At 41.5% G+C, this 68,025-nt stretch overlaps 5 protein-coding genes and 1 long non-coding RNA gene across 7 annotated transcripts in view; 3 read left to right on the top strand and 3 right to left on the bottom strand.

The window, feature by feature from the left end:
• Positions 1 to 1,256, top strand: part of LOC138969105 (iduronate 2-sulfatase-like) — a 7,325-nt gene extending 6,069 nt beyond the window's left edge. Inside the window, exon 8 of the mRNA XM_070341815.1 lies at positions 61 to 1,256. Coding sequence (XP_070197916.1) covers positions 61 to 737 — 677 coding nt within the window. The 3' untranslated portion in view covers positions 738 to 1,256. The remainder of the gene's footprint in view (positions 1 to 60) is intronic.
• Positions 1,257 to 14,354: 13,098 nt separating this feature from the next.
• Positions 14,355 to 24,295, bottom strand: LOC138969107 (iduronate 2-sulfatase-like). Its single transcript, XM_070341818.1, has 8 exons — positions 23,932 to 24,295; positions 21,402 to 21,544; positions 20,849 to 21,026; positions 18,045 to 18,127; positions 17,269 to 17,482; positions 16,699 to 16,859; positions 15,993 to 16,119; positions 14,355 to 15,270 (listed from the first exon to the last, which is right to left on the bottom strand). The coding sequence occupies exons 1-8, from the start codon at positions 23,993 to 23,995 to the stop codon at positions 14,582 to 14,584; spliced, it is 1,659 nt and encodes a 552-aa protein (XP_070197919.1). The 5' UTR covers positions 23,996 to 24,295; the 3' UTR covers positions 14,355 to 14,581.
• Positions 21,574 to 24,073, top strand: LOC138969108 (uncharacterized). Its single transcript, XR_011456376.1, has 2 exons — positions 21,574 to 21,955; positions 22,263 to 24,073. It is a non-coding gene; the product is annotated as an uncharacterized lncRNA (long non-coding RNA).
• A 2,415-nt stretch (positions 24,296 to 26,710) lies between the features above and the next one.
• Positions 26,711 to 37,451, bottom strand: LOC138969106 (iduronate 2-sulfatase-like). Its single transcript, XM_070341817.1, has 8 exons — positions 36,863 to 37,451; positions 35,505 to 35,647; positions 31,855 to 32,032; positions 31,251 to 31,339; positions 30,518 to 30,728; positions 29,465 to 29,625; positions 28,924 to 29,050; positions 26,711 to 28,494 (listed from the first exon to the last, which is right to left on the bottom strand). The coding sequence occupies exons 1-8, from the start codon at positions 36,921 to 36,923 to the stop codon at positions 27,695 to 27,697; spliced, it is 1,770 nt and encodes a 589-aa protein (XP_070197918.1). The 5' UTR covers positions 36,924 to 37,451; the 3' UTR covers positions 26,711 to 27,694.
• Positions 37,452 to 54,374: 16,923 nt separating this feature from the next.
• On the top strand, positions 54,375 to 58,526 carry LOC138969100 (uncharacterized). Its single transcript, XM_070341810.1, has one exon. It carries the CDS (start codon positions 55,325 to 55,327, stop codon positions 57,698 to 57,700), a length of 2,376 nt encoding a protein of 791 aa, XP_070197911.1. The 5' UTR covers positions 54,375 to 55,324; the 3' UTR covers positions 57,701 to 58,526.
• Positions 58,527 to 59,016: 490 nt separating this feature from the next.
• The window catches only part of LOC138969101 (alkaline phosphatase, tissue-nonspecific isozyme-like), a 32,675-nt gene continuing 23,666 nt past the window's right edge, over positions 59,017 to 68,025 (bottom strand). For both annotated transcript variants that reach the window (XM_070341812.1, XM_070341811.1), the window contains exons 5-11: positions 67,587 to 67,774; positions 66,891 to 67,001; positions 65,977 to 66,079; positions 64,659 to 64,802; positions 62,278 to 62,466; positions 61,369 to 61,482; positions 59,017 to 59,864 (exon numbers count right to left, since the gene is read on the bottom strand). In XM_070341812.1, coding sequence (XP_070197913.1) covers positions 59,539 to 59,864; positions 61,369 to 61,482; positions 62,278 to 62,466; positions 64,659 to 64,802; positions 65,977 to 66,079; positions 66,891 to 67,001; positions 67,587 to 67,774 — 1,175 coding nt within the window. In that variant the 3' untranslated portion in view covers positions 59,017 to 59,538. The remainder of the gene's footprint in view (positions 59,865 to 61,368; positions 61,483 to 62,277; positions 62,467 to 64,658; positions 64,803 to 65,976; positions 66,080 to 66,890; positions 67,002 to 67,586; positions 67,775 to 68,025) is intronic.

The raw sequence follows: 68,025 nt of genomic DNA, 5'->3' as shown, positions 1-68,025 counted from the left end.
TTAGTGTTTGTTACTATTCTGTACATAATAGATTTTCTTGTTCCTCTTTTTTTACTCCAGGCTGGCAGTTAGGCGACCACGGAGAATGGTGCAAGCACACCAATTTTGACATCGCCACCAGAATTCCCATGCTAGTCCACGTTCCCGGTGTCACCTCAAAGAAAGCCCCTGCCGGCAAAAAGTTCCCCTTCCACGACGCGCTAGACAAAAGCTTTGGACGTCAACCGCCTCTTGAGCAACCAGAACTTGTGAGCGAGTCACTGGTGGAGGCTGTGGATCTGTACGCCACCATCTCAGAGCTCGCAGGGTTAGATATTCCCTCAACCTGTCCTGACAACTCTTTGGACGTCGCTTTCTGCACAGAGGGAGCCAGCCTCGTGCCAATCATCAAGAATCTGACGTCATCCACGGGAAGCCTGACGTCATGGAAACCAGCCGTCTTCAGCCAGTACCCGAGGTCGAAGGTAGTGCCATCGAATGAAGCGCCGAACACACCCATCATGGGCTACACGATGCGCACAGACGGTCATCGCTACACGGAGTGGATCGCCTACAACCACACGACCTTCACTGCTGACTGGAGCAAGGTGTACGCCCGGGAGCTGTACATCTACAGCAGTGATCCCGACGAGGACGTCAACGTGGCGGAGGTCCCTGCGTTCCAGGACCTGGCCACCTCTCTGTCTCAGCAACTAAGGTCTGGTTGGAGAAATGCACTACCCACTCCGAGAAATTAACTGTAGCTTTTAAATACAAATTCAACCTTGTATAAAATACAATTATTGGTTAGATTTCCGTTATATCTACTGTGAAAAGTAGGTGTGTTCTTGTAGTTGTAATAGTGGTACTAGTTTGATGAGGGTAAGTCTAAACAGAAGGTTACGTTGAAAGACTTATTTGTACCGTAAGTTGAAGCGATTTTCGTTCAAATCAGATTGTACAATGTTACGAGGAAAATGAAGGACACAATGTAAGAATGGACAACAGTTAAGAACGGAGACGTCGGACGAGTACTGTCATATATGAGATGACAGTTAGTAGACTCAAACGTACAGATTGCCTTTACTTGTTGTTGTGATTTTGATAATAATGTATTTGTAAAGAATTATGCGTTTACGCATTCCATACCTGTGTTACAGTCTATGTTATTTCGCTGATTAATACTGCTTGCGGTGTCATCCCCTATGCTGCAGGTTTTAATAATTTCCATTTGAATGTAAACTAGGACACTGAAGAGTAAAGCGAGAAAACCTCAACTGTGTTTTTTGGGGGGTCAAATCTTCTTCTCCAAGAACTTGTCTGCTTGTTTTGTGTGTGTGTGTGTGTGTGTGTGTGTGTGTGTGTGTGTGTGTGTGTGTGTGTGTGTGTGTGTGTGTGTGTGTGTTATTGGTTTCTTATCATTACATTTAGTCAAGTTTTGACTAAATGTTTTAACATCGAGGGGGAATCGAAACGAGGGTCGTGGTGTATGTGTGTGCGTGTGTGCGTGCGTGTGTGCGTGCGTGCGTGCGTGCGTGCGTGCGTGCGTGTAGAGCGATTCAGACCAAACTACTGGACCGATCTTTATGAAATTTGACATGAGAGTTCCTGGGTATGATATCCCCGAACACTTTTTTCCTTTTTTTGATAAATGTCTTTGATGACGTCATATCCGGCTTTTCGTGAAAGTTGAGGCGGCACTGTCACGCTCTCATTTTTCAACCAAATTGGTTGAAATTTTGATCAAGTAGTCTTCGACGAAGCCCGGACTTCGGTATTGCATTTCAGCTTGGTGGCTTAAAAATTAATTAATGACTTTGGTCATTAAAAATCTGAAAATTGTAAAAAAAATTATTTTTTTCTAAAACGATCCAAATTTACGTTCATCTTATTTTCCATCATTTGCTGATTCCAAAAACATATACATATGTTATATTTGGATTAAAAACAAGCTCTGAAAATTAAATATATAAAAATTATTATCAAATTTGTTTTTTCGAAATCAATTTAAAAACACTTTCATCTTATTCCTTGTCGGTTCCTGATTCCAAAAACATATAGATATGATATGTTTGGATTCAAAACACGCTCAGAAAGTTAAAACGAAGAGAGGTATAGAAAAGCGTGCTAACCTTCTCAGCGCAACTACTACCCCGCTCTTCTTGTCAATTTCACTGCCTTCGCCATGAGCGGTGGACTGACGATGCTACGGTCTTGCTGAAACATTGCATTGCGTTCAGTTTCATTCTGTGAGTTCGACAGCTACTTGACTAAATGTAGTAAGTTCGCCTTACGCGACTTGTTTTGTACTTGTTGTGCAGTATTTGTTGAATCATGTATTCTTTGTATGGTCGGCTGCTTTTTAATTCAATGTCGCCAGCAACATTCAAAAAGGCAAAACAAAAACCTTAATGCACCTTATTATACACAAACCCGTTTAAATCTCTCTCTCTCTCTCTCTCTCTCTCTCTCTCTCTCTCTCTCTCTCTCTCTCTCTCTCTCTCTCTCAGTCTCTCTCTCTCTCTCTCTCTCTCCACATGATACCACAATTCACTCCAGTAACAAAAATTTAACTCGCTTATCAGAATCCCTCCAAGGAAGTCTAAACCAGCTGACAGAATGGACTGACCTAAATCACATGTCTCTTAACCCAAAGAAAACCAAATATATGATAATTACAACTAGACAAAAACGACAGAATTTTACCTCAACTGGTCCAGATTTAATGATTGACGGCAATATAGTGGAAAAAGTCGACCATCACAAAGTTCTAGGTGTCCACATCGATAACAACCTGTCTTGGTCAACTCACATTGAACAACTTAGTAAATTAGTGTCAAAGAAAGTGTACCTCTTATCTAGAATTAAACACTTCCTTAATTGTCAAGCCAGGAAGTTATTTTTCACTGCTCATATTCAGTCTCTTATTGATTACGCATCCACTCTATGGGACTCTGCAAGTGATAATTCCCTAAAGCTACTCAGCAGATTACACAAAAGAGCGCTAAAAGTAGTATTACTCAAACAGACTACTCTCACCGACTCAGACTACATCAACATCAACTCTAAAGTCAAGAATGAATTACAACAAAGGAATAATGATGCATAAAATTATGACAGAAAATGCACCTGAAACCATTTGTTCAAAGTTCTCTTGGAAAAATTCGCACCACTTTATAAAACTAAACACTCCTCTTCCTAGGATAGACCTATTTAAATCAAGTCTTGTTTATTCAGGAAGCAGCCTCTGGAACGCTCTTCCGGACGCCCTGCGGCAATCCACCAACACGGATTCTTTTAGAACCAAATATTCTTTCCATTTAATGAACTCTATGAACAAATAAACTTGATTGGTATGTTTTCTTTGTATACAGTTGTTCATTATCGGAATTATGGTTTATTGTGACAAAATCACGAAGATTTGGCTCTGTAATACATTGTTTTGCTGAGCTAATGTATTGTTGGGTTACTTTCCGTTTATCTTCATTGCTTTACACCCAATTTTGAACACTACCTTATGATCTACAATGCTTCTACATAATGCGCTTCATGTACATAAACTTATATGTTCTACCATTAATGTTTTTATGTAACCTTTTTTTGTTGTTGTCATAGTTATAGTAAAATAGTTTAGTCCCTCTTTAGGGCGAGGGCCAGATGCAAAAAAGCATATCTATGCTCGAAAAATAAAGATTTGTCATTGTCATTGTCATTGTCATTGTCTCTCTCTCTCTCTATCTCTCTCTCCCCCTTTCTCTCTCTCTCTCTCTCTCTCTCTCTCTCTCTCTCTCTCTCTCTCTCTCTCTTCCACACATACAAACAGACAGACAGAGAGACAGGCACATGCAGACAAGCAACGCGACACGCACAGATTCTTCTTCTTCTGCGTTCGTGGGCTGAAACTCCCACGTACACTACGTGTTTTTTGCACGAGTGGAATTTTACGTGTATGACCGTTTTTACCCCGCCATTTAGACAGCCATACGCCGCTTTCGGGGGAAGCATGCTGGGTATTTTCGTGTTTCTATAACCCACCGAACTCTGACATGGATTACAGGATCTTTTTCGTGCGCACTTGGTCTTGTGCTTGCGTGTACACACGGGGGTGTTCGGACACCGAGGAGAGTCTGCACACAAAGTTGACTCTGAGAAATAAATCTCTCGCCGAACGTGGGGACGAACTCACGCTGACAGCAGCCAACTGGATACAAATCCAGCGCGCTACCGACTGAGCTACAACCCCGCCCGACACGCACAGATATATTGGAAAGACAGACAGGATACAAAAAGCCGGATATGACGTCATCAAAGACATTTATCGAAAAAAAAATTCTGGGGATATCATTCCCAGGAACTCTCATGTCAAATTTCATAAAGATCGGTCCAGTAGTTTAGTCTGAATCGCTCTACACACACACACACAGACAGACAGACAGACAGACACACACACACACACACACACACACACACACACACACACACACACACACACACACACACACACACACACACACACACACACACACACACACACACACACCACGACCCTCGTCTCGATTCCCCCTCTATGTTAAAACATTTAGTCAAAACTTGACTAAATGTAAAAACAAGTCGCGTAAGTCGAATATACATCATTTAGTCAAGCTGTCGAACTCACAGAATGAAACTGCATGAACGCACTGCATTTTTTCAGCATGACCGTATACTCGTAGTATCGTCAGTCCACCGCTCGTGGCAACGGCAGTGAATTTGACAAGCCAGAATAGTGCGGTAGTGGTTGTGCTGAGCAGGATAGCACGCTTTTCTGTATCTCTGTTCTTTTAAACTTTCTCAGATTGTTTCTAATCCAAACATATCATATATATTATGTTTTTGGGATCAGGAACCGACAATGAATAAGATGAAATTGTTTTTAAATCGATTTGAAATTTTTTATTTTAATCATAACTATCATATTTTTATTTTTCAGAGCTTGTTTTTTTATGCGCATATACCATATTTATATGTTTTTAAATTAGAAAATGATGAAGAATAAGATGAAATTGTTATTGAATCGTTTTATACACAAACAATTTTAATTAAAATTTTCAGATTTTTAATGACCAAACTCATTCATTAATTTATAAGCCTCCAAGCTGAAATGCAATACCAAAGTCCGGCCTTTGTCGAAGATTGCGTGGCCAAAATGTCAATCAATTTCATTGAAAAGTGAGGGTGTGACAGTGCCGCCTCAACTTTGACAATAAGCCAGATATGATGTCATCAAAGACATTTATCGAATTTTTAAATTTTTTATCTGCGGATATCATGCCCAGGAACTCTCATGTAAAGTTTCATAAGATCGGTTTAGTAGTTTATTCTGAATCGCTCTACATAAAAACACACACACACACACACACACACACACACAAAGGCACACACACACACACACACACACACGCACGCACACACACACACACAAACACACACACACACACACACACACACACAAACACACACACACACACACACACACACACACACACACACACACACACACACACACCACAACCCTCGTCTCGATCCCCCTTCTGTGCTAAATGTAAAAACAACATCACAGTTTTATGCACATTAGGTAGATTTGGCTTCTGTTACCAAGAAAATGTCTCAGCGCTGTCTAGGCCGCTGGGTTTGGTCGAAAATAAAAATGTATTGGTGAGAAAAAAAAATGCAGTGCGTTCATTTCAGTTCAGGCCCACAGATTGACTGAATATATTGATTTCGCCTTACGCGACTTATTATTTCTGACTGTCGTGTGCGTGTGCGAATGTGTGTATATGTGTGTGTCTTTGTATGTCTGTCTGCTTGTCTGTCCGTCTGTCTGTGTAAATGGGCGACGCCATGTGTGTGCGAGTGTGTTTGTGTGCGTGTGTTTGTGTGTGTGTATGTGTATGTGTGTGTGTGTGTGTGTGTGAGGGTGTGTGTATGTGTATGTGTGTGTTTGTGGGTGTGCGTGTGTGCGTGCGTACGCGCATGCCTTTATGTATGTACCTAAACTTAGCCTTCAATTCAAATGAATTGGACGGAACATTACTTTAGGGTCGTTTACAAAGTCTTTCTGAAACAAAACATTCTTGCTAGGCAGTTTTACTAACCAAACTAAACAGCACCCCACCCCCCACCCCCCACACACACATGATACACGTGTGCATTGGGTTACCTAGCAGACTTGATTTGTTCCTGGGAAAAGGTTACTGTTATGCTGAATTTTCAGTCTTTTTAAACATACGCTTCCTCGCGCAAGGTACTTGCTTCCTGGGAGTATTTTGGTCGAGATGATATTTAACTTCGGTCGTCCTTGCGTGCTTCATGGTTTGCTGTGATATCGCAGAGCCGTTGGAACGGGTCACCCGATTTATTTATTTTTAGTCAAGCAACCACACAACTAAACAAATGTGGTTTATGCGCCAGGATATAGGAAAATGCTGTAAGGGAAGGTCTCGTACTTTACTTGAATGGTTCATATTTAGATTTTAAAGTAATATGAGATACGTTGCCTTCACGTATAAAAATAGTTTTATACGTGATCACGCCCGTTTCAGAAGCACGCACAGCGATCGACAGTGGGAATACCCGCAGTGATAGGGGTGTAGTATGCACGTAACGTGGTATCAAACGCTCAGAAGTTGTCCAAAAAGAAGGTCACAGTGTACACGTATTATCGAGACACCGACACATTTGCACTAAAATCCATTCTAGGGGAGCTTTTCCATTATTTTTTCTACCGGAGGGATTGAATTCATTCCACCTAACAGATTTAACTACAAAATACATTTGAACGAGCGGTATTTTGCTTTCTGTGTCTGCTTTCCGAAGTGAATCGAGGCGAGCACACTCAATATAATAGGCCCACAGAAGGATACGCGACGTAAGTCTCAGCGCCTTGTCGTTCGTGGGGTCATGCTCTTGACACATCGGCGACTACGATGTATACAAACCAGAATTATGAAATATGGACTGAAGCGTGAAGGAAAGATTCCAGAAAATATTGAGCATCCTTACATCCTTCTCGGATGGTTGGACTTGATAAAATCTGACGTTGTGCTGACGTATGGAAGGGTTTGCTACGTGAACACGTACCTAATCACCACACGCAGCGCGACCCGCATGTGAGATACGTGTCCAGGTAGGTGACGTAGCTGATAGGTGACGCAGTTTCTAAACTTCCTTAATGAGTTAAGAGTTGTTTTTTGTGGGTTTGTTTTTATAGCACTGACATATTTTTGTGAACTGCTAAAAAAAGAAGAGGAACATATCCGTACGTAAGTGTGAGCCAAGAGCCAACTTTCCAAAGCTCGTCATGGTTGTCAAAGGCTTTTGATTTCGCCGTCACTTCTCTTGTTCCGTATTATATGTGCGCTTTCCTGTCACCTTAAGTGTGTGTGTGGAAAGTGTTTCCTCTTCACCTGTGGTTCATATCCTTTTCCGTTACCCCTTGCTCGTCACAGCTAGATTTGGCAGGCAAATGTTTGTCATTCAATGAGTGTTCCGATTTGAACATGACCTCTGCACTGCACTGGCAATTCATGTTATTACCGCAGCAGAGAAAGAAAGTGGTATTTCTTTTTCTTTATTTAAAATGTCGTATGGTAGGCCTATAAGGTATGGTTAAACATCTTAGCTTCATAATTTCAAAATGATTCGCCGTGAATTTGTGCCGATGAGATTTGTGTCTAATACGGGGTGTTTGAGATTATGTCCCCAGACAGCTGGTATGTAATTGTTCTAATGCAAACAGTTTGTGACTTTTCCTGATTTTTTATGTTCTTTTCGCTTTTGAGTACCTCCAATACATCTGCTCTAAAAGAACACATACACATCAAATCAGCCAATATATCGACGGGAATTTAACGATAAATATATTTTTTAAATTGCTTGGCCTGCGCTTCAGAATTTCAAACATTTTTCCAAGATTGTGATGGAGAAAAAAAAACAACTAATAAAACAAACAAATAATAATAAAAAATCAAAAAAATCACCAGGCGCAATTATTTCTGCACGCGAACGTCACATGGATGTTAACAAATGTTGTTTCCAGCGCGATATGCGTTTAACGTCATTCTGTTTCTTAATATGTTGACAGGCTCTCTCCTGCTGATTGTCCTCTGCGCTTTTGCGAACACTGCGATGTGCAGCCCTATTACAAACCCTTGTGGAGCAAGTGGAAATTCAGCGACAGTTGACCTGCCCCTCGTTTTGCAAAGTCTTCAAGACAGAGCTATTAAAATTTCTTCCGATGCGAAGAAACTGAAAGAATTTCTCACGGTAAGTTTTGGATACATTGCTCTTGTTTCGTATTACTACATTTAAGGTTTGATGTATTTGGGTAGTGCCTTCAGCAAAATGTTGCTCCCTTAATATTAGCATCATTACAGTGGGCGTTTTGTCATATTTTTTTCTCTCTGTTTTTTGTTGCATTTCTGAATTTGTCTACCCAAAAAATAAAAATAAAATACACGAATGTGTTATGAATAAATTATTTACCTCAGTGAACATCAGAGAACGAACACAACAAACATCGATCTTTACAGCATTCGTATTCTTTCGGTTTTGCTATATTAAAAATAACACACACACACATGTACACACAAACACACACACACACACACACACACACACACACACACACACACACACACACACCGTTATCGACACACACACACACACACACACACACACACACACACCGTTATCGACTGACACACACACACACACACACACACAAACAAACACACACACACACACACACACACACACACACACACACACACACAGACAGACAGACAGACAGACACACACACACACACACACACACACACACACACACACACACACACACACACACACACACTCACACAAACACAAATAGTAAGAGAGAATAACATTTCTAAAGCGTAGAATTAAAAAATATATCACAGAACTTGCAACTTCGGTTTTCAGTAGTTAGCATGCTTGGTCATCCTTTTGAGGCCTTTTAATCGTTCAGTGTCCAGGTAATTTCATCTTCAAACTCTTTATGTCGGTTTTATTGTGTCAACACATCAAATGCGTAAATGGTGCTTTGCCCTTGTTCTCACCTTATTAATATAATTATTTGCTTCGTTCCTTGTTTTTCTCCTCCTCTTCCCCCTATCCCCCTTTCTTTCTCTCTATAATACAAGCTGCACATCAAAGGCTTCGTTTTCTAAAATTGATTCTTTATTCTTTGTTTTAACAGGTTGGAACCAACCCATGGGTAACACATTTAAACAAACCAACAAAGGGCTATCACTACTCTGGTTTTCCATACGACTTTCAGGGAACGTTTAAACCACACGCAAATGTAAGTCTCTATCTGTGTCTCTCTTTCTCTGTCTCTGTCTCTCTCTCTTTCTCTTCTACTTTTCCCACCTCATTCTCTCTCTCTCTCTCTCTCTCTCTCTCTATCTATCTCTCTCTCTCTCTCTCTCTCTCTCTCTCCCTATCTCTTTTACTTTTCCCACCTCTCTCTCTCTCTCCATTCTCTCTCTATTTCCCTCTCCCTCCATCTTCTGCTTACTCGTTATCGTTGTAGAAATAGAACCATACTTAAATAAAATGCAACTGAGTGCAAGAACAAAATCAAGTCTTCGTAAATAGAAACACATTTTCCACTAGCTTTCATCACACAATAGAAACGGTATTCAAGAATATATATTGCTTTGAGTCTTGTTCGTTCTTTCAAGACGCTTTGAAACCGGCAGGCCGTAGTTTAGGCACATTTGTCAAAAACACGAAACCTTACGTGGTTGAAAAACACTGGTGGCTGACCTGAGAAAATCACAAAATCAGAGTTTAAAGATAGAGCTAAATTTCTCTTTTCTAAGTGCTTCTCTGTAGGCACTGTGAGTCATAAACCTCGCACAGAAAACATGATGCTTGAACCACGTTTCGTTTTCTTTGTCCAGGTAACTGAAACGCTGATCAAGGATTACGTCTTCCTATCGAAGCTGCACATCGTCTACGAACAACTGAGGATCATCACAGACTGTTCCACCAGAGAAAACAAACACATAGCTCAGAGTACTATCGATTCGGTCCTGAAAAACAGCGAGCTAGCCCTGTGTAGCATTGACATCTACCTGACTAAGAGCGGCCATTTTATGCCGGACACGCAGATTCCCACAAGAGCCCAAGTGCTGGACGATACACGAATCAACACCGACGCACCAGACGCTCCAGATTTTTCGAAGTTCACTGACCGCAACGTCCCATTTTTCTCTTTTCGGTCAGCGGTTACTTACATAATTGCACGAGACACGGAGACAACGTGCACCAGCCTTGCGGAACAGTATAAAAAGGCTCTGTCATGAGCACAGTCATAAGGGGGGCCTGGGTAGCTCAGGGTAGCTCAGGTGGTAGAGCACTGGACTTTTGATCGAGAGGTAGCTGGTTCGAATCCGGGCCGGGACGGACACGGGTCAACTTTATGTGCAGACCCAGAGACGGTATCCATCTCCCACCCCCGTGTCACCACAATGGCACGTTACAGATCTTGGTCATTCTACCATAAGTGCAGATGGCTGATACCACCTAAACACGCAAACATCAAAAAGCCGTGAGGGCGTAAAACTCGAATCGTATAAACCAATTCATGTCCAATATAGGCAATTAAGACCTGACGGACAATAAGCCCCTTAAACTTTACTTACAGTCATAAGCCGTGGAACAAACTGAAGACCTCTAGGCATCAACAAAGACACCTCAGTGCTATCAGTAAACTCACAGGGAAGAACTTTCGTGACCTTGAGTAAGATATTTTAGATAACCAGCAACGAACGGAAATGTAATTATCATTTCGAAAACCCGAAGTGAACGTACATTTCTTTCCTCTTTCTCTCAAGGTCTTTAAGCTGTGTACCCTGCCGACGTGTCTTCCTTTGCGGGAGAGTTTGAGTTTGGTTATATTAACCTGTACCCTGTGCTTCACTAAGTCAGTTTGTCATCATTTTCATGAGTTTTCATTCACAAGCACTGGTCAAGCACCTTCGGCCTTGGTCAATATGCTCCCCCTCGGACCGACAAAAAAGCTGGTCTGTCAACAACCCATCAAACACCTTATAATGTTTAAAGGCACCCACCTTCGTTTGGCTGAGTATATCAGATCCGACAAGGCTTTTACATGCAGTAAGAGCATCCCTCCACTTGGTGTCATACCATCACCCAACATCCTGACTACGTGCTGTAGTGAGTTGGCATTTTTTTGCCGGAGGTTTTGATGCATGTTAAAGGCATATGTACGCGCTCCCGTGTTTACAAAGTGTAGTTTGCCCATAATCGATGTCAAACGCACCATAAGACCATATAATGACGATATGTCACCATGCGCGGACCATAATACATGCATTACAGCTTGTTCTAGCCTCTGAAAAAGTGAGGATGTCAACAAAGCCGCGGTGTTAGCTCCCTTGCATCAACGTTACATGTGTTGCCAAATCTATAAATAGGACGATCCAGATCAAAATGAAAATTAACATATCTCAACATTGAAGGGGTCCTAGACCACAATATTTTGCAGGGAACTTAATTTAGCATGTCTCCAGCTTTTGGTAAAGCAATTAGCGTGTATAGTCATCGAGTACATATGCCTTTAAACCATGAAATTAGCTGTTAATGCGTTAGGTCTCGGGTTGTCATCCTATTATCGGGAATCATCTCTCATTAATCTGGATTTGACTTGATGATTTTTCACTTGGTCGCAGCAATGTCCATCATGAACAATGAAATCGTCTTTCATTTCCTTTCACTTTCGCAAGTACGACAGAAAGCCTTCTATCGTTTGAAGTTTATAGAATCAAAGAGTCAAAATCACCTACTTTTGATCATGTAGCTTTACACTATTCTTTGGTAAAGCGATTGCATATGATACCCCATTACATTGCTTTTGTTGTTGTAAGTCAAATGCTAGTCATGCCATTTCTATTTGTTTTTAAATCAATAAAAATATATGTTTACGTTTGAAATGCGTTTTATCTGAGATCACGTGTTGTCCTTGGCATTTAAAAATGTTGCGAATTTTTGTTTGTTCAAAATTGTATCAATGCTTTGTACAGACTTTTTCTTGTGTTTTTACTTTTTTTCATAAACACAGATTTAAACAAAACTGTAAGTTGCATTGGACTGTGCGTGCGTGACTCTCTCTCTCTTTCTCTCTCTCTCTCTCTCTCTCTCTCTCTCTCTCTCTCTCTCTCTCTCTCTCTCTCTCTCTCTCTTACACACACACACGAGTGTCGCATTTCACTTCCTTACAGCTACATGAATGAAAGGTTTCTTCACACGCCCCACCAATCGCTCTGATTGTTTGCCAAAGTACTGTACTCGCGAAATGAAACACGGAAGAATGAAAACTAAAGGATATTGAAAATATCTTAACACGCTCAAACGTAGGTCCACAAGCCACATTGACACGCTCACACATAAAACTCAGCGGTCATCTGTGAGATGTCAATAAACACCGGAAAATGCTGTCCTGTTCTGCGATAAAGAATGCATGACTGCATTACATGCAACCTAGCGAATAAATCTCCCTGGTTTGAAATAGAAGAGACTTTGGAATTACTAATACTGACTGGACATTTCCAAAGTATTGAATGTGTAAGGTTCCTACTCCTGCTGTCAAAGTTTTCTCTTGAGCCGTTAAGGGTGTTATTTTGGTGGTTAGAAAGTTGACTTCTGAACACGATTTGGGAAAATCTGTCAAACGTTCTCGTCAAATATGTCTCCGGATATTAAAATGATTGATCTCGGTTTGACTTTTCGTGCAAATATTCTTGTGTTCATTGATGTTCACTTATTCTTGTGCAAGGCATAGTGTTGGTACGGAACACGATTTCCTGCTATTTGAAAGCAACAAATTATCGACCGATGAAACTATATTTATCGTACTGTAATAACAGTGGAGCTACTACTGTCAATCGCTACTTTCTATTGAATCGCGAGAAGAGACTTTGCAGGGGAACACACACACACACACACACACACACACACACACACACACACACACACACACACACACACACACACACACACACACACACACACACACACACACACACACACACACAGGCACGCGCAATAAAATATTTAAGATTAAACAAACAGCCACCAGCAGATCGAGAGAAACAGTGAACACACAAAAGGAAAGGAAGAAAAAAAAGTTGCGTAAGGCGAAATTACTACATTTAGTCAAGCTGTCGAACTCACAGAATGAAACTGAACGCACTGCATTTTTTTCACCCAGACAGTATAGCATCGTCAGTCAACCGCTCGTGGAAAAGGCAGTGAAATTGACGAGCCAGTTTGGCGCGGTAGTTGTTACGCTGAGCTGCAGAGCATGCTTTTCTGTATCTCTGTTCTTTTTAACTTTCTGAGCTTGTTTTTCATTCAAACATAACTTATCTATGTGTTTTTGGAATCAAGAAACAACAAAAAATAAGATGAAATTGTTTTTTAAACGAATTCGGAAATGTTATTTTCATCATACTTTTCATACTTTTAATTTTCTTAGCTGGTTTTTAATCCAAATATAACATATTTATATGTTGTTTTGAATCAGAAAATAATGAAGAATAAGATGACATTATTTTTGGATCGTTTTATACCAAAACAATGTAATTAAAATTTTCAGATTTTTAATTTATTCATTTTTAAGCCTCCAAACTGAAATGCAATACCAAAGTCCGGACTGAGTAGAAGATTGCTTGACTAAAATTTCAATCAATTTGATCTAAAAATGAGGGTGTGACACATGCAGTGCCGCCTCAACTTTCACGAAAAGCCGGATATGACGTCATCAGTGATATTTATCCCCCAAAAGAAGAAACAAATGATCTAGGGATACTATACCCAGAAACTCTCATGTGAAGTTTCATTAAGATCGGTCCAGTAGTTTTCTTGGAATAGTTCTACACGCCCACACATACACACACACACACACACACACACACACATACACACATACACACACACACACACACAACACACACACACACACACACGCACGCACACACACACACACACACACACACAAACACAAACACAAACACACACACACACACACACACACACACACACACACACACACACACACACACACCACAACCCTCGTCTTGATTCCCCATCTATGTTAAAACATTTAGTCAAAACTTGACTAAATGTAACAACAACCAACAATCAAACAAAGAAACAATCAAACAAACACACAAAGAAGCGAACACACACAAAAAAGCATACAAACACACGAAACATCATACAAACACACAACAATTTACCCCCCCCCCCCCCCCCCCCTCCGATCCACCACAAAGAAATGCATTCAGTTGACTGGATACCCATGCTTTATTAGTTGTTTGCTCATTGACTACTACTCTGTTTCTGTTTCGCGAGCTCCCAAGACCCTGGATAAATCTTGATTTTATCGAGGTGGACATTTTTCTCTTGGTTGTTTATTTGTTAACAAATAGTTGTTTTTATGGATATGTCAAAGTAGTATAGTCTCGATCGTGTATGTTCCTCGTGTCGTCGTATGACATTTCACACTCTCTCGCTACAAGGCTGGGACGGGCAAGGCATCCCTCCATCCAGCTCTCAGCTGTTTGGACAGACTTTTTGTCAAGTCCTGGAAGGCAGGGACCTCCGCCACGTTGACGTCCTCATCGGGATCACTGCTGTAGGTGTACAACTCCCGGGCGTACACCTTGCTCCAGTCAGCAGTGAAGGTCGTGTGGTTGTAGGCGATCCACTCCGTGTAGCGATGTTCGTACGTCCGCATTGTGTAGCCCATGATAGGCGTTTCTGGTGCTCCTGGCGCTATCCTTTCCCTCGGGTACTGGCTGAAAACGGCAGGCTTCCATGATGTTAATCGACCTGTGATGTCACTGTTAGCTGACGTCATGGTGAGGTTCTTGATGATGGGGACTAGGCTTGCTCCCTCTGTGCAGAATGCGATGTTGAAAGGGTTGTCTGGGCAGGTCGAAGGAACGTCCACACCAGCAAGCTCTGAAACGGTGGCGTACAAATCCACAGCTTCTACCAGGGCGTCGCTCACTAATCCCAATTCTAGATTTTCTGGTTGAAACTTCAATGTTTTGTCGAGAGCGTCGTGGAATGGAAAGTTTTCACCGGGAGGGGCTTTCTTTGTGGTGACACCGGGGACATGTACAAACATAGGGATCCTTGTCGCGATGTCGAAGTTGGTGTGCTTGCACCACTCGCCGTGATCCCCTAACTGCCAACCTGTGTGAATTGAAAATTAAATAAACTGTTTGTTGAATTAAATTTCATATCAGCAAACGTTCAATTAATTTTTGCGTGTGGTCAGTTTGCTGTGTGCATGACTTCATGCCTTAAGCGTTCAATCTTAGTTTAACCTCAGTGGTAAGAACACAAATATAGTTCGTAGTGTATTGACTTAAACACGTTGATAATAAAATAAGCTGATGCAGAGCTAGATGCACTGTTAGGTAATGATTAAGCTATCAGTTTTATTTAGGTCACATAGAAATAGGACGCCGGCTTAGCGCAGATACCTTAAAAGTTATCCATAGAACGATCAGGTACTGAAGATGTCAAGGTAAATAAATATCACCTAGATACATAGATGCATGCTTTACCCATTTATGCTGTGTACAATATACAGACAATCAGACAAAAGATAGGTAGAGAGACAAACAGTATAGTTATACAGTAGACTCCGCTTAATAAGGTCACCTTCGTGCAGGACAAAAGTGGCTATATTAAGCGGGTGGATTTAATAAAAGGATAAGCATAAAACATAAGGAAAAATCCGTGCAGTCAGAAATTGGCCTCAAAAAGCGAGTGGCTTTATTAAACATGGCCTTATTAAGCAGATTCTACTGTATCAGACAAGAAACAGATCAACTAACCCAATGACAGACAGACCAACAGAATTCCCTTGCTCTAACTTCTCAGGGACATCCCATAAATGTTGAACGTACCGTGGTCGCCGTGAAAGGTGATGATGGTGTTGTCAGCCAGACCATACTGATCCAAAGCCTGAAGAACTCGTCCCACCTGAGCGTCCGTGTAACTCGCTGCTGCCGAGTAACTCTGCCTCAGTTTGTACTGCAATGTGGCAGATATAACACTCATAGGCTAGTTGTTTAACCTCAGATTTCATAAATTTTTTTAACACTTGCAAAATAAGTCACTTGTGTAACATATTGATTTCAAGAAGACTACATTCAAACGCAATGACGTCGTCTGTATATAGTCTTCAGCTAAAGCTTTACTGCAGTCAAGCGATAACTAAAAGTTACTATTCATTTACGTAGATAGGTCTTTCTTGGTAACTGTACCGTTTACCTTAATTGCTGGAAGCATTTGGTACTCTAACTGGTCAGGGTCATTTGTATTTAAGTAGTCTAAATTAGGTAAACATTTATTTCAGTCTTTGTAATCTCAGCAACAACAGTAGAACATTACTGATTGCTTGATTGAGTTTTGTTAAGTTGGTTTTTATAGACCTTTTTCGGAATCTGAATAGCTCTCGCAATCTGAGTGACATATGCTCTTTGTTATGCTTCGAGAACTTAGAACGTCGACTCTTCGCAGCTCTCGCGAGATATCCGTACCACACGCTTTGCTATTAGCTTCGAAGTTTACAAGAGCTTGCACTATGGAAATAGTCTATTGTTGCACTACCTGGTAATGCAGAGGAACAAGGCTGAAGGGTCCACTGATGTTCAGCGCACGGATGTCTTCATAATTTTTCAGTTCTCCGTACGAACTCCACGCCACCTCAGGTAGCCAGGGCGGGTAGTAGGGGTTGGGGGCCAGGTGGATCTTGGACATCGGGTAGAGATCTGCACTGACACACATTGCACATAATAGCTATCGCTTGTGTTAAACAGTTGTTTATGGACTAGTCTCAATGAGACTTCCTAGAAACGAAAAAAAAACCGAAAAAAAAACAACAACAACAAAGAAACAAACAAAGAAACCCTTAAAAAAAGAACAGAAACAAACAAAGAAACAAACAAACAAACAAACAAACACCGTTCAGAACGAAAAACCACCAATCCGAGTTAAAACACGCAGTTTTAAACACCATGATTTCACACATTTGATCCAGTGATTGGGTTTGTCAATGCCCAGCACGTGATTATGAGGTAAACAACAGGCAACATGACTTACTCGGAGAGTGATATTCAGAGAGTACGGGTATAAAGTGGCACTTTTAGATGTTTGGGAGGTCCAAACATCGAGACTCACCAAGATATTCCATCGGGTACTCAAAAGGCAGATGAGGTTTGTGGTATCCCATGCCGATGAAGAAAGGCTTGTGGTCCATGGACCTGTTCTTGAGGAACTCGATGGTGAAGTCCGTGTTCTCTGTGTCTGGCAGGGAACCGCCATGCAGTGTCTTCAGATCTACTGGACACACTGCCCAGTCCTTGTAAAGTTTGCCGTCAACCCCTTTGCAGTGCTACACATACACGAAAGAATGAGAGAGTGAGTGAGTGAGTGAGGGAGTGCGTGAGGGAGTGAGTGAGTGAGTGAGGGAATGAATCAATGAATGCGTGTATGAATAAACGAGTAAACGAACGGATGAAGGAACGAATCACTGAATAAATCCTTGACTGACTGACTGACTGACTGATTCAATGAATGAATGAATGAATGAATGCATGAATCAATCAATCAATCAGTCAATCAATCAATCAATCAATCAATCAATCAATAGTTCAATCAACATTTTGGATATTGTGATTGGCACGAAAGCAGCAATGTCTGCTTAGCGATTGCCACCGGGTTTTTTTGGTCTACACTTCTTACTTCAAAATAAACTGCCCGTCATAAAAAAAAACTAGGCAGTTGTGTAAGCTTTCAGATCTTTGTGAAAATGCAGTTTATTTTTAAATGACCACACATGCTATTCTTTACCCTACCATATTCAGCAAACAGATTGCTTTAACACGAGGTAGTGTTTATCCAATGTAACATACAACACAGACAACCTTGAATCTGATATGAATATGCCTGTTTACCTTACTGCTGTAATTCTGTGTGGCGTGGTAGGCCGGGTATGTCCAGCTATACGGGTAGTCGTCTGTGTACCCTGATGCTGAGCCTTCAAGAGAAGACAGAGAAAGTGAAAAAGACATCATATTGCGTGAAATTAAATCAGCAAGTGAAAACAGAAGAACAATGGTAAGTGGACATGAGAGCGGGAAATAAGAAGACACAGTTTTATTTTTTTAAATACTGAACTCGCGTGTGATCGAAGATGATACAACTTAAAATTTACGACGTTTCGACCCGGGTTTTCTTCAAGAACATAGAAAACGAAACATAGCAGTAGAAAACAAGTCGCGTAAGGCGAAAATACAACATTTAGTCAAGTAGCTGCCATTTTTCAGCAAGACCGTATACTCGTAGCATCGTCAGTCCACCGCTCATGGCAAAGGCAGTGAAATTGACAAGAAGAGCGGGGTAGTAGTTGCGCTAAGAAGGATAGCACGCTTTTCTGTACCTCTCTTTGTTTTAACTTTCTGAGCGTGTTTTTAATCCAAACATTTCATATCTATATGTTTTTGGAATCAGGAACCAACAAGGAATAAGATGAAAGTGTTTTTAAATTGATTTGGACAATTTAATTTTGATAATAATTTTTATATATTTAATTTTCAGAGCTTGTTTTTAATCCGAATATAACATATTTATATGTTTTTGGAATCAGCAAATGATGGAGAATAAGATAAACGTAAATTTGGATCGTTTTATAAATTTTTATTTTTTTTTTACAATTTTCCGATTTTTAATGACCAAAGTCATCAATTAATTTTTAAGCCACCAAGCTGAAATGCAATACCGAAGTCCGGGCTTTGTCGAAGATTACTTGACCAAAATTTCAACCAATTTGGTTGAAAAATGAGGGCGTGACAGTGCCGCCTCAACTTTCACGAAAAGCCGGATATGACGTCATCAAAGACATTTATAAAAAAAATGAAAAAAATGTTCGGGGATATCAATCCCAGGAACTCTCATGTCAAATTTCATAAAGATCGGTCCAGTAGTTTGGTCTGAATCGCTCTACACACACACACACACAGACAGACAGACAGACAGACAGACAGACACACACACACACACACACACACACACACACACACACACATACACCACGACCCTCGTCTCGATTCCCCCCTCTACGTTAAAATATTTAGTCAAAACTTGACTAAATATAAAACAAGTCGCGTAAGGCGAAAATACAATATTTAGTCAAGTAGCTGTCGAACTCACAGAATGAAACTGAACGCAATGCCATTTTTCAGCAAGACCGTATACTCGTAGCATCGTCAGTCCACCGCTCATGGCAAAGGCAGTGAAATTGACAAGAAGAGCGGGGTAGTAGTTGCGCTAAGAAGGATAGCACGCTTTTCTGTACCTCTCTTTGTTTTAACTTTCTGAGCGTGTTTTTAATCCAAACATATCATATCTATATGTTTTTGGAATCAGGAACCGACAAGGAATAAGATGAAAGTGTTTTTAAATTGATTTGGACAATTTGATTTTGATAATAATTTTTATATATTTAATTTTCAGAGCTTGTTTTTAATCCGAATATAACATATTTATATGTTTTTGGAATCAGAAAATGATGGAGAATAAGATAAACGTAAATTTGGATCGTTTTATAAATTTTTATTTTTTTTTTACAATTTTCCGATTTTTAATGACCCAAGTCATTAATTAATTTTTAAGCCACCAAGCTGAAATGCAATACCGAAGTCCGGGCTTCGTCGAAGATTACTTGACCAAAATTTCAACCAATTTGGTTGAAAAATGAGGGCGTGACAGTGCCGCCTCAACTTTCACGAAAAGCCAGATATGACGTCATCAAAGACATTTATCCAAAAAATGAAAAAAGTGTTCGGGGATTTCATACCCAGGAACTCTCATGTCAAATTTCATAAAGATCGGTCCAGTAGTTTAGTCTGAATCGCTCTACACACACACACACACACACACACACACAGACAGACACACACACGCACATACACCACGACCCTCGTCTCGATTCCCCCCTCTACGTTAAAACATTTAGTCAAAACTTGACTAAAATGTAAAAAAGAGACAGACAAAAGAACAAGAAGAAAAACTACAGACGTCAGCAAGTGAAGTCAAAAACAGACTGACTATAGAGTGTATGATATATATGATATATATTATATTGTTGTGTTTGTAACTGATTTTATAGACGCGGCGTATTCTATGAACTGCATATACATAGGGACTCAACATAATCAAACCACATCTTGCACAGAATGATTGTCACAGTAAGAGACAGGCACACATAACATACATAATTCATCGATAAATGTACATTTCTATCGTCGGTTTTGCCAGGCAAATTGCAAAAGAAGTAGAAGAAGAACTACCGACGTCAGCAAGTGAAGTCAAAAACAGACTGACTAGAGTTTATGATATACATTATATATACTGTATTGTTGTGTTTGTAACTGATTTTAAAGACGCAGCAATTTCAAAGGCAAATTGCGTATCCATGTTTGTTCAAGTGAATGACAAAATTCATTCATTTTGACAGAATGAAATGACAGATTCATCCGCTCGGCTTCCTGACGAGTGGGCGAACACTGATTCTATCCAGATACATTTTGTGTGAATATTTGTTTGTCTGTACACTTAAAAGACCGTTGGGTCGAAATATCTGTGAATGTATTGTTTTGTCAATAACAAACGTTCCAACAACCTAACTTTCTTGTTTTTTTGTTTCTCAAGTGAATGATAATCAACATGGTCGAGTTCAATAGTGTCTATTTTGACATACCTGGGTGAAAGATCTTGCCCACAGACTGAGTGACGTATCCGTTGTTCTTGAAGTGTTCAGGCAGTGTGGTGAAGTTACCAGACACATTTCTGAAGTAATGCACCAGGTCAAAGATACGTGTTGTATCGGGACGTCGCCCTGTCAGGAAGGACGTTCTGCTTGGCGAACACACCGCTTGCTGTGATTAAAAGAAAAGGTTACATTCTTGGACTTTCATGTTTCATGACATTTTCAAACGATCTCCAATCAAATATCAAACACAATTGATCTCTTTGACCTACATGCCACTACCACACAAAATCAAATTGCAAATTCTGTGCACAATTGTTTTCGTAACTGACTCTTGTGTCAATCTGAAAAGTTAATCCATTCAAAATCCCCCCCCTACACACACACACACACACTATTAGATATATTTCCAAGTGGTGGGATGGTCTTATCTCATGTAAAAGCCTTGACAGATCTGGAATGGTGAGCCAAATCGTTGGCCTTAGCCTTTAATAAAACAGCATGAACATACAGCGGTAAGAAATAACAGAAACAAGAGACGTACCTGCACGTACGCGTGTTCGAATTTGACACTCTTGGCAGCGAGCTGGTCAATGTTGGGAGTGACCATGTTGGTTTCTCCATAACATCCCAGCTTGGGCCTCAGGTCGTCCACCACCAGGAACAACACGTTGGGTCGGGACGAGGCTGAACAAGAAAATATTATTTTGGACGTACTTGGCAGACATAGAACACGATAGGGATATTTTTGTTGACGCCTAATGTGTGTTTGGTAAGCCTGAAAGGTACCATCACAATTCATAAATGTCACAGAGATGTGAGTAGGATATTTGAGCTGTGAAACACGTCGTGATTTTTAACTTCCCTAAAGATTGAATTGCGATGCGTAGGGGACAGGAGAAGCGTTATCACGGCTTTTGTGTGTTGCACAAGGAAATAGCCCTGGTTTAAACAGAATAGTGTTTACGAGTTGGAAAGATATAGCTGGTTTTGAACTAAGATATTCACAGCGTTTAAGATTCTCATTCGAGAAGGTTGTCAGCGCGTTTCGGTCTTGTTCGGGGAACAAGCACTCTTTCAAGAGACGGGTCTCTTAAGGTAAATGATTTATTATGTTGTATGTTATTGAAGCTTGAATACATATCTGGAATGTAAATGTTAGTGTATGCAAAGTGCACTAAATTCTAGTGTTAAGTTTTAAGAGAATTCTTGTTGTGATTGTATTAGGGTTTTTGTTGGGAAATTCTTGAACATAAATGTTGTTACGCATTTATGTTATGTTTAAGACAGTAATGCTATGTATGGTAGTGTGATTCATGGATTAAGTATAGTTTGGATATTGACTGTTTAGGAAGAGGAGATGGTTTAAGAGAATGTTGTATTAAGACTTGGGTTAATTCTTTAGGAGTTTCCATGAGGGGTACGAGTTACGGACCTCACACGGGAGAATGCGTGGCGATGGTGGAGCAAGAGACCACATCGGCGCAGATGGCTGGACGGGGGAGTCCCTATCGTTACCGGTCGTAGAGACGACGGTTCTTCTCGCTAACGGCGAAAGGTGCATGTTAGCATCTATAAGGAGAGTTTCTGGGGAATCATCATCTACATGGATTCAGCGGCACAAGGATGTGTAAATGACGACATGCAGTGAGACGTGATACGAACTCGTGAGTGTCTGTCAACACCTTATCTTGTGCAGTAATCTATTATTGAGATAGTATCTGTATATCATGTAATCACATGCTCTGAGTGATTGCGATAAGATTGTGTGAACTGTGTGTTCCAGAGTGGATTGGTATTGATGTATTGAAGTGAAGTGTTGTAATTTGTGAGGAATTAATGAGTCTGTATCCTCCCAAATTCTGTGTTTGAAGTGTGAAGTGCGAAGAGTGAAGAGTCAGTTTAATTAGATAGGGCAGAACACGTATACATAAAAGTAACTCCTTTATTCGCACCATAATCCACTTCATGACAATAAAATAAACCAATTTATGTATACAAACCCACGCTATTCAGCCGACTTGATAACATTGGTCAGCTTAAATTTCAGGTCTCAGAAAAAAGCACAGGGTTTGAACTGTCCAGGGCTCCCCCAACTGCGCGTCCCTGCTTGAGGCCGAAAACACGTACTAGAAATTCATGGAGGGCGTCCCACGACGCACTTATCTGAAACAGCGGGTCCTGAGACGCACTACATATCCGTTATCATGCGCGCGTACCATCATTACTGTTTTTAGGAAACGCTCTGCCAGATCTGTATCGATACCATTTAGTTTAAGGAGGTTATCTTACACATGTAACCATAATGCTTTTGTAAAGGGATCAGAGTCTAAAAATGGCGGTATTACTTTGAGCAGTCTGTGTCGGCGAGGAATTAGCCTTCCCAAAGCAAGTATATGAACCTCCACTGAGGGGGTCCTTGGACCCTCTACAAATTAAAGTTGAGGGTCCAGGACCCTCTAGGTTGAGCGTCTGTGGGGAGCCCTGCTGTCGTTGATCGGGCTCGCCGAATTTTTCCAAAACGCGTACTCATACACGAACACACGCCCGTACGCACGCACAGAGATACATAGACATAGACACGTACACACACACACACACACACACACACACCGAGACACACACGCACAGAAACACCCAGAAACACCCAGAAACACACACACACACACGGCACACACAAACACACACACACACACACACACACACACACACTGACACGGAGGGGGGCATCAGTATTGGAACAAGTACACAAGCTTTCCAAAGTATTTTGCGACAATAAATAGTATAAAAGAGACAGCGTTAACCAAAGACTTTGTGCGCATGCACGCATACATACTTCATCAAGCTAGCGAAATAAAAAAGCTATTTTAGGAACAAAACCTACACCCGAAGCTTAAGTGTACATACGTTCATCATAACTATATTCTCTGTTTCTGTATCTTCTTCGTCAAATTCAAAGAGCGATCGACCGAGGCTCAAGTAATGTTTATTTGTAAATAGTTAAACTTTCCATGAACTAACCTTGCACGTTTTTGTGTGTGCACGAACTCAATAGGAATTTAAAAAATACTTACCTTCAGCAACATTCTTGGCAACACCAATGAACACAACTGCTAACATGAAGAGAACAATCGCCATTTTTTTTATGTTTTGCACTGATCACACATAAGCTTGTTTCAAACCCAAGCCCTATCTCTCCAAGTGTGCGAGTGTGTATGTGTGAGGTTATTTCACGACTAAGCACGCGACGCTTTTTGTCAATCAATAGCAGCTGCGATAAATGGTTCTTACTGTGTCAGCTCTCCTTTTGGGTATGAGCAACCGTCTCGTGACCTGTGCACTAAATGTTTGTGGCTTTGTGTACGTATCATTCGCTTAAATGACATTGTCCACTTGGAGCTATTCTTCAACACACACGATTCATTAATTTATGCGAGAGTTGCTCAAGAAAGCAGAATGTCATTGTGTCAAATGGTGCATGTCACCGATAAAAGTAGATACTCTTCTAAATGTGTGTGTGTGTGTGTGTGTGTGTGTGCGTCTATGTCTGTGTGAGTGTGAGGTGTGTGTGTGTGTGTGTGTGTGTGTGTGTGTGTGTGTGTGTGTGTGTGTGTGACTGAATATTACCTTTACACGGTGTTACTAGATATACAAATAAACACATAGCTGACTTAATGGTTACATTGAGCGTTGTCGCACTACTTCTCTCGGTATTTGTACATGCTATTTGTGTATGATCTTATGCATCAGTCTAAGAAATGAACCTTGGACACCAATTGAACAAGAAATGGGTATCGCAGTATTCATCTTTCTTTGAATGTGGTTGAAAGCCAACACGCCTTACTTTTATGAATCACACTCTCCTTTTTATATTTAGTCAAGTTTTGACTAAATATTTTAACATCGAGGGGGAATCGAAACGAGGGTCGTGGTGTATGTGCGTGTGTGTGTGTGTGTGTGTGTGTGTGTGTGTGTGTAGAGCGATTCAGACTAAACTACTGGACCGATCTTTATGAAATTTGACATGAGAGTTCCTGGGTATGAAATCCCCGAACGTTTTTTTCATTTTTTTGATAAATGTCTTTGATGACGTCATATCCGGCTTTTCGTGAAAGTTGAGGCGGCACTGTCACGCCCTCATTTTTCAACCAAATTGGTTGAAATTTTGGTCAAGTAATCTTCGACGAAGCCCGGGGTTTGGTATTGCATTTCAGCTTGGTGGCTTAAAAATTAATTAATGACTTTGGTCATTAAAAATCTGAAAATTGTAAAAAAAAATAAAAATTTATAAAACGATCCAAATTTACGTTTATCTTATTCTCCATCATTTGCTGATTCCAAAAAACATATAAATATGTTATATTCGGATTAAAAACAAGCTCTGAAAATTAAATATATAAAAATTATTATCAAAATTTTTTTTTCGAAATCAATTCAAAAACACTTTCATCTTATTCCTTGTCGGTTCCTGATTCCAAAAATATATAGATATGATATGTTTGGATTAAAAACACGCTCAGAAAGTTAAAACGAAGAGAGGTACAGACAAGTCGCGTAAGGCGAAAATACAATATTTAGTCAAGTAGCTGTCGAACTCACAGAATGAAACTGAACGCAATGCCATTTAGCGCGGTAGTGGTTACGCTATATGCTGCATAGCACGCTTTTCTGTACCTCTCTTCGTTTTAGCTTTCTGGGCGTGTTTTTAATCCAAACATATCATATCTATATGTTTTTGGAATCAGGAACCGACAAAGAATAAGATGAAAGTGTTTTTAAATTGATTTGGACAATTTAATTTTGATAATAATTTTTATATATTTAATTTTCAGAGCTTGTTTTTAATCCGAATATAACATATTTATATGTTTTTGGAATCAGCAAATGATGGAGAATAAGATAAACGTAAATTTGGATCGTTTTATAAATTTTTATTTTTTTTTTACAATTTTCAGATTTTTAATGACCAAAGTCATTAATTAATTTTTAAGCCACCAAGCTGAAATGCAATACCGAAGTCCGGGCTTTGTCGAAGATTACTTGACCAAAATTTCAACCAATTTGGTTGAAAAATGAGGGCGTGACAGTGCCGCCTCAACTTTCACGAAAAGCCGGATATGACGTCATCAAAGACATTTATCAAAAAAATGAAAAAAACGTTCGGGGATTTCATACCCAGGAACTCTCATGTCAAATTTCATAAAGATCGGTCCAGTAGTTTAGTCTGAATCGCTCTACACACACACACAGACAGACAGACACACGCACATACACCACGACCCTCGTTTCGATTCCCCCTCGATGTTAAAATATTTTGTCAAAACTTGACTAAATATAAAAAGCGTGCTATCCTTCTTAGCGCAACGAATACCCCGCTCTTCTTGTCAATTCCACGTGCACTGCCTTTGCCACGGGCGGTGGAGTGACGATGCTACGAGTATACGGTCTTGCTGCGTTGCGTTGCGTTCAGTTTCATTCTGTGAGTTCGACAGCTACTTGACTAAATATTGTATTTTCGCCTTACGCGACTTGTCTTTTACTTGCTAAAGAAAGTTTGAACGTTTCTCTTGTCGCAATTGAACGAGGTCTTCGGATAGGTCATTGCACCCGTGGAACGTGATATTGTGAATAAGGCACAGGCACTGAACAGAAAGACTTTTGTATCGCTAAACACACACACACACACACACACGCACACGCACACACACACAGACGCTCGCGCGCACGCACACTCTCTCGTTCTCTCACTCTACCCATATCTTCTTCTCTTTACTACAAATACTCAGACTCACACAGAAATTCCCAGCTGAAAAATGATTTGATAATTTTATTTCAAGAAAATACTCTTGTTGCAAAATAACATTTGCACGAACCAACACACACTCACACACACACACACACACACACACACACACACACACACACACACACACACACACACACACACACACACACACACACACACATAATACAAAAAAAGCACCTTGAATGAAATTATTTACATGTTATGCTCTCTTATAAAAAACAAAATTAACAAAAAATAAAAGCATACCAAAATCAAAAACCACTCTGTCAAGTCGTGGATTGGAATGTGTTTTAAAATCCCCTATGTCAAAGATAGTCAGCTAGTGGACTGCAGGTGTGATGAAATGAGGCACATATCTTGCTTCAAAGATGGAAAGACTCACATCGTCACAATTGTAATGGCATGTTATCAAACGGAATAACAAAGTCTTATGTATGACAGAAGACTCGTTTATGAGGATATGTCCCAAAGTTCAGATTGAATACACAATGGTTGACAAGGCTGCCAATTTAACAATTTGAAAGCAACAACGAGGAAGCTATAACTAAGATCTAGGTTTCACATGAGATTCGTAACAAACAAATATTAAGCTATATTCAGGTGACATGAAACATTGAACAGTGGACGCTCTATAACTTTTGCAATGGTCTTTAGAGTAGCTGTCAACAAAATAATCACAGTACTTATCGTTTCCCATGTTCAACTCTCCACAACTGCAGTCCAAACATATACAGCTTAGAAAGCAATATTCTAGTTGTTTGACGTGCTCAAAGATCCACAAAGATGACGAGATACACGATTCATCTCCGCGTCCTATCTCTGAAGGCTGGACTTAATCGTGCCCGAAGTCGACTTTGTAAAATCTTCGGTAAGTCTTTTTACTAAAAATTCAGTGCCAGCTTCGCGAAGTAAACTTCGCCAAATTAAGATGAGGCTTAACACAGTACATGACGAACATTCAAATAATCTCGTCTGTTTCTGTAACTGGTCATGGCATTGATATTGCTAGATTCAAACTGCTCCTTGCTTTCCTAGAGGGTCGGGTAAGGTAGCGCCTTTCTCCAGCCAGCCCTGAGTTGCTGGGACAGAGAGGTGGCCAGGTCCTGGAAGGCAGGGACTTTCGCCACGTTGACGTCCTCATCGGGATCACTGCTGTAGATGTACAGCTCCCGGGCGTACACCTTGCTCCAGGTTGGCGTGTACGTCTTCAGGTCGTAAGCGATCCATTCCGTGTAGCGGTGCTCTTCTGTGCGCATCGTGTAACCCATGATACGGATCGGAGTTCGGCCTCGGGAGCTCGTCTGGCTGCCTTCTCCCTCCTCCTCTTCCTCATCTTCTTCTTCCTCTACATCATCGGTGAATAATCTCGGATGGACGCTCGGTCTCGGGTACTGACTAAAAACGGCTGGCTTCCACGTCATCCTCTTCCTGACGTCATCGTCTTGTGACGTCATGGTGAGGTTCTTGATGATTGGCACGAGGCTGGCTCCTTCAGTGCAAAACTTAACATGGAAGGAGTTGTTAGGACAGGTAGAAGGGACATCCAAACCTGCCAGCTCAGCAATCGTGGCGTAAAAATCCACAGCTTCAACGAGAGCATCGCTTGATAAGCCCTTCTCGGAGAGGTTCGGTCTACTGAATGATTGGTTCGTGCCATAAGCTTCTGGTTGGAATTCAAGGCTGTGTTTGAAGGCGTCTCGAAAGGGGAACATTTTCCCCTGAGTGGCTGGTTTGGCAGTGACACCGGGAAGGTGAATCATCATGGGGATTCTCACAGCGATGTCGAAGTTGGTGTGCTTCGTCCATTCGGCGTGTTCACCCAGCTGCCAACCTGTAGCAACAGTTAAAACATCAGTGTGAGACATTATGTCAAGAGTATATGAATTGCCTCTGCTGTTTTATCACAGTTTAATGTTTTAGACAATAAATACCCTCTATTCCCATAACAAAAGTAAATACATTCTAGAAGTTAAGATTTTTTTCTCATAGTGAGTTCAAACCTCCTCCTTTACTTTATCTCCCGTCGATTCTAGTCAAAAAGATTTGGCAGTTAAGCGCCATAGTAAAATAATTCCCTTGAAAGTTCAGGCTTTGACTAAACACTAAGTACCACATACTGTTTCCCTCGCAAGCAAAACTGCTAAAAAGACGATAAACTAAAATAACCTAACCTAACCTAACCCTCGCAAGCAAACATACAGAGATGGACGGACAAACGGACAAACGGACAGACACACAGACACTCCACAGCCGCACATACCGTGGTCCCCGAGAAATGTGATGATGGTGTTGTCAGCCAGACCAAACTTGTCCAACGCGTCCAACACTCGCCCTACCTGAGCGTCCGTGTACGTCGTGGCCGCTGAGTAACTCTGCCGAAGTTTTAGCTGAAAAATAAAGCAATTTTTAGTCCAAACCTATTGGTTACTTTTGATGATCTCTTAACTGTGGACTATTTTTCAAACCTCTTCGAACTGTCACAAACAAAATACAATTATCTGATGTTGTATTTCTAAGTTTGTGGAAAAGCTTTATTGTTAATCCTCATAAATCATGCGTTGTTAATTGCCACATGAATCGCTAATTATTGACTGCATAGTTAGATTCATTTACACACACGCACGCACGCACGCACGCACGTACGCATGCACGCACGCACGCGCACACGCACATACACTCGCACGTACACACACGCAGACATACCACATGACACATATACAGACACACTCACAACCTCCTACCCCCCTCCACCCATCCCCACGCCAACCCCCACACTAGGGATTAAAATATACAACACCAACCTGATAGGGCAGAGGGATTTCACCAAAAGGGTAGCTGATGTTCATGGCCTTGATGTCATCATACTTTCTCAGTTCCTTGAAGGCTGTCCACGCCACTTCAGGCAGCCATGGTGGGTAGTAAGGGTTCGGTGCCAGGTGAATATTAGACAGAGGGTACAAATCTAGAGACAGATAATACACAAATAATTATGACAGTTAGGTCCAGATGTTATAACAATGAAAACAACAATTGTTTACGTTTTTATCATGGATTTCGTTTCTTGTAAAAAGCTCACATTTCAATGAAATATGAGGGGCTTGTGTGCACGAGAGGGTCCACACAATTGCGAGCAAGCCGCAGGATCGGATTGATTTAAATTGAGGGTTGCTTGTCAGTGTTAGGCCAACAACAAAAATAGTCTGTTTACGGTAACATAGGCACACAAAAATAGGGTCGGTAGGTCGGAAATTTTTTTTCCCCCCAAAAAACATATTTTTAAGTTATTTTGCCAAAAAACAGACTTTTTTCCTCCCCCAAATGCCAAAAAAAAGTCTAGGGTCGCGCAAAAAAATAGGGTCGTTCGGGATACCGTAAACAGACTATTTTTTTGTTGCCTTATCAACCAATCCGACCCAACAGCTGGCTCCAACGCGGTTGGTACCTTTCTCTTGCACATATCCCCAGGACACTGTCTCCCGTTTGCCCAGTATGTAATTTGAGTCTCTATAGAATAGGAGACATTGCCCTGCATGGTAATAAAAGAATGGTAAAAAAAAGTGCATTTCTCTGCCTTAAAAGGCCCAAACAAACACGGGTTATTCTCTCATCAACAATGACAGTCCAGTAGCATGCCTGAGCTACGTACTATCACAGCTTGACATGGACTTTCTCAACCAATAGCTTTGTATCCATACTACGGCAGACCTTAAGATGGTATGCATATTTGACACAAAGCAACCGTATTCTGAAGATTCTAGGCATCAGACCAGGCAACTGTCTAAAATATTTCCATATCATTTAGCAATGCTCTTCCAAATCACTGTCCTGAGAAAAACAAAGAGCAACACACTGACCTAAATATTTCTTAGGATACGCGAAGGGCAGGTGAGGCCTGTGGTATCCCATGCCGACGAAGAAAGGCTCGTGGTCCATGGACCTGTTCTTCAGGAACTCGATGGTGAAGTCCGTGTTCTGGATGTCCGGCAGGGAACCGCCAGGTACGGTCTTGAGGTCTACCGGACACACAGCGCTGTGGGTCAGCTTGCCGTCCGGCTCTGGACAGATCTGGGGACAAAGAATGTCAGAGTCCAGCATGCCTGGAAAGACACTCAGCAACTATCTTGCCCTTGCCAAAGAATAGGAAAGAAAGCTGACGCACCATGGCTACAGTTTGGCTGCAGGTTGTAGGCGTGTGCTCATCAAGTAGAATTAAGGTCTACTGTGAGTGGTCAGGCCAGAAAACTGTGTTTTGAAGCCCCTTCAAGCGAAATGTGAAACACAATCTTTTATAATCTGCCCTTGAAAACATAACCTATTTTCCATACAGATCCTTCTGCAAAAGAATTAGATTGCCCTTTTCTAAGCTCTGCAACTCCTGTTCTGTAACTTGTTTTTTATTCAGTTGGACACACGCAATGATGTTTAGCCACGCTCTTTGCAATTGAGTGTCGAAGGCGACAAGATTCTAGCCATCTCTGTGATCAGCTAAGTGAAATCGCTGTGATGTTTGTAATGTCAACAGCAAACAGTTTCGCCATGTAAGATGGTACGGTGTTATTTGACTGGACAGAGCTGACTTATCGTTACCTTTTTGCCAGTAAACTTCTTGGTCGGAGCATGGTAGGCCGGGAAAGTCCAGCTATATGGGTAGTCGTCTGTCTTTCCTGAGGCTGAACCTGGAACAGTTTCAAACAGAATCAGATCATTTCCAAGACCAAGACATCTTACACAGTTTGTATACTTAAATATACTCTAGCTGTGCAACTAGGATAAGCAGCGCAAAGTCTGGTGTCACAGGAAGTTTCAGCACACTTACTTCGTTCTCTGATCTCAAAACGAAGTTAAAATGCAAATGACAGATTTGTTAAAAAAAATGTAACATATCCGAAGGTTACAGCAGTTTGAAACCACACCGACGAAACAGCAGTGTATCATTTCAGTTGTACGGCAAGAATAACGTTGCATTTTAACAGCAGCATCGTTTTAGAGGTTTAACAAGCAGTGTCAATTTTAGACGCACAGCAAAAATATAAATGCATTTCGACAGCAGTATCTTTTCAGATGTGTAACAAGAATAAAGTTGCATTTCGACAACAGTATCAGTTCAGCTGTGCAACAAGAACATAGTTGTATTTTGACGACCAGCAGCTTTGCGGCCGCGGGGAACGCGCCTATCATAGCTTGAACCCACCTGGATGGAAGATCTTTCCAACAGACTGGGTGATGTACCCGTTCTCCTTGAAATGCTGTGGCAACGTGGTGTAGTTACCAGCCACTTTTCTGAAGTACGACACTAGATCAAACACGCGTGTCGTGTCGGGACGTCGCCCGGTCAGGAAGGATGTTCTGCTTGGTGAACACACCGCTTGCTGTGATAACAAACAGACAAGACTTCAAGCAGACAATTACTAGATTGTTGGGTCTTACGCGTATTGCTGAAACACATAATGCTGTACATCCTTTCTTTCCTCAGTGCTTCTTTCATTCAGATTGCTCTGATGTGTTTGCTGAAAAGGAGAAACCTCGGGGGTTATCAAGCAAGCAAGACGTACTGTATTGTTTTTTGTTAATTTGTTATGACCCCCCCCCCCCCAGTCCTCCTACCCATGGGAAGGGATCGGGGTGTGGGAGGATGGGCATTGTGCATTCCCTCGTTATCTGTTTATTTGTTCCTGTTTTCCTTCCTTTATTTGTTTATTTCGTCAGGTCATATACTGAATACATGCAAACGTTTCGGTCTATTTCTTGTGCGTCATATTAAAAAATACAAACAAAAAATAAAACACAAAATAAAAATACACTCGCGGTGTTTGCCTGCAATTAATTTATAATTACAAAATAATCCTCTAACAATGCACGGCGTAATGATTAATTCAATTAGCGCAGCTGTTCAGCAATGACCAACGCATGACATGTTGCAACTAAAATAGAGAATATTGATGACTTCTGTCGAACGCAGAAGATGACTTCAACTCATACATCGAGTCAGGGGTTCATGCCCAATCGTTTCTGTGTGGTTAGTCAGCAGATGAGATTGTGCCAAACTCAAACCTTTGTTGTGAGAAGAAAAACACATACTGCATAATATTACTTCCGACTTACTAAACTAACTCTGAATGCTCCTACCAGTTGGAACGCTACGTGTAGTGAACATGAGCCAGTCACGTACCACAGATAACAACAAGGATAATTATTTTGTGTAATCGGGGGATCTCCAGGTTAAATAAAGGACAGGTCCGCATGAAAAAGCCAAGAAACAACAACCCACATTGATACACTCAGACATTAACACTTTCAGACAGACAGACAGACAGACAGATAGACAGATAGACAGACAGACACACACACACACACACACACATAGAGGCAGATAGACTGCAAACACATTGTTATATAGACCCGAGACCACACTTGTATGCACATGTGCACATCCACATCCACACACACGCACTCGCAATTATTTTCTCACACGACGACAAGGGTTGCTTATGCGGCTAGCAATACCAGTAAGGCCAGGGCTCACAGACGCACGCAGACACATGCACATACACACAGAAACTGAAACAGAGACACACTGATCACAGACACACAACAAGAAAAATGTTCATTCAGAATGAACAGCGTCGATGCAATGTCCACCAAAGATTTATTTTGGGAAGTGTTAAAGGTTAGGGTCAAAAGTTAATGAATTGCATGTTGTGCTGGATATATAAATTGTTTATTTCAGTCAATGCTTGATTCATAAGTACATTTTTCAGCATGGTGCATCTACAGGAGGGTGCTCGAACAATGATGCATAGTGCCAACATTTAGCGCAAACTTTTCACAACAGTGCATTATTACCACAAAGCGCATACAGCGATTATATAGTAGCAAGTTGCACTAAACATTTGAACAAAATGCATTTTGCATTTTGTTCAAATGTTAACAGCACAGCACCAAGTTTTGCATAAGTGCACAACAGCACTGACCATTTCACAAAAGTGCATAACAGCTGTGACAATTTTACAAAAGTGCATTGACCATTTCAGGCAGATGGCTAACATGCAGATTTCGCTTTTGTCTGTCTTTCTTTGAAAAGTAGGCATGTTCAAGATCGATGAAGTCATGAGCAATTGGGTTAGATGACAGAAAAGATTCAAAAACGTCAGATTCAGTTAGATGACAGAAAAGATTCAAAAACGTCAGATTCAGTGTTTTGGGCACTGTTGAACAGGAACATTCTCTCCTGTTCAACAAATGTGGGTTCAATTCAAAAGCAACATTGTCACAGATAGGCTAGTGTTACATTTCTGTAAAGTTTCAAAAATATCTTCCATGTTTTGGTTACTGTTGAACAGAGGCATATTTTCCTGTTCAAAAAAGTCTGACACAAATTGTCGTAGTTGTGGGTTAAGGTTCGATCTATACTGTCCTTCAAACGAGTCGTAGAACCGTCATTGTCACAGATAGTGTTACATTTCTGTTTTACATTCAAACGAGTCGTAGAAGTACTAGTACATTTGCGTTTGGTTGTTTTTTCTTTTAGATTCCTGTCACTCATACTAGCAGTATTGATTGAGGTACATAAATCTGTTGATGTACAGGGATGACTTGTTTGTAATGAATCCTTGTTTCCTCCACATTGAGTTTGCATTGCAGTTGGACAGAAATGAACACATTGATAATGGCTTTTGAGAAAATCAATCAATTCTGCAAAGGAATTAACTTGATGACATCAAAACTGCAGCGCCATTTGAAGAATGGTTACCATTTATGTTTCTTTGATGGGAATCAAACAAATAAAAACATTGACTATCCAAGTTACCATGAATGGCAATAGTTGACTCCTGAAAAGTAGCAAGGATATAATTTGAGACGATAAACGCCTGATGCAATCCCTCCTCAAGGTCAGTCAACTCAAAACCTTCATCATTCGCAACATCAGTAGGCAACACAGCGGGATTCGTATGTCCAGAAATCATGTCGAAAAAATATTACATTTCAAAAGCATGTCCAACCACAGTTGTTGGCAAGTGTTCGTGTCCGAAGTAGCCTTCAGTGTGTGTATATATATGTATTCATGTGACAGAGAACGTGACCTCATTGTTCAATCCTCTCTCTCTCTTCTTTCTCATTCGAACGCACACACGCAAGAACGTAGCCTACGCACGCATGCACGCGCACGCACACACACACACACACACACACACACACACACACACACCCCGCTGACGCACACGGCAAACCACGCACACACACACTGACTGTCGGCAAGCATCTCTTTTTGTTTTCTTTACCTTTGTTTATTGTGTTTACGATATTTGTGTTTATTTTTTGCTTGACTTATCTGTTTTATTTTAATGTTTGCTATCCACATCGTGTGATAAATGTTTCTTCTCAGTCTCCGAGTCAGTTTAGTTTCTGCACGCCGCTTTGCTACTCCTTGTTTTTCTAACTGGTGTATTGTGCGCGACTGATTTGCGGATTTATTTTTATTCCTTTCATATGCAGTTGAAGTGTTGTGGGTGTTATTGTCTGTATATGCTATGTTGCGTCTGTGTATGCCTACAAGAATTTTGGGTGTAATGTGCCTGTGGTCTGCTCGCAGTCGAGCACAGAAAACATGGCGGCGCCCTGTGGCAAATTCCTCAAAAGTCTTCCCGACCGCAGATACCAGCGTCGTCCGCGACGCTGGAATGAGCCACTGATAGATAGGAAGACAGACTATATTTCCCTTACAGAAGATCACATACACAGATAGCCTTATAGTCTGACAGACAGACAGACACTGAGACAGCCAGCCAGCCAGCCAGAGACACGTAGAGACACAAACACATGCTCACACACTCGCCCTCTGACCTGCACGTAAGCTCTATCGAATCTGATGCTCTTGGCGGCGAGTTGGTCAATGTTGGGAGTGACCATGTTGGTTTCTCCATAACACCCCAGCTTGGGCCTCAGGTCGTCCACCACCAGGAACAACACGTTGGGTCGGGAAGACGCTGACAGAAACATAATTCAGTGCAGAAATTAATAGCCGGGCCAATTTTTCTATAATTTTTGGTGATATGGGTTATAACAAGGAAACACGTAGATACAGAGACACAGGCGCACGCACGTACACATGCGCGCGCACACAACACACACACACACACACGCACACGCGCGCGCAGAGCAATCACGCACACAGACAGACAGACAGACAGACAGACAGACACAAACACACACACACACACACCGTGCCGTCCTACACTCACAAACACAGACACAGACACACGCGCACACGGTGACATACAAACATATCACACACTGACATACACACACAAACACACACACACACACACACACTGCCGGACACACCGTCACACACAAACAGAGAGAGAGAGAGAGAGAGAGAGAGAAAGAGAGAGAGAGAGAGAGACAGAGACAGAGAGAGACAGAGACAGAGACAGAGACAGAAAGAGACAGAGAGAGAAAATCATTGTACTGAATCTTTTTTATGGTGTGTAGTTTTCCCTGGACACCGGTGTAACACGAGAAAATTACTCCCACGAGATTTTTACTCCGGAGTAAACATTTCGTACGAAAAAGTTACTCCCTTTACAAAAAAAGCACCCCCCCCATTGCACGAGAAAATTACTCCCCAAGACAGGTAAGTTCCGAGTAAACATTTCGTACAAAAATGTTACTCCCCTGACGAATAAATAACGAATAAATTACTTCACCCCAACACGAGCAATTTAACTTCCCATGCCAGGTGTACGAAATTTTTACTCCCTTGTCCCCTGTTAGTCTTGGTGGTGGAAGGGGTGGAAGGAGGGTAGGAGTAAATTTTTCGTGGAGTAAAAATTTCGTGTTACACCGGCAGAAACGCTTAGAGTGCGTTCGTTTCAATAGCACGGCATTGTTTGTAATCAAGCCCAGTCAATTCTCTTTCACATTGATCTTCAGCTGTGAGTCAACGCCGTGTACATTTGGTTATGGTTCGATTCACGGATACGCACTTGCTCACAGTTTTCTTTTTCGTGGGGACTGCTGCCCGCTGTCGCGAACACACTGGACTCAACTTATTACCTAGTAGCAGACGACACCGCTTAATCACGACTACTCTGCGATATCACTCTGATGCCAGAGAACATGACAAGAATACACTGTGAAGATGTACGTCGCATCAAATAAATGATATTCAATCAAATCAACACAGAAACAAAGCTTACCTCCCAGAGCGGAGCTTGCAGCAAGTAAAGTTGCGAAGAGAGCGAAGGGTAACACAGCCATTTTATCCCTCCCTCTCAAAGCGTGAATGAGGGTTGAGGGTTGAAAAAGTGTAACGCCTTGAGAATTCGCCGGTGCTCCAGCAAAGTTTGTTACCACCCTCAAATAATGCAGCTGCTGAACTCTGTAGAAGCGCGAGCTAGTATAACTTGTGAGGAATAGTGTATGACCTGTCTTGTGGCGACTGTTAAGTGTGAGGTGTTTTTCCCGAACTTGTTTTACACCACACACGCGAGAGGAAATGAAAATGCAAACATGCTATAACTAAACACGTCAAGCCGGTTTTGTAACGATTTTCTGTAGAGCCAACAAACTTATTTTGCATTATTTCTGGCGCCTGTGGTCATGTGCCGGCCAGTTTTTGAGTAATATTTGTTTCGTATGAGTTGAACGTGTACACTATGTCAGTAGTAGTGGTTCTGCTTCCTGTGTCGGAAGTCAAAGCAGACCGATCGTCAGTGTGACTGTTGAGTTGTGACAAGACGTTCCGAGTATGAATCCGAGTACTCACCGATCACGCCGCCATGCACAATAATTCATATAAATACTTCGTTAGGACCAACCTGGACTGAACATAACAGCGGAATCAATGTGGTTGATACTGACACTGATTTGCTTCCCTCCCCCCCCCCCCCTCCCCTCTTCAACGTGGAGAATAATGTAGTCTACACATATCATGTTTTGAGGGGGGGGATTGTCATTGATTTTAGCTTCGAAGCAAACTCTCGTGATTGAATCAAGTTCGTCTGTTGACGTGACCATCGATAGAAAACAATTATTCAATTACCAGTGATTCACCGTACAATGACTCGACCAGGAACAATTAAGCCTATAAAAACGAGCACTCGTCTGCGACGCCGCCTCGACAGATGTTGCGATGATCAATCTCATCAGGTGATTTTTCCCGTTCCCGTGTTATTGAGGCTGACTTATTGATCATCTGCACAGGAAATGTTTGTTTCCCCAGAAAACTAGTTATGTGAGCAAACGCTAAGATTAGTTTTAGACAAAGCACGTCATTGTTCGAGGCTTGAGTCCATATTATAATCCGAATACTCTGTCTCTCACGGTCTATCAGTGTCTTTCTGTCTCACTCTCTGTGTGTCTCTCACTGTGTGTGTGTGTGTGTGTGTGTGTGTGTGTGTGTGTGTGTGTGTGTGTGTGTGTGTGAGAGTTTCCACGTGTGCGCGAAAGAGAGACCTAATAATTATTATAATCGTTGGATGATTGATATGTAATACATACGGATGGAGGTTATGTATCAAGAGCTATGTACGTATGTATAAATGCCGCGGTATTGTGCTGTCTGATATTTGTCTGGTTCTTGTACAAACACTCAAGATCATATGATACGTTTAAAGAAAAGTTTAAAAAAGAGTCGGATGTGCAACGGGTACTCTTAGCAAGAAAGTAATATATCTTATTCCTGAATAACCATTTTATCTTAGAATAAAGCTTGTCAAAATCACACATACACACACACACACACACACACACACACACACACTAAACACACAACCAAAAAGCAAAAAAATAAAAACGAAGAAAAAAGAATGAGAAACGACATCATTGAGCGAATAGCAATACATCCGTCTATGCTTTGGGCAGCGCATTTCTCCATCCAGCTTTCGGTTTCAAAATTATAACTCGTAACAAATCTAACACTGCACATAAACCGGGCTGGGCTGTATGTTATTGGTATGTGTTCACGTAGTGATGTTCTTAATCTAGGTAAAGACGGACAAATCAATTGCTTTACAAAATGGTATTTCGATCAAGAAAAGGGCATTTAAAGGGAAGCAGCTGCGCTCGAGGACATTATATTACATGTCACAGGGTTATTTCCCTTCTTACAGACGAAAATCACCTAGGTCCCGCCAATGATAATTTAAGTTATTGAGACATCCCAGTGCGCTGATTTATAGAGCAAATCGAGAAAATAAATTATTGAACGAAGCGCATAGCGCTGAGTTCAATAATTATTTTCAAGATTTGCTCCATAAATCTCTTAGCGCACTGGAATTGTTTCAATAACGATATTGTCAGTAATAATAATAATAACAAGAAGAGCAAACGCTCGATCGAGTCACTTTCGCAGTTCTGAATATTATATGAGGCATCAGATGGACAGGAAGAAATTGCTATTCACAACACAATGAGTCACGTTCACATAAAATTTGAGCCCGGTCACTTTTATAGTTTCCGAGAAAAGCCCAACGTTAAGTTGTGTGTTGCCGAACAGAAAAGGCTAGTTATCTCCCTTGTTTTTCTGATAACGTTCGTAAAAGGCTACAGATGTAAATACTTTGATGTAAAGAATAATCCTACAAAGTTTCAATCACATCCGATGAACTTTGTCAAAGATATAAAATGTCTAATTTTTCCTTTGACGCTGACCTGTGACCTTGAAAAAGGTCAAAGGTCAACGAAACCATCGTTAAAGTGTAGAGGTCATTGGAGGTCACGACTAAACAAAATATGAGCCCGATCGCTTTGATAGTTTCCGAGAAAAGTCCAACGTTAAGGTGGTGTCTACGGACGGCCGGCCGGCCGGCCGGACAGACTAACACTGACCGATTACATAGAGTCACATTTTCTCAAGTGACTCAATAATAAATGAGCATTTATATAGCGCAACATCATAACTTTACAATTATGCTCTTTGCGCTTGACACATTTAAAATCAAAACACAGTTATACAAGCATTTACATCTACATTCATAGTCAACAACGCTTAATTAAAAGCATAGAAATCAGTAACGACAATAGATCAAAACGTTTGACAAGGCACATTTTTCTGCTGGCGTTTGGATAAAATGTGGACAAGTCGAGTTAGATCTACTTTTGTGTGGGTAAATGTCGGGGGTATTGACGGTTTAATCGTCGACCATGCATTCTACGATTTGATTGCCCTCTGTATCGTTTTATCGATAAGCAACTTACAGTACGAGTTACAGTTATGCAAAATGTACACGTAAGCATACAGTTTAGCGTTAATGTTCAGGTAATTATTGGTAGAAAAATATGTATCAGAATGTGCTATGCTCCCAAACAATGAACAACCCCCAAGCAACAAAGTGACGTCCCCTGATTTCACAGTAACAAGTTGGCATGTTATTTCTCGCAATGTATCTGTATTCATCTGGGAGGTTGGTGCTATGATTACATGGTAAGCATGTTTTGAAGCCTTCTCGTCTTTAGTTTACATTGTAGTTGTCTTGAAATATGCAAAAACTGTTCATTTCAGTGCAGAACTGGCGTTGTCGTCTGCGTTTATGTACGTAGGACAGTCGAGTCAATCGACTTCCAAAATAGCATGGTCTACCTCGAAATCTGTCAGAAAAAACCACTTCTGCCTTTAGCCGCGGAACATTTTAGGCAAGCATAATTGTTTGGTAATGTGGAGACGATAAGATACATGCCATTAACACGGCGGGTGAGAAGAATCTTCGCAAATCGAAAAAAGAGGCATAGCCTCTGCCTCTCCGTCTGCATGGTATAAGTACAGGTACGCGCTCGTCTATCAGTGTATGCCCTGTGCTATGTGTGTGTGTGTGTGTGTGGTGTGTGTGTGTGTGTGTGTGTGTGTGTGTGTGTGTATTATGGCCTCCGTGAACATCATTCAAATCAACATTCATTGCGTTTCATATCATAGTTTTGCCTGTGACACAAATTGCAACAGTTTGTTCTATCGTTTACCATTAACGTGTTCATGTAAAAAGCCTAACAACAAAACGAAAGAGAATTCAATCTAAGCATGTATCATATATGAAGTCTTATATATCGCGCGTGTATCTCCAGACTCGGACTCAAGGCGCAAGGATCTATTTATGCCGTGCATGTGAGATGGATTTTTTTACACAATACATCACGCATTCACATCGACCAGCAGATCGCAGCTATTTCGGCGCATATCCTACTTTTCACGGCCTATTATTCCAAGTCACACGGGTATTTTGGTGGACATTTTTTTTTATCTATGCCTATTCAATTTTGCCAGGAAAGACCCTTTTGTCAATCGTGGGATCTTTAACGTGCACACCCCAATGTAGTGTACACGAAGGGACCTCGGTTTTTCGTCTCATCCGAAAGACTAGCACTTGAACCCACCACCTAGGTTAGGAAAGGGGGGAGAAAATTGATAACGCCCTTACCCAGGGTCGAACTCGCAACCTCTCGCTTCCGAGCGCAAGTGCGGCGTTACCACTCGGCCACCCAGTCCTTGCATGTAACAATCATGACGCGTTTGTTTTTTCTCAAGGGAATAATCATTACTCAGTAGCAGACACCTCTTCCCAATATAACTAACCGAAAGAATGTAGTGCTGAAAACCTCTGCCTAACGGAAACGTTTGGGTCCACGAGAAAAGGCATACATGTTTTGTTCAGGATTTTATGTCAACACAGTCATAGACGGAGGTTGACGGGCGCAGTGGTGGGGTGGTAAGACGTCGGCCTCTTAATCGGAAGGTCGTGAGTTCGAATCCCGGCGGCAGCCGCCTGCATGGTGGGTTAAGGGTGGAGATTTTTCCAATCTCCCAGGTCAACTTATGTGCAGACTTGCTAGTGCCTTATCCACCTTCGTGTGTAAGGCCTACACGCAAGCACAAGACCAAGTGCGCACGGAAAAGATACAGTAATCCATGTCAGAGTTCGGTGGGTTATAAAAACACGAAAATACCCATGCAGCATGCTTCCCCCGAAATCGGCGTATTCAGCCTGAATTGCGGGGTAAAAACGGTCATACACGTAATAACCCACAAGAAGAAGATAGACGGAGGTTAAGAGCGAATACTTGCATGCAATCTGTAGCATATACGGTACATTTCAAGCCAGTAGTACGAAAACAGTCCTAAATGCTTTTTATGTAGGAGTTGACGTTGGCCTTTTCATTTTGCTGTGCTTACACAAACGCGCGCTTCGAAAAACGTCTCGCGAAACCATGCATAAATAACGTGGTGCTATTTTTATTTCGCAAACCTTGAGTCTGTTGTGTTTGCGCCTGATTGGCTTAGAATGTCGCGCAGCCGCTGGGGCGGCGACCCCCCCCCCCCCCCTTTTTTTTTTTTTGCGAAGCAAAGGCACAACAATTAAGAAGCAAGATATTTCTTTGGTACATTTATTTCTGTTCGCTTTTCATCTTAATCCGTTTATATTAGTATCTGTCTGTCTCGATCTGTATTCCTGTCTATCTCGTCGACCACTCCCCCCTCCCCCTCCACACCCCAACCAGTCTTTCATGTTTGTGTGTGTATGGGAGTGGGGGAGGGGTGGGGGTGGTGGTGCGTGTAACACTCATTTGCAGATCATCCCGAGAAGAGCAAATGGCTCTCTTAAAAAAAAAAAGCTTACCATGTACTATGCAACAAAATGATACACAATATCCACCCTCCCAAACACACACGCACACACACACACACACACACACACACACACACACCGTGCACACTGGCACACACACACACACACCATGGCACTGGCACACACACACACACACACACACACACACACACACACACACACACACACACACGCACACACACACACACAGCTTCGTGTGTGTGTTTTTTTGTGCAAAAAATGTTTTGGGTTAGTATATTGCTTTGACAAATAAACTAGCTGATTAATGATGTTCCTGTGCCTGCGGATCAACGGTAGAAAGAAGTTTACTTGGCTTGAATCCAAGTTGTGCCAGTGCACTGAGATTGAACCAAACATATCTTTTACACAATTAAGAGAGAAAGGGGAATTCCCGATCTACGCAACTGCGTTGACGATTTCTCAACCAGTCGAATCAGTTCAGTTGTGCAATAACAACACATCGTTCTGGGGCATTGACAGCTACCGAGGAAAATGAACTGTACTGAACACTGGTGAGCACCTTTTGCTTTCATTAAAGTATTCAGTTTTATTGCATTGCCATGTAACCCAGTTTATAACATCTTTAACCACATGATCAAGTTCTGTGAGACTGCCTTTTAACAGAATGACGACCAGTATCTTTCCCTGTATGATTTGTGTGGGCACGCGAACTCTCTGTCTCTCTCTCGGACTGTCAGTCCGAGTGTTTCTCCTCTCTCTGTCTGTCTCACTCAGAGTCACTCTCACTCCGAGTCACACACACACACACACACACACACACACACACACACACTGACACACACACTGACACACACACTGACACACACACACTGACACACACACACACATACACACACACACACACACGCACGCACGCACACACACTGACACACACACTGACACACACACACACACGCACACACACACCCACACACACACACCCACACACACGCAAGGAAATAAACACACACCAGGGGCGGATCAGTTCATTTTATGGGGGGGGTTTCCAAAAGTATATTGTGAAGATATGGGTGTGAAGGCGCGAAGCGCCGAGCCGACGGCGCAAAGCGCCTAGCTTGCTAGGGGGGTCCGGGGGCATGCCCCCCCGGAAAATTTTGTAAAAAAGGATGCAAAATGGTGCAATCTGGTGCATTTTGAGGATGATCATTACCAGTTTCAGGCAGCAGATTTTGTCACTGATTAATACCCCAAAAAAACACCATTTAAAAAAAAATTTTTTGGCTGGGGGGGGGTTTCCGGAAACCCCTGAAACCCCCCCCTCGTCCGCCCCTGCACACACACACACACACACAAACACACACACACTCTCTCTCTATCACACACACACACACACACACACATGCCAGGGCATACATGGACGGGCGGCGTACCTGCACAGCCGGAGAGGCAGACAGACGCTGAGAAAATGCATCTGAATACAGGTATAACCCGTAGCAGTAAAAGGCATGCAGCATGATGTAATTGTTTTGGTGATCATTGTGACAACAGGGGCGTCACACGCTATGAAAAAGTGGTGGGGCTATCAATTTTAATTAGGAAATACGATAGCACAATCTCGTGAAAAAGCAGCAGACACACCAAATCGGAACTTTCTGTCTCTATTGCAAAAGAAGAGCGTTATCGAGTTCTTTCCCTTTGAGGCTCTCTCTGTCTCTCTCTCTCTCTCTCTCTCTCTCTTTTTTGTCTTTTTATATTTAGTCAAGTTTTGACTAAATATTTTAACATCGAGGGGGAATCGAAACGAGGGTCGTGGTGTATGTGCGTATGTGTGTGCGTGCGTGTGTGTGTGTGTGTGTGTAGAGCGATTCAGACTAAACTACTGGACCGATCTTTATGAAATTTGACATGAGAGTTCCTGGGTATGAAATCCCCGAACATTTTTTTCATTTTTTTGATAAATGTCTTTGATGACGTCATATCCGGCTTTTCGTGAAAGTTGAGGCGGCACTGTCACGCCCTCATTTTTCAACCAAATTGGTTGAAATTTTGGTCAAGTAATCTTCGACGAAGCCCGGACTTCGGTATTGTATTTCAGCTTGGTGGCTTAAAAATTAATTAATGACTTTGGTCATTAAAAATCGGAAAATTGTAAAAAAAAAAAATTTTTATAAAACGATCCAAATTTACGTTTACCTTATTCTCCATCATTTGCTGATTCCAAAAACATATAAATATGTTATATTCGGATTAAAAACAAGCTCTGAAAATTAAATATATAAAAATTATTATCAAAATTAAATTGTCCAAATCAATTTAAAAACACTTTCATCTTATTCCTTGTCGGTTCCTGATTCCAAAAACATATAGATATGATATGTTTGGATTAAAAACACGCTCAGAAAGTTAAAACAAAGAGAGGTACAGAAAAGCGTGCTATCCTTCTTAGCGCAACTACTACCCCGCTCTTCTTGTCAATTTCACTGCCTTTGCCATGAGCGGTGGCCTGACGATGCTACGAGTAAAATGGCATTGCGTTTCATTCTGTGAGTTCGACAGCTACTTGACTAAATATTGTATTTTCGCCTTACGCGACTTGTTTTTTTTAGGGGGGAAAAAGTGGTGGGGCTCTAGCCCCATGGCCCCACCTGGATAAGACGCCCTGTCACAACTACGAAGATCATAACAAATACGATTATTAAAATTTGCGGGACTGTCAACAGCAGTGGTAGCAATAGGTAGTAGTAAAAGTAGTATAGTAGTAGTAGCAGACATAGCACTAAACTTGGCCAACACATTATTGCAACAATTTCGCACGCTCAGAAAGCGTTAAATCACAATCCATTTTAATTGAACCTTATATGCTGGAAAAGGTAATTATATCTGCTGTTCATATCATTTGTTCGATCGGTGGTACTTTGTAAAGGCATCCCGTGGCAGCCTGTCAAACAAGGTCACCCCTAAAATCGACAAAAACCAATGCCCTTTATTTTAAAATCTGCAAAAATCAGAATGTGCACTTACCAAACACTTCTGACTACCATTGGAAAGGCCATTCCATTTCCTGTTCAGAGCATTTTGTTTCATGCACCTTACGTCTTTAGTATTTGTGTAGCCTTTTGTCAAAGGCGGTAGGTGTCAACCGTTTCAGAGGCCAAAAAAGGCACGTTTTGCGGCCATTTTTGAGGGGGTCCTCCACTGAGAGAGCCATATCTGCTCAAGTTCCCAATGAATTGCTTTGAAAATGTCAGAAGTTATGACCAATAGGCTGACCAGAATGTGTGTGGATTTTTGTGAACGTGTATATCAAGCGTGTCGTATTACGTAACTTTTCCGAAAGATCTAAACAAATATTCTTATTAATTCAGGGTTTAAGGACAAACAATCGTGACTTTGCATGCTAGGCAAAACATGGTTGGGGCAAATGGTGCCAAAGTTTCAGGCAGATCTGAGTGCTGGTTTACATTTGCTGGAGATGGGAACACGCAAGAAAAATTATCTATCACCGTCAATGGTACCGCATACAGCCGCTGGAGAGACTTACAGCAACACCACACCGTATACCGTGGTTGCATTAGAAAAACGCAGCCGCCGGTTTTGGTTGCGCACTTCCGCCGTTTAACTAAGACACGCGACGTAAGTATCTCCACAAAATCACCTGTAACTTCTCACACATGACATATCATCACAGAAACATCGATTGTACTTTGGCCTAAGATGTTGCTGCATCAAACGATCGATCTGTTTCATTGCTTTAATGTGCTTGTGAACGTTGTGCTTCAATTATTTACACCTTTTTATGCGTATTCTGTGCAAGTTTTGACTTTCCACAGTCACGACGGACATTTAAGAGCATGATAATGATCACACACTATTGTGCTGTAATCAATGGCCATTCCTTGACATCTCGGTCAAATAATAAGTTTTAAAGTGGAGCAGAAGCGTCATATTTTATGAATCTGTGAGGACACCCCAAGATTTTTCGGTTGCACACTTCCGCCGTCTCTTTTTTGTTGCGGTTGCACACCGCCGTCGCAAGTGGTTGCACACCGCCGCCACTGTTTTAAAGAAAGAAACAGGACTTTATTTGTGTCTGTCTCTAGGCATGTTCCATACAGGTCTGGAAAATCATAAACCTTCTGGTGTATACTAATTTGGTAATATATTAAATTAAATAGCCTCTCTCTCTCTCTCTCTCACTCACTCTCTCTCTCTCTCTCTCTGTCTCTCTCTCTCTCTCTCTCTCTCTCTCTCTCTCTCTCTCTCTCTCTCTCTCTCTTATGTGTTTTTGTTTTTTTTGTTATTGTCATTACTCACTGTGACACCAACATTCTGTTGTGATATGGCAATAGATGCCAAAACCCCGGTTACATCGGGGGAGAGGATTTCAGATTCTACTCAACACAACGCAACACAATACAACCAACGCTCAACCACTAGTCTACTGAGATAACAATAATATAGTAAGGTAGAGTGAGATGATCACAACGAAAAGACTATTTCATTTCACTCATTAAGATACATGGATTGGTACAAACCTGATATCGAAAAATAAATATGGGATATAATCCATGCAGCTTCATGACTGCATGGCTAAACCAAATGGGCTACCCAGGAGCTGTTTTTTTGTGTGTATGTGTGTGTGTGTGATCTTTTGTCCCTGGCTTGTTTTTTGTTTGTGGTTTTTATAATGAAAGAATGTGCTCCTTTCAGGTGATGGAGTTCAAGTGCTACTACTGTTCACATTAGCAAACGGACTCCTTTGTGCTGTTTCGCAAACTTATCTTCTGTGTGACTTTTGTGTTGATTAGCATTACGTAAATTCAGAGACAGAAGAGGGTAACTAAATCGATATGCTTTTATGTATAACCTAGGACATGCTTAAACTCTCAAACCACCGGAATGCCACTTTAAACGCTATGTTAGAACTATGATACTTGAATATGGATTGGTTTTGTCAACAATTATAACAAAAATATAACTTATCACTAGTTTTATCACTAGTTGATACATTGAATAGCTATTTACAGATCCTCACTGGTGGAAAGCTGTACCTTTTCACAAAATTGCAATTTTTAATAATGCAACCGCCAAATGACGTTTTTGTAAAATTACAACACAAGAGATTGTCGAATATTATTGTAATACTTTATTCATGTTGAAATGAATTTAACAAGGTACCAATCACACACACACACACACACACATACACACACACACACACACGCTCTCAAACGAGCAGTCATAATACTGTTGCAGAATTTGTAACTATTGGGTAAGAAATATAAGATTGCCAAGCTAATCAACTCCATATGTGTGTACTATTCCTCTTGGTGTTGCATGATTTCAATGTTTACTGTTTCTTTCTGATAAACATGAAGTAAGCTATGGTAAAGTACCAATGTTTAAACACCAAATGAAAATATATCAGCATAGCTGTGCGTAGTGCAAACGAAATCTTCAATATAAAAACAAAAAGAGAACTGCGTTATAACATAATGGATTACAAGCACACCAATATCACGTGCGTCTAATCATTCGTCGTTGAGGTGAAACGTAAGCCTGGAGTAGGCCAAAGAAAGCAATGTTTTTTTTGCAAATACATTATTTCAAATTAAATTAATAAAAAAAAACCAGTGATTCCGCTGCATAATTGTGATGCATTTGTCAACAAGATTTCTGTTGTATTCCTCAGAATATACAAATTGGATAAACTCTTCAACTTATCTTTTTCAAGGGTATTAGATATTTTGTTGAAAATTCTTGACACATTGAAACTTATGACGAAGTTCATGCATTGGGATAATAAGTGGTGTTCACAAGGTGATTTTCTGGGTTATTGCAAGATGTGTGACAGTGACGTTAATTTACGTGAATTTCTATAAGTTGTCTGATTGTGTAGGAGCTTCCTCCCCTTCCGTGTGTGTGTGTGTGTGTGTGTGTGTGTGTGTGTGTGTGTGTGTGTGTGTGTGTGTGTGTGTGTGTGTGTTTGTGATTGAGTGAGTAAGTGAGTGAGTGAGTGAGTGAGAGAGAGAGAGAGAGAGAGAGAGAGAGAGAGAGAGAGAGAGAGAGAGAGAGAGAGAGAGAGAGAGAGAGAGAGAGAGAGAGAGAGAGAGAGAGAGAGAGAGAGAGAGAGAGAGAGAGAGAGCATTGTTTGCTCAAAAATAGCAGAATCGATTTTGACATTTCGTTAGTCGTTCTGTGGAGTACCATGATATCTGTACGCTTTATAATTTCGTCGGTTGTGCAGTAATCTAAAAATTGCGTCATTTTCACGAATCTTGCACCAACTCAGAAAATCGTCCGATTACGGTTACCCGAAATTTTCTCTCTATTTTTCCCATTATATAATCTACATTCGCAACAAGTGTCTGGGGTTAAGATCATATGAAAAGTCCAGATGTAATCATAACGCCATCAACATCGCTTTAAGTATTTAACACTCTTCAAATAGTAAACCTCTCCAAACATAAAATGTAACAAAAATCAACAACTAAAATGTAACAAAAATCAACAATTTTCATGGTCTTCATTGTTGTATGATTATAAAACAAAATGAGTGCAATATCCGACACCATGTCAAATCGAATTTGAACTTGCTTCAGCCTTTTGGATTTAGACACTTTTGACATTTGTCATTGAGCACCTGGACTTTTCGTGTCGTCTTAGCCCCTGACGCTGCTTGAACTTGCGGCGGCACTTGGAGCACTGGAACTGAGGTTCTTTGTCGTGGGTGTGCATGTGGAGTCGCAGCGACCGTGCAGATGGGAATCTCTTGCCGCATGTGCTACAGACACAGTCCCATGACCCATGTATGCACTTGTGGAGATCAAGATTCCTTTTGCTCTGGTAGCTCTTCAGACATTGACTGCAGGAATAGGGCTTCACACCGCTGTGACGATTCACATGGCTGAGATATACATCTTTCTTCATGTAACTCTTTGAGCAGTATTTGCAGGAGTACCTTGGTCCCAGTCCGTATCCATGATTGAGTCGTCGGTGATCATTGAGGGAGCTTGTTTTTGTGAAGCTTTTGCCACACTCTGGGCAGAGTTGGCGTTGGCGTGATTTCTTGTTTGGCGTAGATGTCATTTTTGGAAGTCCGATTGGAGGGTTTACAGGCTCCGTCTCCACGACTACCTCAGATACCTCCATCTGCAATTACAGACATGCAATTGTGGCTATAAGAAACAGTAAAATCTTAGAATATTTCTCTCACGTTATTTTGATGTCTAGGCACACATCGAAATGTATGACCTGTTAATTCTGCCCATTGCTTCTTGTTTCTTTTCATCACCTATCACAAATAAAGACAAAGTCTACATTATTAAAATTACAACACTTTACTATTTACTCAAGAAAGTACACCAAAAGGTTATGAAATCATCGTCTCCAGTGACTTTTCACCAACAGCTGGCGCAATTTGATTATACCATGTACCTTCCGGGAAAGAAAGCAAGTTTTGTTGTATTGTGTACCAAACAAAGCAATTATTTTAAATTTCCGCACTGCAAAACTTTCCCCTTCTCTTTGTAAAATATTTTGAGCCTATCTATGTTTTATGTCTTAAGACGGCTCTGTGTGGTCAGTTAGACGTTAAACAATGTGAAGAAACTCTATTTTATAAGCGAAGTAGAAAAAAAAAGCGGCGGCGGTGTGCACCCGAAGCAAAACTTCAACGGCGGCAGTGTGCAACCGACTGTGGCGGAAGTGTGCAACCGAAAATTCGTGGTGTGTCCTCACAGATTCATGAAATATGACGCTTCTGTTCCACTTTAAAACTTAATATTTGACCCCGATGTCAAGGAATTGCCATTGATTACAGCACAATAGTGTGTGATCATTATCATGCTCTTAAATGTCCGTAGTGACTGTGGAAAGTCAAAACTTGCACAGAATACGCATAAAAAGGTGTAAATAATTGAAGCACAACGTTCACAAGCACATTAAAGCATTGAAACAGATCGATCGTTCGATGCAGCAACATCTTAGGCCAAAGTACAATCGATGTTTCTGTGATGATATGTCATGTGTGAGAAGTTACAGGTGATTTTGTGGAGATACTTACGTCGCGTGTCTTAGTTAAACGGCGGAAGTGCGCAACCAAAACCGGCGGCTGCGTTTTTCTAATGCAACACTCTTTGCTAACAGTTCCAGGCCTGTGTTTGGCTGTGGTTATTTTTAGCCGGAGCACTGTGTTCCGTGCGATACACGCTTTGGTGATTTGATGATTGTAAGAGCCTGTGCGGCGGGGGCTTGGTGGTGTGTGTGTGTGTGTGTGTGTGTGTGTGTGTGTGTTTGTGTGTTTATGCGTCATTTTTTGATTGTGTGTGTGAAAGAGAGAGAAAAAGAGAGAGAGAGTGTGTGTGTGTGTGTGTGTGTGTGTCTTTGTGTGTGTATGTGTGTGTGTGTGTGTGCGTGTCGGTGTGTGTCGGTGTGAATGTGGGCGTGTATGCATCCTTGCGTGAATGTGTGCATGTGTGTATGTGTGTGTGTGTGTGTGTGTGTGTGTGTGCGTGTTTTTGTGTAGGTGTGTTTGTGTGTGTGTGCCCCGTGTGTGTGTGTGTGTGTGTGAGTGTAAGGAACAGACGCACACGAAAAGTCTGCAGAGTGAGAGAGAGAGAGAGAGAGAGAGAGAGAGAGAGAGAGAGAGAGAGAGAGAGAGAGAGAGGAAGTGAGAAAGCTACAATGAGAGAGAAAGAGAGATGAGGCGCATGCGCACGAGATAAACAGAGGTAGAGAGAGAGGGACACACACACACACTCTCTCTCTCTAACTCAGTATCACTGTCTCTAACACACACACACACACACACACACACACACACACACACACAATCGGCACAGACTCGAGTCATACACACACCAACACACACACACGCGCGCGCACACACATACACGCACGCACACACCCCCACAATCCTCTCTCTCTCTCTCTCTGTCTCCAACACACACATTATCACGAACAGAATCAAATGCACACATATACACATAAGCAAACACACACACCCACACACACACACTTACACACACACACACTACCGCGCGCCCGCCGCAGACTCTTATACTGACTATCGATCAAAGCGCCCTAGAATCAGCACAGCGCTCTGGCTAATAATAACCTCAGCACAGACCAAGGACTGGAAATCTCTTCGGCAACTGTATGCAGTAAAAAAAGACGATCATCGATAATTTTTCTTGTGCGTTTCTATCTTCAGCAAATGTAAACTAGCACTCAGATCTGCCTGAAACGTTGGCACCAATTGCCTCAGCCATTTTTTTCTTAGCATGCAAAGTCATGGTTTTTTGTCCTTTAATCTCTCTCTTTCTCTGTCTCTCTCCTTCTCTCTCTGCCATATTCTATTTACCTGTGGAACATTCTGTCGACGCTGACGTCATTCTCTTTCTACGTCATTCATTTCATCATACAATCATTCATTCGCTCGGCTTCCTGACGAGTGGACGTGAAACTGTAGAACTGTAGAACTATCAAGATAAGTTTTGTGTGAATATTTGTTTGTCTGTCCACTTAAAAGACCGTTGGGTCGAAATATCTGTGATTGTCATCATTTTCACGAGTTTTCATTCACAAACACCTGGGAAATAAATCTCATGTTCCCCGGGGAATAAATCCCCGGTTACCATAGTTGCAGGAAGCCCTATTACATGGATAATCAAAAGCAAACCCAATAGAAACGCCCGAGGATTCTTCGGCTCTTTTCATTGGCGTTTCCCCAGACCTAAACAGACGACACTGCTTCGCCAAGTTCCAAATACGAACTGGCAAACTGGCAAATGTAAACAAAAAACAAAACTACCTCATCAAAGGTCATACATTTATGCTTTATCGCAAACAAATGAAACCTATCGATATGTTTTATCTTCTCACAAAGTCATGGAGTGCGTGTATCTCTGTTTGGAGAAACACGAACGGCAAGTTTAAGTCAAACCAATTGACCCCTGACACACACATTTTGACCCGTGCACAAGACGTTGTATCGATAAACTAAGCGCAAATAATAAAATAATAATAAAAAAGCAAAGAACATAGCAACAAGAAATGAAGACATCTGACAAAGCCGAGCAAGCAGAATGACAAGTCTAATGAAAAACAGAGAGGCAATGAGAAACAAGATCGCGATTATCTTTCCTTCGCGGCACGACGCAAATCGTTTGTGTCCTTTGACCCAATTCGTGCAGTGCTGCACGATGCAAATCTTCTGTGACCTTTGACTCAACGTAGCTTCAATATTCGATTACTAATATTTACCACTGAAAACCGAGGGGTGGAATACCGAGAGGGGCAGGGTGGTAGGGCGATGGTGAAATGTAATGAAGAGACACGTGTAGCAATAAGAGAAAACCGATTCTGCAATAACACAAACAAGAACAAAAAACCCAACACTGACCTATATGAATATTTAATCAATAATATGATCGTCTGCGTTGCATGTGTGCAAGTGAAGGGTTGGGGGGGGGGGGGGGGTAACTTGATCATTAATTTGTGTGTGTCCGTGTTTGTGTTCATGGACTGATTGTGAGGGAGGGGGAGGGTGGGGTGGGGTGTGTTTCAGGTTTTGGTGTGGGTATGAAACGAGCAAAACAATACCCACACCACAAAATCTTGGAGGCAAAAAACACTCGCCGTCGCATCATTTTGTCCGCACAATATTATATGCACCAACAACCGGAAAGAAAGGTGACAATGGAAAAAGACTCATCTTTGCTTCCTGCGATTCCTTGCCCCCGACTCGAACGTCGCACGATAATCCACATAACAGATCTGTTGTGAGATGGTCAACGCTGACTGTGCAAGCAAATCACCTCGTTTGAAATACGACAATCCCATCGCTCGAATGCAACATGTGGGCACTATCGTCTCAAAGGCGCTTACAGCTGGCTTCACACACCACTCTGTAGTCGGAACCTACAGAACTTCGCATCCTCAAACCTGACATACTTGTCTCAACATTATAAACTCAAATCACACACAGTAAGTTGCTTTCGCACGCCAGCTTTGAACAACGTGCTGGGGCCCCGAACATGCATTATAATAACATAACTCGCGTTTCAAACCATGGCTCCCTGTGTTGATTTTTCACTTAATGTTGAACCACCAAAATGATGACAAAAACGATGTTTGATGGTTTGTTGCCAGACCAGCTTTTTTGTCGGTCCTCGGGGGGCATATCGACTTTTGTTTCATATTTATTGACCGCGGCCTTCGGCCTTGGTCAATAAATATGAAACAAAAGACGATATGCTCCCGACCGACAAAAAAGCTGGTCTGTCAACAACCCATCAAACATCTTATAATGTATTGTTTTGTCAATAACAAACGTTCTAACAACCTACCTTTCTTGTTTTTTGATTCGAATATTTGTTTAGATCTTTCGAAAAAGTTACGTAATACGACACGCTTAGTATACACGTTCACAAAAATCCACACACATTCTGGTCAGCCTATTGGTCATAACTTCTGAAATTTGAAAAGCAATTCATTGGGAACTTGAGCAGATATGGCTCTCTCAGTGGAGGACCCCCTCAAAAATGGCCGCAAAACGTGCCTTTTTTTGCCTCTGAAACGGTTGACACCTACCGCCTTTAACAAAAGGCTACATACAGACTAAAGAAGTAAGGTGCATGAAACTATATGCTCTGAACAGCAAATTAAATGGCCTTTCCAATGGTAGTCAGAAGTGTTTGGTAAGTGCACATCCTGATTTTTTGCAGATTTTAAAATACGGGGCATTGGTTTTTGTCAGTTCGATTTTAAGGGTGACCTTGTTTGACAGGCTGCCACGGGATGCCTATACAGAGTACCAACGATCGAACAAATGATATGAACAGTAGACATAATTACCTTTTCCAGCATATATAAAGTTCAATTAAAATGGGTTGTGGTTTAATGCTTTCCTGAGCGTGCGAACATTGTTGTAATAATGTTTTGGCCAAGTTTAGTAGAAATAGTAGTAGTAGCCGTAGTTCTTGTTGTTAATGTCGTCGTGCTTGTCATCTCAGTTTTTGGCTCACTTGTCGATAGTGTGGGATAATTTCTTCGTGTAGTTATCCTGCATTATTTTTTTTTTACAGGTCCTGGCCCAGTACAACGACTGTCGTATCACACGCGCAGTGTCTGCTGATTAGTGCTGAGTCACACGCAATAATCTATGGGAGGAACCAGAATTGCTGACATGTATCCTGTGAAAGGAGTTTAGTTGAGATCGAGGTTTCCTGTGATATGATGGTGGATGGACGTAACTATGTGACTCTTTGAACACCCATAATTTATGTGCAGAGCGCGTGTTTAAAACTTACTTTGACTTTCTTGTTCGTGCTACTGTTGTGGTGCACTGTTCCCAGAGGTGGTTGTGCTTGCGTCAACGCTTACCTAAATCTGTGTTGGATTGCAGACTGAAATGAACAATCACAAAAACCTGATTCCTGAGCATTCAATGTAAATTCTCAACACTTTGAACGGCTGCAAATCGTCAGAGACACATGAAGTTTGTCATCCAGGCGTTGTGTACACAGACATTCAACAAACCGCGAGAGAAGTTATCTGTTATGTGTATCGCTTTGCCCACAGGTGCTACTTTCTCCGGGAAAAACAACAACCCGGGATTGACTTCAAAGACATGTGATTTATTGTGCATTCTGTGTTTACATGCATGCAATAATGTACTGTGAATCTGTACAATGATACCTAATTGGCTTTATTAATTATTGTGACAGCTGACTATTAATATCGTATGTTTTAAATTCTGTGTATAACAAAATATACCTTTAGCAGACTCAGATTCCTGGCCACATTCCTTTTTAGTTTAAAAAGGTTTTACAAATACGGATTTAATGACACGTATAACTAAGGAATTTCACTTTAGCTTAACAGTTCCTTTCGTTAATTTTGAATTTGAATAGCGTGATAAGGCGTTTATTTGTATCGTCAAGTACATTATCCTTTGCCGTAAACACCAAAGGAGGCACTTATCAAGTGATAATACAGTAAGGACAAATCGTCAGTTCCATTCATTTACAAAGGTAATATATAACACATTTAAGCAAGAACATCTTTAAAACAAAACAAATGGAGTTGTTCCAACAAATCGGCAAATCGTGTCTTTGTGCAGTTCGTATGTTTTCTGAGTGTGGAGTACTCGCTCTGAATCTACCAAGTACACTGTTGTCAAAAACAATCAAGACAAAACTCAGTCCAAATGCAAAATTTTGTGTAACTGTCTTACTGATTGTGTGGTACGGCTATTTGCTGTGTACAAGTTCAGAATGGTCCGGCGATCATGTGGACATTGGCTGTATCCATGTCCTTACGTTCCTGCCGACTATTCGCTTTCTGTCTTCAATGTATGGCAAGCTGTTATTGGCAAAGGCGCTTCAGCTTCTGTCAGCATATGGTTGGAAGCGACTCCTGATGCACTCGCTCTTTTTGTTTTCATTTTCATATGTTTTTGTGGTAGTGTTTCTGGACTGGTCTGCTCTGACAGCAGGGAGAACATTGACAGACTTTTTCATATCTCGATTTGAAAACAACGTTTTGCACGTGAACGAAGACCGAACACTTCCAGACCAGATGACACACCGCTCTTTAAACGACAGAGACACATATTTTTTCCACAAGCTCCTTAGGTATCCGATGGAAGATGTTCAGATGAACTGTACCGTTAATGTTCTCGGTTTGCCTGGTGGAAAACCTTACAAAAATCAGGTGGAATGGCGCCTCAATGGAGTTCCACTGTCTCATATGACTGACCGCCATTCACATGTAGTTGACTTTAAGGAATTGCCAAAAGACCACCCCGCTTTAAATTTAACTTTGCGCACAATGAGACCAAAAGAGATACCAGAAAATCACCCGATTTTAGACCAAACCTTAAAGGTACTTGGGCATGCCGTTTTTTCCCTAAAGTCAACACTGTCGATTCACTTGGTGGAGCATGCGGAATTTGGGAGCTACACCTGTCATTTCATAGACGGCGTAAAATATACAATGAACCCACAAGAAAATACCACAACAGAAAGAAAGCATGAAAAACAAAGAAAAAGCAGGCCCAAGAAAACTGCCAAAAGGAAAACTAATTCAATTAAGCAATGTACATGTCAACCGGAACCGATGCGCTTCTTTCAAGACTTACACGAATTACGTGCGGAGTATCGCTTGATCATGATGAGGGAAAAGCAGGAACAAATCTCAGCCCCACCTTCCTCTATTCTCTTTTTCAAGACATCCTATTGGCATCTGACATCGAACGAAGACGTGCAAATGGATTATACCGTTAATGACGTGTCCTACCCCGACCTATGCAAAGGTGGTACTTTCCATGGCTGCTCCGCTTTGCAGCGACTGCTGTCAGAATTTATCAACAACGGGGTGCGTGGATGGTGGTACATGTCTTTCCTTCCCTTCCGGTTTTGGGAACGAAGTGCTATTTATGGACATCAATTTACGACGGGCCACTGCCTCTGCGAAAATTCCTTTGGGCGACATAACATAAGATACATGAGAACGTACTACAACAAAACCAGCGAACGAAATGAGCTGATTGAGATCACTCATCCACACACACTACTAGTTCGACCCCCAAGCCAAAACGCTTCGTCCTTCCTTTCAAACTTCTTCCATTTTTCCCCAATTCAATTTCTTCCATTGACAGAATATTTACCCGAACAGGCCTATGACCTTTCACTGTTAAAAGATCTTGCTGTTGTGTGTACGATGGTCCTTAACATAACGGATGGCGTGATAATCATCCTCGGGATTGGCATGTTTCTCTGTTTTATGTGGGTAACATTTCATATCCTTCGTATGGTCGGTGTTGCATCCAAAAACCTTTGCCTCAGAGGTTCCATGGCATATCTTTATACGGCCACAAAAACAACAAGATTACTGCTACAGCAAATCAAAACAGAGACAGAAGTTAACACGGCAAATAAATTTAACTTCTACATTTGCCATTCAGACTCCGAGGTTGACCGAGCAGTACTTGTCAAATTAATCCTACATAAGCTTGAGAAGGACTTGGGGATGACCTGTTGTGTAAGGGACAGAGATCTGCCGCCTAACCAGCTTGAACTGAATGCTCTAGAAGAAGGGATCCAACGTAGTGAACGGTTTATCATCCTCCTCTCAAAGGACCTACTTGGGGATGCATGTCGAGAAACAGAGATGTCGATGATCATGGAGAGTGTATGGGAACACCATTCAAAGGAAATGAACGTTTTAGTGATCAGACTAGACAACTGCGAGGTCCCCACTCATTTGGCAGACTTTGTGATACACGACTGGACCTCCACAAACCTTAATCTGAACGATCGTCTACTGAGGCTGGTCCGCTGGGTTGCGCCACAGGACATCAATCAACGGTCTGCCTTAGATGCTTGGATGACAGTGTTTCCTTTACTAATTGTTGGAACAGTTCTCTTGGCATGGCTACTCTTCTGGGGGTAAGCTTTTACAGTTTATCTGCGAAAGCTTGGCATGTAGTTGTGTCGTCCAGGGCTCTTTAATAAGGAACGAGAGGGATCTCGATGGTACCAGTTCTGACAGAGCCTACGACAATCGCTTCCACAAAAGGCGATTTGGCATGTAAGGGTTTATGAGTGCCAACCGTTCTGTCTCGTAGTCAGTGCACCATAAACCGGCTGCCTTGATGTTCTAGGGTATCAGAGCTGACAACACTGAAACTATATAGACTTTGTTCTTCTAATCACAGTCTTCGGGAGCGGGTGTGATCACAGATAAACGTAATGTGATATGTGTGACCAAAGCCAACAATCGCCGAGACTAGCCTAGCGTGGTTGAACTATCAGTTGGTTAATTTTTTTGATGAATCATTTGGCCAAAACGGCATTGCTTTAGTTGTATAGGCTCATTCTTTATTCAGTTGACATTTTCTGATTTTACTCTTGTAATGGTTTGACGTTGTGTACTTGCTATCTTAACAAAGCTTTCAACATATATTAAAATTAATATGTTAAACTGTGCTCTTACATTAGGAATGAAAACTGACGTGATATATTTTGAACTGAAATGTTTTTCTTTTGAACTCATATAGGCCAAATACATTATGTGATCATGATGTGTGAAAAGCTGCTGAGATATAAACCACTATGCGTGTTGTGAACTTGTATAACGACAATAAGGCATTGATATCATGGATTCCAAACCTCCATGCAAGTCTTCTGTGTTGGCATTTCATGCGCGGTTTATTGGTTCGCCTGTTTATCTGACTGATTTTGAATTGTACATTAAATATCTCACCTCTTCGGCTGTTCATCTATGTCTCGAGTCTATCCCACAGTGAGTGTGTGTGTGTGTGTGTGTGTCTGTGTGTGTTTATATATGTGTGTGTGTGTGTGTGTGTGTGTGAATATATATATATATATGTGTGTGTGTGTGTGTGTGTGTGTGTGTGTGTGTGTGTGTGTGTGCGCGTATGTATGTATGTATGTATGTATGTGTTTGTGTGCATGTGTCCGAGCATGTGCGTGCTTGCGTGCGTGTGATCGTGCGTGTGCGTGTACGTGTGTGTTTGCAAGTACGTGTGTGTGTCCGTGCGCGTCGTCTTGATCAAGAATTAATCACTCCGCTTTACATCAAGCCCTGATAACAAACTTGCATCGGTTTCGAATACCAATACCAGCTGATGAGACAATACACCCGCCCCTTAAGGGAGCTAACCTTCCTATGGTCTGACCGTTTGTCGAAGTCTTTGTCTCAAGACTGAACCGTTTTATTGCATTCGACGGACCGCTTACAGTCTAATTCCCTTGAAAATTCTCCTGTTGGTGTACTGTTTGCCTTATTTTCGGTGCGAATAAATCCACCCACACTCAACTTTAGTTTCCTGGAAACATCACATACAATTTGGGTATTGCTTACTCTTACCTTTTCATGATTGTTTACTAGATTGTTTATTGTTCTGTAATCTTACAGATGGAGAACATTTAGGAATAAACACACCCGTCTTCAGAATCCATTTCACCCGTCGTGTTGACTAGCACGACGTGTAAAAGTTGGCAATCGTGGGACGTAAAAGTTACATTTGGTTACGCAACAAGTACACGTACACGTTCTGTAAAAAGCTCTTTCTGTACCAGTTTAATATTCTCAATAGGGGACGCATATCAGTCACATTATTCATGACGCATGACACAGCACTATGTCGGTTTTATGCCCAGATTTCACACCTGTGCATAAATTGCTACGCAATAAAATACTTGGTGTTAAAACAGACAACACTGTCTTCGTCAACGAAAGGATACCAATTGTTTTGTCTTTGAGCATCACAGATTCCACCACAAGAACGACACCAACAGTGCCATTAACGTCACAACAACATCCGTCGCCCTTCTTAGTCCTCCACTTTCGCATAAACCATCACCTTTTGTTTTAGTTTCTGCGTCAGGTTCCCGAGGTCTGTGTTGGTGACAGTGTTGAGTGTTGGGCCCCACACAGGAGGCGTAGGCCATGACGTGCGCGATGTAGTTCTGCTCGTGCACCCCGTGAAACAAGTGGGACATGGGCCCTGTGGCGTAGATACCCACGTCCTCCCCTGCGTGGGTTTCGTAGTTCATTGGCACGAGGCGGGACTGCTGATGAAATTTTGAGGCTGGAAAAAAGGGATGAAAATCAGTGACACGAAATGATGTTCATGGACACTGTATGCAAGCCCTCTGGTTCTGCAATGTGTTTCTTCAAAAAGCTCGTTATTACACCCCCGGTATAGGGGTGTGTATAGGTTTCACTCGATGTGTTTGTGTGTTTGTGGCGGTGTTTGTGTTCGCAAGTAGATCTCAAGAATGAACGGACCGATCGTCACCAAACTTGGTGAACAGGTTCTATACATTCCTGAGACGGTCCTTACAAAAATTGGGACCAGTCAAACACACGGTTAGGGAGTTATTGGTGGATTAAAATTATACAACGACTTATAGACGGACACCCCCGTTGGTCAAAGGGAAATAACCATTCTCACTGCCACCAACTGAGAAGGTTATTTCCCTTTGACGGGGGTGTTTTTCCTATCGGAGGAATTTCTTGTTTTTGGTTTGTTTGTCGTTGAAACCAGACAGACAGACACAAAGAAAACAAGTCGCGTGAAGCGATATAAATACATTTAGTCAATCTGCAGGTATCAAACTAAAAAATAAACACCAAAAACCAGTCATCGCCGAGACTACTTTCAGATAGTCTCGGCTAAACTTCCCCGAACACCGAGACGGGTCACGCTCGTCTCCGCAAAGCATGCGAACATTATACTCGACCTATCTTCTTTAATTCTGAGCGCGTTTATCAAGTAAACATAACATACTTATATATTTTTGAATTCAGGAGAAAACGAGGAATACAATGCAATGATTTGTTTTATCTGCAAGTGAAAAATCGTTTTAATGACAACTTTAATGAGCAAACTAATTACATAATTGTTAAGCTTCTGAGCTGAAATGCAATACCAAAGTCCGGACTGAGTCAAACATTGCTTGACCAAATTTTCAATCAATTTGGTTGAAAATTGAGGCCTCAACAATCACAAAAAGCCGGAAATGACGTCATCAAAGACATTTATTGAAAAAAAAAATGTGGGGATATTATACCCAGGAACTCTCATGTCAATTTTCATGAAGATCGGTCCAGTAGTTTTCTCTGAATTGCTCTACACATACACACACACATACAGACACACAGACACAGACACAGACACAGACACACACACATACACACTCACACACACACTCACACACACACACACACACACACACACACACACACACACACACCACGACCCTCGTCTCGATTCCCTGTCTATGTTAAAACATTTAGTCAAAACTTGACTAAATGTAAAAACGAAAAGAAAGTAAGAAAGAAAGAACGCAAGCCCCAGAGTATGCACTACTGAAAACGACTGTGGCATAATACATTATCATTTTTGTTTGTGAAAATGATTTAATTGCAAAGTACTCCGGCAGGAAGTTGCGTTTTATGTCTTGGTGTTTGTAAGTTTTAAACGCATTCTAAAACCAAAACCAAAACCAAAACACCAAAATCGCCGAGTTCTCCTAAAAGTTCATTTTCAAGGTATTCTATACATTTCTCTACAGTATTGAATCACTCACTTGTGTCTGTGTACGTGAGATCCACCCGTCCGGGTCCGGGTCCGTTAGCGTAGGACAAGGTAGCGTAAGGCATGAGGTCCTGCGCTCCATCCTGAGAGAGGCTATCCTGGATTCCTGAATGTGCAGAAATGACGGAGGTCAAGGTCAGTGTTTGCACAAAGAAGTACAGAATAATTCTCTGTTTTCCCCACTCCCCACGCCATTTACATGTTTCTACTCGCCCTGGCGAGTAAAATACTAGCTACTTTCAGGCCTGCACTATGTTTACAATACTAAAGTTCTCGGCCCGAACAAAGTCAGGTTATCTGTCCGCGACGTGCAGTATTTGTTTAGCTTGAGTTTTTATCATTCTGTGTGTGCAGTTTATATGAAACTGTTTCAGTTGGAAGAAATATAGGACAATAACACTGCAGTAAAACTGAGTGCTAAGTGTTAAACTGAACGGTTATTTGAAGACCTGGTTGGTTTTCTCACAGCTTATGCACTCTAAATGGAAGTGTTCCAAAAGCAAAAGTAGCACACATGGTAAACGCTATAGTGTTCAAAGAACATGTAGCATACACATTAACATTAGTGTTTACCATGTGCGTTACTTTTGCCAATCTAACACTGTACTATATCACACTGTGTACAAAACAGGTGACAGAAAGTGTGTTTAAAAGAGGAACACTTAAATGTGTAGAACACTTAAGTCGGGAAGGGAGGGATCTTTGTTTTAATTCATGAGCTGTCTATACAAGGCGATTAGGTTACGTTTTTTGAAATTCCCTTTTTATCGCAGCGGTTAATTTAGCCCTTATTTTTGATGAGCTGGACACAAAGTCTGATATCTGGTAATGAGGCTTTTTCAACTTTGACATGCTGAAACACGATGCTACATGCTTTATTTTAATGTCTTGCGTACCCTACCGAAAATATCATGTCCTCTGTCAGGATAACCTGCCATTGTGAGGACATGAGAGTGGTCAGCCGTGACGACCATGAGAGTTTCGTCCCCTGTCATCTCCTTGGCAACGGCCACAGCGTCGTCAAAGGCCACAGTCTCGCTGAGGGCCAGGTGGGCGTTGTTACCATGATGGGCGTGGTCGATCCGTCCACCTGAGCATAGACAACACCGATTATAAGCACCACCCACACACAATCTCCGTACACAAAGTTGACCTGCTCCCTTGAAACTAAGACGGTCACCGTGAGGTTGATATTTAATGAAAGTATCTGAGCTATTTTATATTTATTGAGCTCGAACGGCACTGTCTGTTTGACGAAACTAGCTTCTGGATTTGTCATCTCTCTGGGAAAGGAAAGAATGAAACAATAGAAATGCATGGCTAGCATGGTATAATGTCTGAGTGTTTTGTATGAGGACATTAGACTGATTGACTGTGGCTAGATGAAGAGATTCTGTTGGCTGACATTGATACTCATATCGGAGGGGTCCATTGTGTGGATTTAGCTAAAGAAGTACACTTGTCATATTTGCTCAAACAGGGGCGGGGATGTAGCTCAGTCGGTAGCGCGCTGGATTTGTATCCAGTTGGCCGCTGTCAGCGTGAGTTCGTCCCCACGTTCGGCGAGAGATTTATTTCTCAGAGTCAACTTTGTGTGCAGACTGTCCTCGGTGTCCGAACACCCCCCGTGTGTACACGCAAGCACAAGACCAAATGCGCACGAAAAATATCCTGTAATCCATGTCAGAGTTCGGTGGGTTATAGAAACACGAAAATACCCAGCATGCTTCCTCCGAAAGCGGCGTATGGCTGCCTAAATGGCGGTGTAAAAACGGTCATACACGTAAAAGCCGTGGGAGTTTCAGCCCATGAACGAACAAACAAACATATTTGCTCAAACTAATGAGCCCTTTTCTCACGGATAGGCAGAAGCAATGTTTTAGAATGTACAGAGTGGTCCAAAAAAGCGCCCTACGCCCTATTTTCTTTTTAATATTATTTTTGACTGCAAAGAGAGATTTAGAACATTTCTTCACCAAACAATACCAGAATGATGGGAGATTATGTCTTGCAAATTTGGTAGAAATCAGTCTGTCCTTGGCAGTTGATATTATAATAACATAATGATACTAATAATGATAACTTGTAAAGCGCAAACCACTGTAAACTATGCTCTCTGCGCTTTATATATTTACTATCAATACAACCATACCATTTAAACATTAAATACACATACATTCTAACAAAATAACGTAGCAATAATCTTGCAGCAACACATTATCCACTTATTCTCTATCCAGCCTCCTCTTCCCTGGCGATAGGCTCATTTCACGACGCACTGACTTCCCCGACTTCCCTTGGTCACCATACTCCTCTGATCTCAAGCCACCCGACTACTTTCTGTGGGGGTACCCAGGACAGAATAATTTTTTATATACGGTAACACTCCCCAGACCCTGGCAGCTCTGTAGGACGACATCAGAAGGGAAATCAGGCGCAAACCAGGTGACATAATTGGACGAGTGATGGACAATTTCAACGTTCGTGTTGCAGCATGTCTTTTACGAAGAGGAGCCTGAATAGAGCATATTATCAACTACTAAGGACAAACCAATTTCTACCAATTCTACACGACATCATTGCCCAACAGTCTGCTATTGTTTGGTGAACACGTTTTCTAAATCACTCTTCCCATTAAAACATGAGATCAACAAGAAAATAGGGCGTTTTTTTTGGACCACCCTGTAGACTTGAATTTCAATCTGAACACTCCGATCCTCGACCAGCCCTCCACTTGGGTCACCTGCCAGAAATCAACATCCTGGCTGCTTCTTGTACAGGATGGGATTTGGTTTCGCGGATTGACACCAGTAACTTTTAAGAAACCCCTTCATGACAAAGCCCACTCTGCACATTAGGCATTAAGAGTGTTGATTTTTGGTACGTATCCAAGCAGAGCAATGACCTTATCCCATGTAGAAACCTGACCAGACCTGAGATGATGAGACAAATTGTTTACACTGACTATGCCTTTAAAGCTACAATTCAATTTTTGGAGACGGTACTTGTCAACGGCATTTAGGACTTCTGGGGACTTCTGAGTTCACGAATCAATCGCTTTATAGCCCAGGTACAACGCCATTAAGTTTTAGGAAAGATATTGGTTAACTTAACACATGCAATAACGTGTTCTGGTTTCTGACATCTTCCATTTCCAATTTTATCTTCGGATGCACTTGACGTTTACGTGTATGTTTTGCATCTGTTATCAGATATAAATGCATGCGTATAAACCATAGAAAGTTAAAACAAAAAGTATATGGAAGTAAATGGCCCTCAAACCTTCCACAAGCAAGAAGAATCCATTGTCGTCCTTGCTAAGAATGCGGATGGCAGCAGTGGTCATCTCAGCTAAGGAAGGTTCGGTGATCACTCCCGTCATATTTCGGTTTAATTCGAACGACATGTGGCCTTGGTTGAACAGACCTGCACACACACACACACACACACGTAGACACACACACGTAGACACACACACACACACACACACACACACACACACACACACACACACACACACACACACACGCGCGCGCGCGCACACACACACAACCACACACACACACACACACACACACACACACACACACGCGCGCACACACACACACACGCGCGCGCACACACAGACACACAGACACACACACGCACAATTCAATGTGAACTTGAAATGACAAAAGGTGTGCCAGTGCGTTGCTTTTTGAAAGACACAGATACGATTGCATGCAAACTACTGCATAAGCACCTTGGCCTTCTGCTGACTTCAGTGATGTACTGATGCTTGTCTGCGTCGGATTGTTTCATATATGAACTATGTGGTATTCGGGACGAATACGTTTTAATTATATTTGTAGATTGATGTTTTTACTAATTAACCCTTCATCATCATAATTATTTTGCGCGTACAGGCTGCGTTCACATTAGTACACCACAGTTTAAAATCTAGCACTGAACGTTCTCATGCGTCTGTCGAAAAACAGCGGGTCGTGCCTGCAAATAGTAAACTGGACAAAATATTTAAGCAAAACGGACCGCGGAGCCAAACAATAAACAAAACGTTGTGATAGTGGGTAAGAGTTGTTAAGTCGAAGACCAACAGACTGGTTACATTCTTTTCAAGAGTCCGAATGTCAAAAGGACCAGATAGCCGACATATTGAAACGCTCAACATTGAAATGACCGCGGACTATAATCTCTCTCTCTCTCTCTCAACTATGCTGCAATTTCCACCCTATATTGTTTTTCCCATTTTTGAATGTGTATACAAAACCATAACCCCTTTCTTATTACTATTTACATTATGTACGTCTGTAAGTAACAATAACCTTGTCAATTTTACTATCTATATTATGTGCGTCTGTATTAAGTGTTTGTATAAGGGACAGGTTGTAAGATTAGGCTTTGCCTAAAACCTCTATCCTTTGGTAATAAAGTTCAGTTTCAGTTTCAGTTTCTCTCTCTCTCTCTCTCTCTCTCTCTCTCTCTCTCTCTCTCTCTCTCTCTCTCTCTCTCTCTTACTCACTCACTCTCTCTCTCTCCCTCTCTCTCTGTCTCTGTCTCTGTCTCTCTCTAGTTAGCTCTCTCTCTCTCTCTCTCTCTTGACCTAAAAGGTAGTCTGTCTTGTTGACGTCTATGGCATCCAGTTGTTGCTTGTTCCATAGGTAGGTAGCTTTGGCGCCTCGATTGTCTTTATTGTCCTTCCATACCTGTTGGAGATAAAGGAAACGCTCCTCAAGTAAAATCATTGAAAGCCAAAATGTACATGAAACACTTCTACATACTGCTTTTGTGCGTGTCTGAGAGAGAGAGAGAGAGAGAGAGAGAGAGAGAGAGAGAGAGAGAGAGAGAGAGAGAGAGAGAGAGAGAGAGAGAGAGAGAGAGAGAGAGATTTATGGAGTTCAGTTGCAACCTTGTATACTTTTACGGCGACAGGTTCTATTCCCGGACTCATTTTATTAGTTCGGTGGGTATGAATTCACTAGTAAGGAAGACTCGAATGCCGACCTCTTTTGACAGGGAGGGGGGGGGGGGGGATTAGAAGAGAAGACAAGAACAGATGAAGCAGTTTCTAATGAATGATCACCGTAACTGCTATTAACGGCAAGTGACATACGTGCCTGTTGTTTTCCTTGTGTTTTCACGGGCCCGGTTTACCTCATTGTGTCTGCGTGTAAGTTTCCGTGTATATATTATGTGTTTCGTTCTATCTTTTCTTTCCCTTCACTTGTCTTTTACATGTCTGTTCACAAAATCAAAAGATGATAGTTTTGTTTATTTCCTAACGCAGGTGTTTACAAAAAGTTTTGATACACATTTTTGGATTTACAGTCAATCTAAATTGTATTTCCAACAAATAGGATTGCATATCAAGAAAATTTTTTATACACGTTATGTTCGCAACTTCTCTTATTACTGTCTGTTCGGAGGTGTCTTTCAAGAAGTCAAAGAGTGGAGATCAGAATTACATTTAGATCAAGAGATTATATCAAAACGAAGTATCATACCCAGAAATCTTACCTGAATGAGATCTCGTCCATCCACACGACCGTGGACGTTAAGCTGGTCAAGCGTCCCAGGAACCAGTGCTGTGTTGGGCAAGAAATGCCTCCTACCTCCTCCAAGAATCACCTGTAAACAGAGTAGAATATGGGACATTATATTAGATATTTATTTCATTTTTTCCATCTGGGCAATTTATGAGGGTTGCCCTTCAGTGTGTTACGCTGAGGACTATTTGACATGTTTCCGTTCTGCTGAACTCATAACACAACACTATCTAAAAGTGGGAATCACACACACACACACACACACACACACACACACACACACACACACACACACACACACACACACACACACACACACACACACACACACACACACACACACACACACTTTCACACTTAAAGGTTTTGACCAAGAACGTTATAGAATATGTGGTATATTGTACCATGTATTGAGCTATTGGAACCTTGTCTGTACTTTGGCTCTTGAATGTGGGACCTTGCTGAGTTTTTTCACTCTTTTTAAGCGTGCACACGAATTACCTTCCCTACTACATTCACTACCGGAGGCACGCTTACATTTGTTTTAGTAATTGATTAACGGATTGTCGTTTTTGAACTTGGTATCTTCGTAAAAATGACACAGACAGTATGAGCTACACTAGTATCATGTACATACCTAGTTCGACATTATCTAAACCTCCCTTACTTTGATGCGAGTGTTGGATTCATCCTCAATCAGCTGGGTCGCAATGTCCTTGACCTTGCCCTTACAAAGGTCATTTGCGGATCCCATGGTAGCGTCACTTTCCCAGTCCCTTTCGGGTGTATGTGCATAGGCTGCCGCTGGTGTGGCATGGGTCACGTGGGTTGTGGTGACCAGTCCCACAGATTTTCCTGGCAATGTAAAATGCCTCTGTTACACGGTCGCCACATTACTGATTAGTTTCAGTTTTAGTCAACACAAGTTGCCGCGACTTTGTTATTTGAGAAAATAGTTTTGCTCAGTTAGATTTTTAATTCCATAAACAGTGTTGAACGGCAGCACGTGTTTAAAGCGAAGACTCCGTGTTGACATTGAGCCTTTAGATCAGTGCTTTGTTAACTGTGCACCAAAAAAACAACAAAAAAACTATTGAGGCAACTTT

The sequence above is a fragment of the Littorina saxatilis genome, linkage group LG6 (assembly GCF_037325665.1).
Source record: "Littorina saxatilis isolate snail1 linkage group LG6, US_GU_Lsax_2.0, whole genome shotgun sequence".
Taxonomy (NCBI): domain Eukaryota; kingdom Metazoa; phylum Mollusca; class Gastropoda; order Littorinimorpha; family Littorinidae; genus Littorina; species Littorina saxatilis.
The sequence above is the reverse complement of the archived record's forward strand: the minus strand, read 5'-3'. Positions and strand labels throughout refer to the sequence as shown.

Coding starts and splice junctions, on each gene's coding strand:
- LOC138969107 (XM_070341818.1), bottom strand. CDS start 23,995: ATGGCGATTGTTCTCTTCATGTTAGCAGTTGTGTTCATTGGTGTTGCC. Junction 17,483..18,044: donor CACAGAATTACAGCAGTAAG/GTAAACAGGCAT, acceptor GTGTATGTGTAG/CACTGCAAAGGGGTTGACGG. Junction 15,271..15,992: donor CACCTTTCACGGCGACCACG/GTACGTTCAACA, acceptor CAATTCACACAG/GTTGGCAGTTAGGGGATCAC.
- LOC138969106 (XM_070341817.1), bottom strand. CDS start 36,923: ATGGCTGTGTTACCCTTCGCTCTCTTCGCAACTTTACTTGCTGCAAGC. Junction 29,051..29,464: donor AAATCCCTCTGCCCTATCAG/GTTGGTGTTGTA, acceptor TTTATTTTTCAG/CTAAAACTTCGGCAGAGTTA. Junction 28,495..28,923: donor CACATTTCTCGGGGACCACG/GTATGTGCGGCT, acceptor CTGTTGCTACAG/GTTGGCAGCTGGGTGAACAC.
- LOC138969100 (XM_070341810.1), top strand. CDS start 55,325: ATGGAGTTGTTCCAACAAATCGGCAAATCGTGTCTTTGTGCAGTTCGT.